At 31.4% G+C, this 54227-nt stretch overlaps 7 protein-coding genes across 9 annotated transcripts; 6 read left to right on the forward strand and 1 right to left on the reverse strand.

Annotated features, from left to right (window-relative positions):
- The first annotated feature begins 266 nt into the window (after positions 1-266).
- Positions 267-4754, forward strand: LOC137810004 (LRR receptor-like serine/threonine-protein kinase HSL2). Its single transcript, XM_068611103.1, has 2 exons — positions 267-3717; positions 4054-4754. The coding sequence occupies exons 1-2, from the start codon at positions 1158-1160 to the stop codon at positions 4416-4418; spliced, it is 2925 nt and encodes a 974-aa protein (XP_068467204.1). The 5' UTR covers positions 267-1157; the 3' UTR covers positions 4419-4754.
- Positions 4755-7175: 2421 nt separating this feature from the next.
- LOC137810005 (tubulin alpha-4 chain) lies at positions 7176-9601 on the forward strand. Of its 3 annotated transcripts, XM_068611106.1 has the most exons (5): positions 7256-7529; positions 7878-8112; positions 8222-8592; positions 8681-9139; positions 9225-9413. In XM_068611106.1, the coding sequence occupies exons 1-5, from the start codon at positions 7437-7439 to the stop codon at positions 9339-9341; spliced, it is 1275 nt and encodes a 424-aa protein (XP_068467207.1). In that variant the 5' UTR covers positions 7256-7436; the 3' UTR covers positions 9342-9413. The 3 variants fall into 3 exon arrangements, with proteins under 3 accessions (XP_068467205.1, XP_068467207.1, XP_068467206.1); XM_068611104.1 differs by having other exon boundaries at positions 7176-7529; positions 8681-9601; XM_068611105.1 differs by having other exon boundaries at positions 7332-7529; positions 7789-8112; positions 8681-9601.
- Positions 9602-12531: 2930 nt separating this feature from the next.
- On the forward strand, positions 12532-15652 carry LOC137810006 (uncharacterized). The gene is made up of 4 exons (XM_068611107.1): positions 12532-12746; positions 13198-13618; positions 14188-14393; positions 14492-15652. Exons 1-4 carry the CDS (start codon positions 12672-12674, stop codon positions 15299-15301), a joined length of 1512 nt encoding a protein of 503 aa, XP_068467208.1. The 5' UTR covers positions 12532-12671; the 3' UTR covers positions 15302-15652.
- Positions 15653-21038: 5386 nt separating this feature from the next.
- Positions 21039-22576, forward strand: LOC137810007 (uncharacterized). Its single transcript, XM_068611108.1, has one exon. The coding sequence runs from the start codon at positions 21408-21410 to the stop codon at positions 22356-22358; it is 951 nt and encodes a 316-aa protein (XP_068467209.1). The 5' UTR covers positions 21039-21407; the 3' UTR covers positions 22359-22576.
- A 6683-nt stretch (positions 22577-29259) lies between these two features.
- Positions 29260-31416, forward strand: LOC137810013 (cysteine desulfurase, mitochondrial). The gene has a single exon (XM_068611119.1). The coding sequence runs from the start codon at positions 29506-29508 to the stop codon at positions 30877-30879; it is 1374 nt and encodes a 457-aa protein (XP_068467220.1). The 5' UTR covers positions 29260-29505; the 3' UTR covers positions 30880-31416.
- A 5931-nt stretch (positions 31417-37347) lies between these two features.
- Positions 37348-38437, reverse strand: LOC137810008 (EPIDERMAL PATTERNING FACTOR-like protein 2). The gene is made up of 3 exons (XM_068611109.1): positions 37940-38437; positions 37816-37850; positions 37348-37701 (listed from the first exon to the last, which is right to left on the reverse strand). Exons 1-3 carry the CDS (start codon positions 38049-38051, stop codon positions 37456-37458), a joined length of 393 nt encoding a protein of 130 aa, XP_068467210.1. The 5' UTR covers positions 38052-38437; the 3' UTR covers positions 37348-37455.
- An 8813-nt stretch (positions 38438-47250) lies between these two features.
- LOC137810009 (probable xyloglucan endotransglucosylase/hydrolase protein 6) lies at positions 47251-49157 on the forward strand. The gene is made up of 4 exons (XM_068611110.1): positions 47251-47769; positions 47846-47946; positions 48049-48245; positions 48334-49157. The coding sequence occupies exons 1-4, from the start codon at positions 47577-47579 to the stop codon at positions 48722-48724; spliced, it is 882 nt and encodes a 293-aa protein (XP_068467211.1). The 5' UTR covers positions 47251-47576; the 3' UTR covers positions 48725-49157.
- The last annotated feature ends 5070 nt before the right edge of the window (positions 49158-54227 follow it).

Genomic DNA, 54227 nt, shown 5'->3' on the forward strand with positions numbered 1-54227 from the left:
AGGGAACGGTTAGTGTTTTATTTCGTAACATTTTGGTAGCTTCTAGCCTTTTTAATGTGACTCAGAACATACATCAGGTTCGATGAACTATTGATACCTTCACAGTTCACACTGTGATATCTTTATGAGTAAATAAATAGTTTATATCCTAGCACTGTGAATGGTTTCTTACATAGACTAAAACTGTTCATATGTTATTAAAATCTGAGTATTTAAATAAATATGATTTTTTTAAAAGATAAAATGGGAATCGACGGTGTAACAAAATAAATCGGAATGAATTATTAGTTAGTTTATTGTTTTCTTTGATCGATCACTTTCTTCTGTGCACCTAATTCACCCCAATGAGGTGGATGTGTATAATTTTATTCCTGTTTCACATACATTCGATTCTTTCCAAAATACTAGTAGTTCTTACAGTAGAATATAGGTGTTGGGTGGAACAAATTCAGTTTGTGAATTTTGGAATGTCTGAGTTATTGGACCAGAAACTCTTATAATTCGTATGGTGCCCTTTTAGTTGCAATATTCCTGCAGAAGAAAGAGGAAAGAGAATTGGTGTCAAATTCAAATGATGTGATGATCCACACACCAAAGTATCCAAAGTCTTACTGTGCAGCTTTCTTTGATAATACCAGGAACCTACAACAGTATCATTTATCTGGCTGGTGTCAAAGTGTCATCCACCAGAAAGCGATCCCAAAAGTGATTCTTCTTTGTGGAAGTATGCCTCTGTCCATTGGCAGTGTCCCATGCTCTCCGCTTCAGGTTCGGCACGCACAGTAAAAGTAGTTCCTTTTTGCCACTTCTCTCAACTTTGAAAATACGCCAACGCGAATCACGTCTCTGATACATAAACGTTCCTTTTCCACTCCACAATCAACTTCACCTTTCCATCTCATAATCCTAAAAGATGAGACCCTTTTAAATCGTTTAACAAAGAGAACCGCGTGAGCTCCCACCAGTCATGTCCGCTTTCCACTTATCACCATTTGCACGCGTGCATGAAGAAGAGGAGGAGCTATCACGAGGGGAGGAGCCGGTGTGAGACTCGTACCAAAGAACAAGGTCCTTAGGTTCCATCAGAAGTTAAGCATTCTCATTTGGTCAGAGCAAATTAAACTCTTCCTTGCTTCGCTCTCTTTAAATTGTTCAACATGCCTCAGCCATTGTTTCTGTTTTTACTTTTATGTACATTGTGCTCAAGTGGTTTATCCCAAACGCTTTCCCTCCAAAGAGAGTCTCGAATTCTACTTCGGGTTAAGAACACCCAGCTTGAAGACAAAAACAAAAGTCTCCAAAACTGGGTACCAAACACAGACCACAACCCCTGCAACTGGACCGGCATTACCTGCGACGCACAAAACCATTCACTTGTCTCCATTGACCTCTCCGAAACTGGAATCTACGGCGAGTTCCCCTTCGGTTTTTGTCACATTCACACCCTCCAAAACCTTTCTCTCGCATCCAATTTTCTCTCCAACTCTGTCTCCCCCAACTCCCTGCTCCTCTGTTCCCACCTTCGTCTCTTGAACCTCTCCGACAATTTCTTCGTTGGAAACCTGCCGGAATTCCCACCGGAGTTCACCGAACTAAGAGTATTAGACCTTTCGACAAACAACTTCACTGGCGACATTCCGGGGAGTTTTGGACAAATTCCACGTCTGAGAGTGCTTGTTTTATTCGGGAACCTTCTGAGCGGAACGATCCCTCCCTCTTTGGGCAGCCTCAGAGAGTTAACTCGTTTGGAATTAGCTTATAACCCCTTCAAACCAGGACCGTTACCTCCCCAACTAGGAAATCTCTCTAGTCTCGAAACACTGTTTCTCGCTGGTGCTAACCTCGTAGGGGAAATTCCACCCACTATCGGGAACCTCACCTCGCTCAAAAACTTGGATTTATCTCAAAACTGTTTGTCTGGTAACATCCCTAACAGCATTTCAGGTCTGAAAAACGTTGAACAAATTGAACTATTTGAAAACCAGCTTTCCGGTGAATTACCCCAAGGTTTAGGAAACCTCAGTAGTTTAATTCTCTTGGATACCTCTCAGAACGCTCTCACAGGAAAACTACCACACGCAATCGCTTCTTTGCGTCTCTATTCTCTCAACCTGAATGACAACCTTCTCGGGGGGGAAATTCCTGAAAGTTTAGCTTCAAACCCCAACCTGCATCAGCTGAAACTCTTCAACAACAGCTTCACCGGGAAACTCCCACAAGATCTGGGACAAAACTCCGACATACAGGAATTCGATGTCTCAACGAATGACTTCGTGGGAGAGTTGCCAAAGTACCTCTGCAAGAGAAACAAGCTCGAGCGTCTCATAACGTTCGGGAATCGCTTCTCCGGAACGCTCCCTGAGCAATACGGGGAGTGTGGTTCACTTCAGTACGTCAGAATCCAGAACAACCAGTTATCAGGTGAGGTGCCACCAACGTTTTGGGCCCTTACTGGGCTTCAGTTTCTTGAAATGTCCAACAACAGGTTTCAAGGTTCTGTCTCTGCTTCCATCTCTACGGCACTCATCAAACTCATTTTGTCTGCTAACGCTTTTTCTGGCAATTTCCCAACGCCAATCTGCCAACTCCCTCACCTTCTGGAGATTGACGTCAGCAAGAACCGCTTCACCGGTGAAGTTCCCACGTGCGTAACTGGGTTGAAAAAGTTACAGAAACTTAAGATGCAAGAGAACATGTTCACCGGCGACATACCCAGTAAAGTGGCCCTCTGGACTGATATGACAGAGTTGAATCTGTCGTTTAACCGATTCTCCGGTTCAATCCCGCGGGAACTTGGCAGTTTACAGGGTTTGACATACCTTGATCTCGCCGGCAATTCTTTAACGGGGGAGATTCCGGTGGAGTTGACGAACCTGAGACTAAACCAGTTCAACGTATCTGATAACAATCTTTACGGGGAGGTACCTTCAGGTTTCAACCAGCAAATGTATTTGTCCAGTCTAGGGGGAAACCCGGGTCTGTGCAGCGCCGTTATCAAAACCCTGCCTCCTTGTTCGAAACGCCGGCCGTTTTCTCTGCTTGCGATTGTCGTTTTAGTTGCCTGCGTTTCGCTCCTTGTGGGATCCATGTTGTGGTTCCTGAAGAGCAAGACGCGCGGTAAATCCAAGCGCTCGTATATGTCAACCGCGTTTCAGAGAGTGGGGTTCAATGAAGAAGACATTGTTTCGAACTTAACCCAGGAGAACGTGATTGGGGCAGGGAGTTCGGGTCGGGTCTATAGGGTGAGGCTGAAGACGGGACAGACGGTGGCAGTGAAGAAGCTGTTCGGCGGTGCACATAAGCCGGACACTGAATTGGTGTTCAGGGCAGAGATTGAGACGTTGGGTAGGATTCGGCATGCGAATATTGTGAAACTGTTGTTTAGTTGCAGTGGTGATGAGTTTAGGGTATTGGTGTATGAGTACATGGAGAACGGGAGCTTAGGGGATGTGTTGCATGGTGAGGAAAGGTGTGGGCAGTTGGAGTGGTCTAGAAGGTTCGCAATCGCGGTGGGTGCGGCTCAGGGGCTGGCTTATTTGCACCATGATTGTGTGCCGCCAATTGTTCACAGGGACGTCAAGAGTAATAACATTTTGCTGGACCATGAGTTTGTGCCAAGAGTCGCAGACTTTGGCCTCGCCAAGACATTGCAGCATCAGACAATCCAGAATGCTGATATGTCTAGGGTTGCGGGATCCTATGGATATATTGCTCCAGGTCAGTTTTTTAAGAACACCGTTTACAATTATGTTGGGAGGGAATTTGCCAACATGATCATCAACAAAGACATAGGCTACTTGAAGTTATTTTATTATTTAACGTAAAATCAAACATTTGATGATGATTTACCTTAAATTAAAAGATCGCTGATACTTTAATATGATTTTGGCTTATCTAGTTAGAATCTTAACATGCATGGAGACGATTGAAATTGGTTTGAATGTGAGCAGAGGTCATCCAATGTTTAGGCAACTATAAATATTGGTAGGACACTTTCATGGTTTTGGAAAACTTAATTGGTAATATGTCCTCTACCTATCTGATTTTTTGCAGAGTACGCTTATACAATGAAAGTGACCGAGAAGAGTGATGTGTATAGTTTTGGGGTTGTGCTGATGGAATTGATCACCGGGAAGAGGCCAAATGACTGTTCATTCGGTGAGAACAAGGATATAGTAAAATGGATCACTGAGATTGTTTTATCAGCATCTCCTGTAAGAGGAAGTCGCAACATGGGAGGAGGTAAATATTATACTATGACCAAGATTGTGGACCCAAGACTGAACCCAACCTCTTGCGACTATGAAGAGGTTAAGAAGGTTTTAAATGTGGCCCTACTCTGCACCTCAGCATTTCCGATTAATAGACCCTCCATGAGAAAGGTTGTTGAATTGCTCAAGGACCACAAACTGCCATGATGTCTGTCCACAAAAGGACCCAAATTTTGCATTGGAGTGTCAGTTGGCACCACATGAAAGCGACTCATGTCTCTGTATGCTGGAAATCTTACATAGGACGAACTTTTGAGCAGATTCATTGTTAAGGATTTAATGGCTATAGGAGTAAGTGTTTAGTTACTCATTGCATGTAAATGTAAATCTCTTTTTTTTTTTATGAAATGCAAATATTGTTGGATGTATGATGGCTCGTGAATCCTTTCTTTGATCAAAGTAAAAGTGTGTAGTGAATTGGAAAGTCAAGTCACAACCATAATGTCCTATTAAGAAATGCCTTCCTGCACTCTTTATACCGTATCTTTGGCACATACTCTTCTTACAAATAAACTTCCTTCTTCATTTGTTATCCATCTTCATTTTCACAATAAATATTTCCATTTTTTGTCACATTTTTAAATTAATAAAACACTATAAGTTTATTGACAATCTAAAGTAGTTAGTTTTCGTTATTTTCTTTTGTCTCTGTTTTCATTTCACTTAAAATAAGTTTTTTTGTTATATAATTTTTAATCCTTTAATCGTTTTTAAGTTCACTTAGATATCCTTAAGGTACTTTTACTTTTTATCATAACTTTGATTAAATTTTGATTTCAGTTTTTTTTTTCTGTGTGTTCATTCAACATTTATATTGTATTTAATGAAACACAAACTTTAATTTCATATGATGAAATGGGTACATATTTAATCATTTCTATTTTATTTATTGTTACATAAGAATGTTCCTTCTTCTTTTTTTTTGAGTGTTCAAGCGTCTAACCCTTTCCATTACTAAGTTATCTTTGTTCTCTTTAGTTGTTCGTTTTACTTTATTTGAAATTTTTGTCGTTCAGTGTATAATTTTTTATTATATTTTGACTTTTTAATATCTAACAAGTTGAACAAATTCTTTAAATATTTGTTTTTCAATATTTACAAAAGTAATTTCATTACTGTTATTTGTTCTCTTTAGTTGTTAGTTTTGCTTTATTCGAAATTTTTGTCTTTCACTGTTAACTTTTTTTATTATATTTTGACTTTTTAATATCTAAGAAGTTCCACAAATTCCTTAAATATTTGTTTTTCAATATTTACAAAAGTAATAGATACTTTAATGTTGTAACTCTTATGAAATTTTCATTATATATAATTATTTTACTTTATTATTTAGTTACTGGACATTTATACATTGTTTTTTATATTATTACTAATATTTATGTAACTAATTTTTTGTATTTGACACAGAATAAAAAAGGTTTATCCTGATCATATTCAATGTCTCGTAATATAATGTTTTATTTGTTATAAAAAAAGGTTAATTAATATTTAAGACAATACATAAGTTGTAACTATGTGCATTATCCAACATAGATGAAAATGAAACACAAAATTTGTATTTAGTATATATGAATACAAAATACAAAAATAAGTAATAAAATTTTACTTAAAAAAATACTAGTACAGTAAAATCCACATCCATCTCATTATATCATCCTTGCCTCCTCCATCTCACGAGTAAATTTTAGTACAATAGTGTTAAATTTTCGTAAACAAAATATTTCTTATGAAAATAAACTTAATCCAGATATTCTTAACACAGTTTTGTATATTTATATTATAAATATAAATTATATTATAAAACTCACACCCACCTAACACAAGTAACACGATTGATTCCAACGTCCTAATAATACTAAGTTGTCACATTGGTAGAAATATGCCATGGTCTAAAGACAAACTTTTTTGAGATTGAAAGAATAAGTTTTACTATAACTAACTTATACATTAATTAATTATAGAAACTTTCTCACATAAATTTTATAAATATTTGTTTTTAACTTGCATAAAATGTTAATTTTAATTTTAAGATGTTTGTCTCTTCTCCAATAGAAAATTTGTAAAAGAAGCAAGTTTTGGCAATTAAGATTGATGTTTGAATATTTATTGAAGATAAGTACTAGACAGTATACAGTGGAGAGTTGAAGTAGCTCTTTGTTGGAGTGTTGACAGTATGTTTTGGTTTTTAGGGTGAAACCTAAAGAAAGCCCGAACTTTCTTCTTCATCTTTCCCTCACGAAGGCTTGGTTTTCAAGTAAGGGTGATTCCAATACAAAAAGCTGCACTTGCTGAGACCTGAAAGCAAGTGGGTATTGACAGAGAAGACCCCTCTCAGAAGCACTTCTCAAAAATATGGAGAATGGTTTTGTTAGACGGTTGAAGCACATTGTCACAGCCTCACAGTTTCATAGGTTTGATCAAGTTGGACAATTTGGATGGAAAATTAAGAACTCAAACCCATCCAATAGCTCAGAAAAAAAATAAGAAAAGAAACTCTTTTCCATTTCACAACCTTGTAAGCGTACTAATTCTATGTGCTACATAAAGTTTTGGCATTTTGGTTCATTTTTCTGTGATTTGTGTTGATAATTAAATACATTTTAATTAGAGTTTTGATTAAATTGAAAAAACAAAATAGCAGCTGTATTTGTCCATCTTGTATTATATAAACACAAAAACATGATTGGATTTAAAATTTGACTTTGTTAGAATGAGCGTTATGGGTTAGAACCCATTGAAATGGTATAACCCGAGAAAGTGAGTCTTAATTTGGAAAGAAGTATGTGTATACCTTGCGTTGCATAGAAGGTATCCACGTGGAGGGTGATGAGTCACAGAGCTTTTGAACAGGAAGAAGGAGGGTAAAATAGGACAAGAATAAAGTTTGAGTTCATGTTCCCCAGAGGGTGGCATAAAAAGAAACGAACTTAACCGTGGTTAAGGTTTAAACCTCCACTTACCCACTGTTTTTGGCTCTTGAGTTCAATAAAGTTGCAGGCATCCACACCTATAAAAGAAAGAAAGAAAGAACCAGAAAAACGGGACATTCTAGCACAAACTACAGGGAGTGGCGTCTTCATAAACGCTAACCTCTGCATTATTCTCTTTCTTCTTCTTCTTCTTCTTCTTCTTCTTCTTCTTCCTTCCATTTTCATCTCTGAGATAATGAGAGAGTGCATTTCCATCCACATTGGCCAGGCTGGCATTCAGGTCGGAAATGCGTGCTGGGAGCTCTATTGCCTCGAGCATGGCATTCAGGTAATCCAACTGCTTTTTTTTTCCTGCCCTTCCTCATAAAATCAAGATCCGTTTCGGATATTACCAATCCAACAACTCATTATATAACGTTACACTTTTTTCGTTTTTTTAGTTCATTTATAACTCGAATTCCTTGTCTATTGACAATTGCGTGTGGATCCGCTTTGATCTATAACCTTCTGCCATGCACGATCAATAGCAATACCTGAGTAATCATCTTCGATTAAAAAAAATTGAAATCTACGCGCGTTTATTGTAGCCTTTGTTGAGTGTGCTATATGCGAAGAAGTTATTGGTTGGAATGGATGGATTTTGAGCGTTGTTGTGTGGTGTGGTGTGGTGTTTTAGGCTGATGGGCAGATGCCGAGCGATAAGACGGTAGGTGGAGGTGACGATGCTTTCAACACCTTCTTCAGCGAGACTGGTGCAGGAAAGCACGTGCCTCGTGCAGTTTTTGTAGATCTTGAGCCCACTGTCATTGATGAAGTTAGGACCGGCGCATACCGCCAATTGTTCCATCCTGAGCAGCTCATCAGTGGAAAGGAGGATGCAGCAAACAACTTCGCTCGTGGCCACTACACCAGTACTGTTTCTTTCCCCTTTTCTCACGAATTTCACAAACTGTGCTGTGCATTCTCTTTCATTTTGTAATGACTAATAACATATTTTTCTTACGGTGATCTTTTAATCAGTTGGGAAAGAGATAGTTGATCTTTGCTTGGACCGTGTCAGAAAGCTTGCGGACAACTGCACTGGTCTCCAGGGTTTTCTGGTTTTCAATGCTGTGGGTGGTGGCACTGGTTCTGGTCTTGGTTCCCTTCTCTTGGAAAGACTTTCGGTGGATTACGGCAAGAAATCCAAGCTGGGTTTCACTGTCTATCCTTCTCCACAAGTTTCAACTTCTGTGGTTGAGCCTTACAACAGTGTCCTTTCCACTCATTCCCTTTTGGAGCACACCGATGTTGCTGTGCTGCTTGACAATGAAGCCATTTATGATATTTGTAGGCGTTCCCTTGACATTGAGAGACCCACATACACTAACCTTAACCGCTTAGTTTCTCAGGTTTGTGTTTGTTTAACACATTTCAATTGAAGTAAAAATTCCGCTCTATCATTTTATAACATCATGATCATGTTCTGACCTTTTTCAGGTGATATCATCACTGACTGCATCTCTGAGATTTGATGGTGCCCTGAATGTGGATGTTACTGAGTTTCAGACTAACCTGGTACCATATCCCAGGATTCACTTCATGCTTTCATCCTACGCTCCGGTGATTTCAGCGGAGAAAGCATACCATGAGCAGCTTTCAGTTGCAGAGATCACAAATAGCGCGTTTGAGCCGTCCTCTATGATGGCCAAGTGCGACCCTCGACACGGCAAGTACATGGCCTGTTGTCTGATGTACAGAGGTGATGTGGTCCCTAAAGATGTGAATGCAGCTGTAGCTACTATTAAGACCAAGCGCACTATCCAATTTGTTGAGTGGTGTCCCACTGGGTTCAAGTGCGGCATCAATTATCAGCCTCCAACTGTTGTTCCAGGGGGAGATCTTGCCAAGGTGCAGAGGGCAGTGTGCATGATCTCTAACTCCACTAGTGTTGCTGAGGTTTTCTCACGCATTGATCACAAATTTGACCTTATGTATGCAAAAAGAGCGTTTGTGCACTGGTATGTTGGTGAGGGCATGGAAGAGGGTGAGTTCTCCGAGGCTCGTGAAGATCTGGCTGCCCTTGAGAAGGATTATGAGGAGGTCGGTGCAGAGCCTGGGGAAGGCGAAGAAGGCGAGGAAGAGGATGAGTATTGATTAGGAAGTTTGTATGTCAGTCTGTTACTTTTTATTTATGGTTGTTTTTTGTACTTTCCTTGTCTTTGCTTTCTAAGTTGCTTACTCTGGTCCAGCACAAAATAACTTCAATGATGTGATCGTGGCTCTGTTAGAACTGAAAGGTTTATGGGCACCAGTTGATCGTGCACTATTTACCAATATATTTAGTTTGTTGTTATGTTTGGATGTCACTTCCATTCCTTTCTTTATCGAGATTTGCTAGTAAATTGAGTTATAATGTCACCCTTACACCGTGTTTGTTTCCAGTCGTTTACATCCGATAGTCTTCACTGTATACGTGATGTATATGCCATTTCAAAGTGATCTACTAATTTATTCCATTCTCCTTATTATTTTGCTGAAGTCGGTTACCTTCTACCATGAACTCTGCGCACATCCGTGAAAATTTCTTAAGGAAAGGTCTTGCATGCATGTAGGGAGATTCCTAACTTGTTTAAGTCACCCCTGCAGTGTGGTTGGAGCATTATTGCGGTGTTAAATAGGGTGAAGAAGGTGTTGTGCTTGTGGTGAGGTTCTTCATCAACTGCAGTGCATACTCCCTCTGTGGATGGTTCTGAGAGTTTTGTGTGTGTATAAAAAAAATATGGAAGATGTTTTTTTTTAATAATAGATGTTCTTTATATGTTATGTGGGATCTCTAACATATGAGACTATATATTTTAGGTGGTCCGATAGCGGGTGATACAATAGGCTCGGTTCTAATACCATATTAAAGAATGGACTTTAGGTTTAACTCAACCCCATGAAACCGGCTCATAGAATTGAGGTTTGCACGCACTTATATACAATGAAAAACTTTAATCTCTAGTCGATGTGGGATCTCCAACATCATTGACTTTTTCACCATTTTGGTGCATTTTTTTTAATATTTAAAGTTGCCAACATCAATTAATTTTTTTTTCTCAATTTGTCATGTTATTACATGTATTTTGTGATTTTTTAATTTTGGTTTTCATTTCTATTTTTTGGATAAGCAATTTTTTGTTCTCATTTTGTGTTCTTTATTATTATTTTGGTTTACAATTTTTTTGAATCAGCATATTTTGGTTATAATCTGGTTTTTAATTTTTATTTTGGTTTTCATTTTTTTATGAGATTTTTTGGTTTAGGGTTCTTATTTTATGGTTTTTTATTTTGGTTCTTACATCGCACGTTTATCGGTGTTGTTTTGTTACAACTTTATTCACTCTTTATTTTGGTTCTCATATACGTTTTTTTTAGAAATTGTGTATTTTGGTTTTGTAGGGGTTTGTTATTGAAGTATTTGTGATTAGCTGTGGTGGTGTGGTTAACTGGTGGTGGGGTGCGGTTAGCTTGTGGTGGTGGTGTGGTTAATAGTTACTGATGGTGTGGTTAGTTGTTATGGTGGTGTGGTTAATAGCTGATGATGGTGTGTTTAGCTCCTGGTATGGTGTCCTTAGTAGTTGTTGGTGGTGTGCATATTGATTAGATGAATGTGGAATCTTTATCATGGTACTGCATTAACTCCTGGTACCATCCTAAGCAGCTACATTATGAACTTCAAGTGGAGCTATCAATTATGACAAAAGAGAGGTGCACAATAAAAAAATGTAAGTAGTTAACGAATGACATTGAAATTCATCAACAACAATGATTATATTTTTAATGTATTATTGTTATTTTTCATAGTGAATATTATTACATTTTCTAGTTATTTTTCATAGTGAATATTATTACATTTTTTAGTTATTTATTATATTTTGACTGTAGATATAAAAATAAATGTCTTTAATATTCTTTTTACTATATTTCAAATTATTTTTTAAAACTTAAAAAAAAAAAATCAATATTGCAATTCAAGTTATAACAAAAATATTTATATTTATGAAAACTTTATATGTTTCAACAATAATAACTAACTCATATTTTCGAAAATAATTTTACAAAAATTTAAGTATTTCAAATTATTTTTCAAACATTATTTTATAATTTCCTTACAATTATTTTTTAACCAAAAATGTATTTTTATGAAAACTTTTCATATTCGAATAATGATAATTAACTTGTATTTTTTCTAAAAATAATTATTTAAGTATGAAAAATAATTTATCAAAATTTTAATTAATTCAAATCTACATAAAAAAATATCTCATATTTCATTATTTAAATATTTTTAAAGATAAGGGTAAATTTGCAAACTTACATTTTAAATCTTTTACAAAAGTTAAAAATATCCTTACAACCATTACATCACCCACAAATTTCACTAAAAATTTCTCCCAAATTAATTTTTAATCCAAAAAACTTTAATTTCTTCACACTTATTCTCAAATCTTAAATCCACTCCCTCAAATCTTAACAAATATACTCCAATTTTCAGAGTTCAATTTTCTAGTTTATTTACAGCAAAGTTCAAATTCCTACTAGAGTATTCATGTAGGAACAACATCAGGTAGAAATACTTTATAGTAGTAGCATTATCAATTTTATATCACATTTTTAATAAAAAAAATGGAACCATAAATTTAGTTATCAAAACTGAGAATATAACATTTTTTTTATCTCAATTTACATGTGAAAACTTTAATTTAAGCATGCATGTAATTGCCCAACTTAATAGTGTATTTATGTGTGATTGCATTTGAAAAACGAAATAAGAGGTTGGACAACATAGCTGGTATGTAGTAAGAGAAGGCATTGGAAAGGGATTCATTTGTTTACACAACTAAGAAATATAATTGGTCAACAAAGAGGAATAAATATTAGCTTTTGACTACACATTCAGTCTTCCATGTGTTGAGGTTCTTTAATAGTGTTACTTCTTTAGCTTTGATGAACTTCAGAATAGATGTGTCACTTCAAATTATTACAGTTCAAAATTGGAAATGTAAAACTAACCAAAGTATTTATTACAGTTCAAAATTTGAAATGTAAAACTAACCAAAGTATTTTTTTTATTGTGATATGAGAGAATAACAGGCCCAATTTAGTTTGATTGAATATATTATTATCTAATACTACAATACTACCATACTATATGCTATGTAAATACAAAATGCAAATGGAACTATGTGACGTTGCAGGCCACAAAGGGAGACAAAATTCAATTAACCTTATATAGTCACAGTAAATTCTTTTTTTTTTTACATGGTTTGGTAAATAAAAACTAGTCTTTAGTCAACACAAGAACTGAGAAAGAACAGAGAAAGAACGGTGAGAGAAAAGTCTGTGAAAACTCATGCGGGTACTCGGGTCAGAAGTTGAAGGGAACTGAAGCCTTTCGCCTCCTTGCATTGTAGGTTCTAGGTTATTATTTTTTTTATTAGAGCCTATGGAAAACAAAAAGAAGGACCAGAAACACAATTTTGTTTGTAATCAAGAATCTCAGACAAATGATGAACCTCAGGTATGGAACTCTCCTATCTCAGTTCTACCAAAGTAATGAATCTTTTTGTGCCTTTACAAATTCAGCTTCTTGTGAAAAAAAAAATTTTTTGTTCATTTTTTTCTTTCTGCTTTTGTATCTATGTTACTGTCGCCACTGAATAGCAGAGACTAAAAATGAATATCAGTCTTTGGAAGGAAAAATAATGAATTTTAAGCAAAGGAAAGGAAGTAAAGATTGATTTTTTATTTTAAAAATTCACTTGATTTTTATAACTTTGACAAAAAAAATTGTATTATCTTCTTTTCTTCCATGTTGGGTATCTTAGGGTTGTCATCTTCTTAATTGGAATCACATGCAAAGCAGTATCTGGAATGTCTCAGATGTGAAGAAACATAATATGTATATATTGCAATTTGTGTTGTTTAAATACTCCTTTTGAGTTGATTTAGATGAATATGGTTATTGACAGACCAAGCGAAAGAATGCACAACCAAATGTGACTGTTGTTCCGAGTGCCAAAATTAACAGTTCCTCACCTTCACTTCATGGTGCACTTAAATCTAATCAGCAACAACAGCCTTCAATTGTTCAATGGCCCTACACTCCTCAAAATGCCAGAGGACAGTCCTTGGCGATGCACTTCCCCACCCAAGCATCACCACCTGGTGCCTTAAATCAATGGCAGCAGTATCCACATCTGTTTGCTCAGGCAGCATCATCCTTTTGGCAGTCTCATCCACCCTCCGCTGTGGCAGGCCCATTACTTGGAGCAAATGTCAGTACCATCTATCAACCATTCACTGGTACTGGCTTTTCTGGAGCACCTTCCTCAGCAACACACACACTACCTCCTAATATGTGTTACCATTATCCGTTTCCTGGCTTTCCATGTAAGTATGCAACTCTTACTATTCACTGGCTTTCCATGTAAGTATGCAACTCTTATTATTCACTGGCTTTCCATGTAAGTATGCAACTCTTACTATTCACACAGCATGCGGTACTTGGTACTTTATACAACAGTTATTTTAGACTTGAAACTGATACGGATGTCACTATTTGAGCATGTTGAATTTTACTAGTTAATAGTTCACTGTCTTCTATGTTATTGTCAGCTGAAAAGCAAGAATATAACAAACTTTAAAAATTATTGGTGACAACAGGACTATAATATAATGGCATAAAACAATATAATAAAAAGCATGAGTCAATGTATACATCTAGACATTATAAATACTATACTATAATTTGTATATTATTGTGGTATTCTCATCTGATTTAGTTTAAAAGTTTAACAAATGAAAGTAAAAAAATTGTACAGGTAATTATTGAATTGTTCAACATTGATCGGTCCTGAACGGGATCAATATTTTGCTTCCTTTATTGTCAATGCCAGCAACATTAGGGTGTAGTAAACATAATTTTAGCAATAACATAAAGTTTGATAAGTTGTTTACAGGTCCTTGGGATCCATCTTCTTACATGGCTCAGTTATACCAAATGCAGTATCCTTATATTCACAGTTTTCCTGGTGCACTTAACTTTTCTTCAGCAACTCCAAGGGTGCCAAATTGCTTAACTTCTGGAGAGCATTCTTCGCAAATAGGAAATATCACACCGCCTTCAAAACTTTCTCAGAAGCACCAACAACTTTGGGAAGCTCAGGTGAGTACTTCTCTCCATCTCACACTCAAATTGTGATAATTATGACTTCTAGTGTCTTGAGTCTTGACTACAAACATGAACAACTTTCTTTCTTACAGACAGAGGAGAATATCCAGCTGTGGAGTGTGATAAATAAATTGCAAGCTGAAGTTTCTGATTACAAGGATCAGCTGAAGAAGCTTGAAGAAGAAGTCTCCTCATTCAAACAGAAAGCAGAAGTGGCTACTAAACAAGTTATTGGAACAACTCAACCTTTGAAAAAGAGAGGGAGGACTAGACAATCGATGGCCTCTGAAGATGCATTAAACGAGTCTCGCCTCCTTGCTGTTGGTAAAAAACCTGCAGTGTGTAACTCTTTCTCTCAGAATAAATCACACTTTGAAAAAGTTACATCACCCATCAAGGTTATTCTTAAAAAGGTGGGAAATAAAGAAATAACTACTTCCACCACTGCAATGGTACAACAAGAAAACAATGTAAACATCTTAAATGCTGTTAAAGATGTGAACTGCAAGACCCAGATTAATCAGATTTACCCAATTAAGTCTGCATGTCAATCTCATGTTCATCAAGAATATCAGGGAGTCCAGACATGTGGAATTGGAGTAAATGCTAATTTTGGAAAGGATAAAGACTTGAAACTTGTCTACTTTGACCAATCAGTACCACATAAAGTGTCAAACAATGACATGGGTGTTTCATCTAATAAACATATTGGAATTACAGGAAATGGTAATATTGGGTTGAAGTCTGGCAGACATTCGCCAGACACTGCAAAAGATGTATCAGGTGTTGCCCGTCAGAGTATATTCCATAATGGCATTTTCTTCCAACAGAGAAGAAACATAAATCCTGGATGGAGTTTGAGTTCTGAGGAGGAGGATGCTTCAGAAGATATGGCAGGATAGGGTAAAGATGAAAATGAAGTAATGGGAGATGACACTAGCTAGGCTGCTGAAGAAATTGGTGTAACAAAAGACTTAGGTGGTTGGTTGCCCCATGAGTAATGCCTTTGCAACTACTCCAAAAGGTATGTTTATTTAACAGTTGGCAATAGTGTTTTGTCAAAGAGTAATGCCTTAGCTGTAGATTTTTTGATAATGTGGTCACTCTGATCAACTGGGATAATCATCTAGCTTGGTGAAGGGTCACCCAGTTGCCTATAATTTTGGTATAAACTACATAGAGCAGTATGTAGATTTTTGTTAATATTTTGCCATATCATTCAGGGAATTACAAGTGGTTTGTGCTTAATGATTCATTTGTTTTATGTAATTTTTATAAAAAAATCATTGCAGTTATATTATAATAAAATATATGTGAAAATAAATTAATATAAGACCAGAATATCATTTTCTTTTTATTTAATTTTTTTTTATCTACAGAGAATTGTAAAATGTAAGGATGGATAAAAAATCCATAATTATCCAATTCATATTACTTTCTCAAATTCATTTAAATAGATTTATTTTAAATTCAAATCCTTAGTTAAATCTAATCCATTTAACTAGATTTGCATTGAAGGTTAAATATAAGATTAGATAATTTTTTAGATTTTAAAAATTCAAAATTTATGTACTAAATATTTTTTCATTAATTTTTATGTACTAAATATTTTTTCATTACTAGTTTTCATGATAGTTCTCTAATGTGCATTAAGGCTATTATAATAATATCTATATAAAATACATTAACAATATGTTTTTACTATACTATTTTAAATATTTTTACTAAGGATAAAATATATATGGAAAATGATATATTTTTTATGATCATATTTTATTTAATGACTCTTTCTCTTATTTTATAATTTTCATAAATTTAATTGATAAATAATATGTATTGAAAATGATGTATTACTAACAACACTTTAGGATTTTTTTACATTTTTGGTATATTTTTACAAAATTATCGAAATCAATATTTTTTAAAAACATAAATATGTGAAATCTTATTTCAAAACACAAATTTTAATATAAAAAACATGTTCTAAAACATGACTTATAATAAATACAAAAGTAGTGGTTTGATTTCTCTTTTAAAAATATAACTAATTTAAAAAATAATAATTTCTATTTTTTCTAAAGTAAAATATATAATTTTAAAATATATATTTATATGTATATATATATATATATTAATTGTTTAGTTTCTTAATTTCCTTAAAAATATTCTGAAAGTAAGAAAACCAACACTCGAAAGAAACACCTCTACCGAACATATCCTGAGAAAATATAAAATATATTATATATTATAATTATACTTTGCCTTACATGTATGTCTATCAAAGAAAATAATTTTAGAATGTTCAAAGAAATTCTACAAAGATTTAAATATTTAAATAAGAAAATAATAAATTTTAAATATAAAATAAAACGATTATATACCAAACCCCTAACTTAAAAAAAAACTTACATGTTAACATTTATAAACTATAAGTGATATAATTACAATAAATAAATGATACTATAAGTTAACAGTATAAAAGTCATACGAATTATATTTTTTTATCAATTAATAATTTAAATTTTTTACACTAATATTATTCTGATTAAACTCAAATTTGATAACAATTAACGTTTCTGGCAAAAAAAAACACTCAATTAAAGTTTATAAATAACTTAACAATATGAATTAGCCACAATATTTAATTGTCTTAAATTTATTAATCAAAAGAGTCAATCCCTTGGGTCTGGAAGTCAATAACTCTATTTATAATGGTTAACATATAATTTATTATTTTACAAATAAAAAAACAATCAATAGTTTCAGCCTATTAATATTACAATTTTGTCTGTGTTATTTAGTTTATTTTTGAATTGATGAGATGTTGATAGTTTTTAATATTTAGTCGTGATTGAATTGTTAAATTATTTATTTATTGCATGTTTGATAAAGATTTTATTTTTGTCAATTGTACATCAAATTTAATCTAAATAAAAAATATGTATTTATTTTACTATTGGCACCACTGAATTACTTTTTAAACTGCTGACCAAGGTGAAAAGATAAAAATATACTTCTAGTATTTACTTAAAAATACCTCTAAATACAGGTTTTCATTAAATTTAACTGAACAGGGCATCGTCTTTCTGTTTTTTGTTTTTTCAAAATAAAATAAAATAATTTAAATTTACTTTACCATAAATAATTTATCCAATATTTTTTTGAGAAATTTAAAATAATTTTTATGTAACTAACATATTTTAATTACTTATAAAAAATATTTAAATAATCAACTTTGATTGTTTAAAATTAGTGTTTAAAAATAATTTTAGACAAATAGTTATATACTTCTTAACAGTTATTATAAATTATTTAATACTTTATTTGTCAAGAATAAACTTTAGACAATATCATATTTAATATATATAAAATATATAATAATTATACTACAGTTTTCTTATAAAAATGGTCAAATGTTGTGTATAAATTTATCTCTACATACAAATATTATTTCAAAATAAGTATGTTCACCATATCTAAATCAATTATTATTATAAATAAGTATTAGTACTCGATTAAATAATGTGATAAAGAGAACTTTTGAATATATATTTTTTTATTTTAGATGTTTTATTATAAATAGAACATGTTCTAAACTGTTATCTACGTTATTAATATTCATTTATTATTTAAATTATTTATATTCTAATTATAAGTTATACATGGAGGATTTACTGATGAAAAATAATGACACTGAAAATATTTTTTTTTTCTATAGTTCAAGTTTATAATTTATTTATAAATATAATGATTGACTTCAAGTTATATATATATATATATATATATATATATATATATATTATAATTATAAAAATAAGACAACTTAAAATATCATTATTACTTATAATATTTATATCTTGTTACTTATGTATACACTATTTTTAAAAAAATTAACTTATAAATTATGTGTAAAAACCTTAATATGCAAATATAAAAATTTAGTTATATAACAAGATTGAATAATATATAAGATAATTATGATTTTTTTATTTTTTTATAAATTATATTTAACACCTTAAACCAATTACATATTTTAATTATATTTAACAAAACTATTTGATTAATAGTAGTGTGGTTCTTTATAGTTCTCTCTTTTTAATGAAGTATGGAGCTCATCTTAATATACAATATTGCAACAGGTCTAATTCAACAAAGTATTATTTGTTTAAATATTTCAATAAATTCATAAATTAAAATAAGTGTTGTTTCTATAAACTTTACATAAACACTCATATTAGTGTTATTTCTATAAACTTTACATAAACATTCGTGGTTAATGAAATAAAAAATACTATGAATATTATCTAAATATAATTATCTAAGTCACTTTGGGATTTTTTTTTATTTTTATATTAATAATTTTTGTTTGTTTTGATATTGATAGTATATGACTTGCTATTCAAATATTAACATTTCATCTCATATGTCAACGGTAAGTTTTGTTTAAAGATGATGATAAAATCGATGTCCTCCGCAACAATTACCAACATATGAACACAATGTGTTTAGCTTGGTTTTAGGATAATAAAATCTATGATAAACAAAAGAACTTCTATGTTGAATTTTCGATTGTTGATTAATAAGCAACTACATGTGGACGAAGACATCATGACAACAATATTTTCAAGAATAAAAGGATTTTCTTGATATGTCGTGGTATATGATATATATTTATTTGAAAAACTCAATCAGCTGTTATTGAAATTAAGATAATAGTTGTTTTAAAAATATAACTTTAAGCGAAATTGTTTCTTTCTTACTTTCTAAAGGAAAGACAACTCAGTTTACATTTTGTACACCGTTGTTAATAAATGAGGAATGAACTTGCAACATAGTTCAAAGAAGTCTTCGAGTTTGGCTTTTGATGAAAATCAATATGAATACAAGATAAAACACTAATGATAAATAAATTATGCTTTGAAGCATTTGATCAAACTTGACATATATTATGAAAGTTGTAAATCAAGACCATAGTTAAAAATGATTTGGCTAAAGTTTTTGTATTTGGAGGTGATTTTAGGCAAACTTTGTGTGTTGTCATCAATAAATTAATTTGAATTGTGGAAAAATTGCAAAGTTTTAAGACTTTCACAAAATACGAGATTAAATACTACGAAAACAAATGAAAGTGCAAGATATATCAAAGAATTTGTTGATTAGATTCTCAACATTCGAGATGGAGACTTGGACTTAAATGAAGATGGTGAAAGCAAAATTGACATACCACAAGATATTGTAGTTGAAAATAATGAATCACCTTTACTTTCATTGGTTGAGTTTGTTTATCCTTATTTTTTTTGCATAATATAATGTCTCATGGGATTTTTTTGTGATGAAACATTATTTTGCCCTACAACTTAATCTTGAGAACAAGGGAAAGAAAAAAATTATTTAAATTTAGAAAGAAATGAAGACGCAATTCAAGGTGAATAGTTGACATAAGGGTTTTTGAATGACATTAAATATTTAACGATTCTCAATCATGAACTTAAATTGAAAGTATGTGTATCTATAATACTTTTAGAAAATATTGATAAAGCAAATAGTCTTTCTAATGAAAAAGGTTTACAAATAAATTATTTGGAGAAAATGTTATTTTTACTACAATAATTAAAGGTAAAAATATTGGTGACAAATATGTATACCAAAAAATTAATATAAATAATTTAACTTTCCAAATAAATAAATTTTAAATATAATAAGTGATAGTTACTAAAAATGTTAACAAGCACAACTAAAACAAATGTTATTAATGAATATTAACATCGAACCAAAAATAAAATATTACATTTAGAATTAAATAAAAAAGAGTTGTTGATTTTGGTAACATACACAATGCACATATATTATTCTAGCATTTTTTTTCATAAGTACATATGTTAATATATAGAATTTTATGATGTTTTTTATTTACTTTATAATGTTATTATTATTATTATTATTATTATTATTATTATTATTATTATTATTATTATTATTATTATTATTCTAATTCAAATATGTTACATCAAATTAAATTAGCCTTTTTCCATGTGTTTTAAAATTTATTTTTATTAATAAATATTAATTTTTCTTTAAAAAAAATTGTGTGTCGCATATATTCAAATAACAGTTTATGTACATTTAGGATATAAAATCCGTAGAAATAGAAATAATCAAGTCAGAATGTAAATTATACCCGAATACCATTCATTTAAGCAAGATACATGAGTACTGATGGTTTAAAACTATCAATTTTCTTTCACATCTAAATCACAACTCTATAAATTATCATTTTATTATAATATTTTCTTTATATTTTTATTATTATTTTAATATAATATTTTATTATAAAAATAGTTGTAGATAACATATAGAGGTTCAGTTAAAAATAATAATTTATAGAGGTATAACTTAGATGTGAGAGAAAAGTAATAGTGTAAAAATATCATCCGATATCACTAGGAGAACAATAATTTATGATTTAATATTAAAAAGGTATGATTGGACATTATATTAAATAGTTTATAATATTTTCTATATAAGCACTCTTACCTGTTAATTCAGAAATGAAAAACTGCTGATAAGGATTCACGGAGCAGAAAAGGAATGCTGAGAGAGAAATAAAATAAAATATTAAATGGCAATAGAAAATTACACGTGGGTGAGTAGCAACATGACTACGTTACAGCTCCATATATTACGAGTCTGAGAGGGATAGAAACGGAGTTCCTAATAATTCCTAATGCAACTCTGCCCTCAATAGGTTAAGAACAACTACAACACATAACCGTGTATTTTTATTTTTATTTATTTTCAAAAACTAATAAAAGTCAAACAAACTTTCTCTCTATCTATACTTCTCTCTGTAATGACTTATTCGAGTCTTGGAAACAGAAAACAGAGTGTGACGACCAGGTAAAAGGAGTACGTAACACAATTACAATTAGTGATAGCCATTGTGTTTTGATTCCCCAAATTCGCAAACACCAATTTTCATTCTCTGAAGAAATTTGCACAGTTAAAGAGATGGAGGAGGCTGAGAAAGCGAAGTGGAAACCCCCGAGGCCGAAACGAATATGTTTCTCATTCGCAGCATACACCAGCACCCTCCTTAACCACCTAAAATCCTCAAACGTTGTAATCGACGAAGGACTCTCCGACCTAGAACTCCGAAACCTAGAATCCAAATTGAAATTCTCGTTCCCACCGGACCTTCGCGCGATCCTCCAACAAGGCCTTCCGATATCACAGGGCTTCCCCAATTGGCGTTCCTCTTCAACACAACAACTCCAAATTCTCCTCAACCTCCCCGCCTCCTTGATTCTACGTCGCGTCTCCAACACGCGCTTCTGGCACCCCTCGTGGGGCCCGCAGCCGCCCGACCCGACCCAGGTCCTTCGCCGGTTGTTAAATGATGCGCCGCGGCTCGTCCCGATTTACCGGCATTGCTATATTGCCTCCTCCCCTGACGCCGCCGGGAACCCCGTGTTCTACGTGGACGACAGCGGGGATGTCTGTTTGCTGAGCTTCGATGTGTCGGGGTTCTTCCGGGAGCTTCTGGCCCGGGAAATGGATGAGCCGGTGTGGGCGGCGACTGCGGCGAGGAGGGTGAGGTTCTGGTCGGAGCTGGCGGAGGCTAGGTGCGAGAGTTGGTGGTGGTGGGGCGGCGTGAAGGGGGAGCTCGGGGGGTGCTTGGATAGGATGGTGTGGAAATTGAGAGAGGGAGGGTGGACGGAGGAGGAGATACGCGAGATGACGACGGTGGAAGAGAAGAAGAAGAAGCACGAGTTGAAATTGAAGGACAAAGAGGCCATAGCGTGGCACGTGAGAGTGCTCTCCTTGGTTTTGCTGCGTGCGGGGTGGAGCAGGGAAGATGTTGTGTATTCGCTTGGGGTAGTTGGCGATGAAGAAAAATCCTGCCTCGAATTCCATCAAGAACCGTTAGATCAACGCAACGCCAACATCAACGGCTTCTAACCTCGTCACTTCTCATCCCTCACCACTATTAGTCAACCTGTCGCCTTCAACGACGCATTTTTTTCGCTTTTTTAATGTTTTTTTATTTAACATGTTCGGAGTATAATTAAAATTATATAATACATACAAAAACAAGTTAGATTCTACAACTATTTTTTTTGTAAACAAAAATTGATAGGCGATGAAATTGCAATTGCAAGACCTAGTTTTATTTCTCAGTTTATGTGGACTCAGTTTTATTTGACCTAAAAATAAGTTAAATTATTATTAAAGGAACTAACTAATCCCTCGTTTTGGTACCATAAAAAAAGGAACCGAATCATGCGAGTTTACATGGAACATGACAATTGAATTGACTCGCCTTATGCGGGAGATGTGCTTCTGTTTCAAGCTTCCTTCCTGGACCACAATTACGCAATACATATCTGGTATGCTATTTTTTGTGAACCCAAAAGCATTACGCATTTCTCAGTTCTGGCGGTTTTTTTTTTGTTCTTTACTTGCGTGATCATGAGATTTTTAAATTTTGATAAAAAAAATGAAGAGGGTGTAACAGATTGTCACGGGTGTAGCCGTGTAGAGAAAGGGTTATTGAGTTAGGACAATTGGGCACACTGAAAGTGGAATTGGGGAAAAACTCCTCTTTCTACTTGTTTCTGGAAAAGAGTTGGGCTGGGTGATTTCAGTGACACGAAAGAGGGCTTCACCACCGGCCAAAGAAAAATGCTCCGTGTTTTGGAATTACTAATCTCCACATTTTGGATCCTTAGCAAAATTTAAGCTTACCTACCTCAATAGCCTTCTTCACAAGTTGTACAAATTCTACATATTTCGACTTTTATTCAATGACAAGATCAAAGCATTTAAGCAACACTAGTAACTTTGTTAACTTTTAGATAGAACCCAAACCTCACTCACCTATTTTTGTGTAAAACAAGCCCCTTCTTTATTTATTTATTATTAAATTAAATGAACATTATTTATCATTTTCGTATATTAATGAATACACTCTGTTCCTGATTCTATACCCTTGATCTGCTACAAATGGTTGTGCAATCAAGGGTGCATCAAGCTAAACCACAAAGGTAATAGAGATGCTTACTCTTGGCCAACTAAGCTTCCTCTTCAAATCCATGGTCTGCATTCACTCTTCTTTCTTCAGAAATCAGCACATTTCTTTTCATCCAAACTCCCTTTTTCTTTCACTCTTTATGCTGCCTTTTACCCCTTCCACACACACAACGAAAAGGTTATAAGAAAAACTAACTTCATATTTTTTTTTATTAGAACAGAGGTTTTAAGAAAAGTGTTAATGATTTTTATAAGAAACTCTCATCTTTATTATAATAAAATGAGATATTTAAAGTCTTAATTAAAATTAAGAGTTGGATCTTAGTAGTAAAATTTAAACTTTTCGATTTTTTTTCTTAACAATAATATACAAAATTAAATTTTTAAGTTGTAAAATATTGAAGTGCAAATGAAATATTATAAGAGTGTGAAATTTTGTAAAATCTCCGTATTCCAAAAAAAAAAAACTTCAAAAAATAAGATATGAGTTGAAATATTGTTCTATTTGGAACAATAACCTTTGTGCCCCTTAATTCTGAACATGCATGGATAGATATATTACAAACAAAATGTGTCTCAAGGTGTTTCTAAAAGACTATAATCAATATATTTCAATTCATAATCGATTACAACTCCCGTATAATCTTTTAAATTCTTTATTATAATCGATTAGATTCACTCCTGTAATTATAAATATTTTATTGAAGTAATTTTTTTTGTTACATTTTATAAATTTTTTTAAGTATGGTTAAACATAAAGATATGCATCTGTCTACCATTAATAACAATTAAATCATTAAATTGTTATTAAATATATAATAATAAAGTTATTAATTCTTTATCAATAGTTTAAGGTATTAAACTTTGATTTAATATTAACATTTTATATTAAAATTAGCTTTATATTCACATTATTATTTTTATATTTTTATATTAGAAAAATATTAAAATAATCACTATTTATTATTATTACTAATAATTATAAATTACAACGTTTTTAAAAATACAAAAAAATTAAAATTTAAAAATAATTAATTATAACCTTAAATATTTTAAATACTTATGTTAATTTTATATTAGCATAATTTTAAAATCATTTTTTAACCGAATTAATTTTTTTAAATAAAATTATATGTATATATTAATAATATAAGAACAGTAAATAAATAAATATAAATTATAAAATTATTCATATTTATTAAACATTTAGATGAAATGTTATAATCATCCCCTTCAAGCATATTCTCCTTCAAGAATGGTTTCAAAATTTTCGAGCAATAACAATCAATACCAATTGTTATTTATAAATATTGTTCATAATTTTAATTAAAATTGTTGAAACTAAGAAGACGATTCGAACTACTCCTTGATCGGTTGGTAGGTCTGTTCCTCACTTCTTCCTTTTGGTTGTACTCCTACGCTTTCACTCTTCCATTTCTCCTCCTCGCTTGCTCCAGCCTCGAATGGTACCTGTAAAAGACACTTCGACACTCAAGTCAGACTTTGCACTCGACACTCAGTATTTAGTGCTAGATGATTGCGTACCTGATCATTTGGAATATGTGCTTATTTATATAATTATTGTGGATCATTTGTCGAATGGACCTAATAAAAATATATTAACAAATGTTGGGTCATTAATCAGCTGCATGTGGATCATGTCGGTCGATCTGGACCGATGTAGTATCGGGTGCCAACTCTCTCACCCTAGAAGCCGAACTCCCCTGCTGCACTACCATCAGGTGTTTATTCTTTGAACTGAAATTTATTGTAATCCAATTCGTGCGTGAGACTATATATTTATGAGTGATCCGATAATGGGTGACCTAATAAACTCATCAAACTCTCATTAGGATAGACTTTAAATGACTTTTATACCATAATAAGTGAACTTTAAACTTAACTTAACTTTATAAAATCAACTTATAAGATGAAATTTGTATTCACTTATATACTATGAAATGTTTCTATTAATAATTGATGTGGGATCTTCAACACCAATCTCTCTACTTTTGACTGCTTTCATCCTCTTTATTTTTGTTTTCTTTTATTACATTATCATCATCCTTGTTACCTTTGTACTCATTCTCTTCATTTTCCCCGTTGGTCAAATAATTCTCTCTTCATTATCTTGATCTTCTTTATGCTCAAGTTTTTCTTTATTATGACGAGGGTCCTTTCTCTCCTGATTGGAAACCCAATTGTTTGTTTTTGTAACTTCTCCAACATAATACAGCCTTTGCATCTCGAATTTATGTCAGATATTTTTTTATTTTCAAAATTGTTCATTTTCCTATACACCTGCTTAATATTTATAAGAAATATCATCGTGTCATTGATGGTGAACAACTAACTACGTAAGAACCCATTAAAGACAACAAAATAATAAAAAGAAGTAAAAAAAAATACTCAAACTTAATTAAAAAAAACACCTCAAAAAAACATATTTTTTTATGGAGCATAGTAAAAAATAATCTAGGTATTAAACATATGTTGTTTAACAACGCTATCAACTTCTAATTCAAATTATATGCACACAATAATGAAAACAGAAACATTTTGTTTGGGTAAAAAATAAAAAGAGAAACGTATTCGTATTTGTAGCTAAAGAAGTTCGATATGATGAAATAGTTCGTTTGTGTTTTTTTTTAAATAGTTTTATTTAATTAAATTAATCATATCTAATTTTATTTTTCTTGTATTTCTTTATCTAATTTAGTTATTTTAAAATAGACATTTTCTATTTATTGTAAGATACAAATTCTATCCATTTTCTAAATAAATACATTTTAAAATTATTTTTTTCAAAAATATTTATTTTAAATTTTTAAAAAAATAAAAAATATATAATTACGTATAATCAAATTATGGTACACATGCTTGGTCTAATGGTCAATATTAAAAGTTTATAAAATAAATAAATTAACAAAATCTTTCTTAAATTGAATTAAATCATTTTTTATTCTACCTATTTAATCTCTAACCTAAATAGATTTAGACTAAATTAGTATATAAACTTAAGTTATGGATTAATTATTTTTATAAAATACTAATAATATTTACTATTATTTTATTAAAATAATATATATATATATATATATGTATTATATATATTAATATATTCTTAATTTTTAAAAATATAAATTTTATTTTTTATTTAAAAAATAATCCATCGAATCGAACCCACTGAAGCAAAAGAAATTTATTAATTGGCGTTTGACACAATTCACGCAGATAACGCTTACGGGAACCAAGGTAACAAAATTGCAATTCCGTTGAAATTTAAAATAGGGGTGTTATTTGACCAAATTGCAATATTAATAGGGCGTTTCTTCGGCTTTACTGGATTATAATCCAAACCAAACGGCTTATATTAATTTAATTAAAACCATTTTTTCTCTAAACCATAATTAAGCTAATTACAGTAAATTCAATTTTAAGATTTATTTATTTTAATTCCAAATCATCTTAATCACTTGATAATATATTTTTGTTTTAAGTTTAGTGTCTAGACCTTTCATCTATCTTGGTTAATACGTTAATATACGTTAAACACATCATTTTTATCAAATCGAAGAGGAGTATCTAGTTTAAAATAATTGTTGATATAATTTGAAAAGAATATTATAAAATTTAATAAATTTATGCGGCTCAATTCCCTATTTAGCACCATTTACATCTTTATTTCTCTATCTAGCACCCTTTTGACTTTATTTCCCTATCTAGCATCCTTTTGTTTTTATTTCCCTATCTAGCACTCTTTTATTTTTTATTTCCCTATCTAGCACCATTTTAAAAATAAATAAATAAATAATAAATTATTATTTTTTTAATAATTTTAATTTTGAATGCATTAAAAAATAAATATTTTTAATGTTTAAAATAATTAGAAATATAATTAATGAATAAATAAATGAGTTTTTACAAAATAAAAATAAAAAAGTAATAAATTAAAAATGTTTACTTTAAAATTATTTTTTTTAAAAATGAAGAAAATAAAAAATTAAACTCTACAACAACATAAAAGTTGAATCTATAAACATAAATTAGTATTTATTTTTATTATTATTGATGATGTAATCATGTTAATTTCAAGTAAAAAATACAGGACATATTTATAAAAAAAACCAAAGTCAATTAGTATTAATTAATAGTGGACACATAAATAATATTGAAGTATTTACCTAAATGCAAAATTCTAAAAAAAACTAATACAAATGTTACATTTAATGCTTAAAAATGAGACAAAAAAATAAGTATAGAAAATAAAAACAGCAACAATAAAATAAAAACAAAAAATAGATATAAATAAAGAATGACAGAAAAAAAAAACAACTAAAAACATAAAAGATATAAAATAAAGGCAAAAAAAATAAGATAAAGATAAAAGATATAAAAAAAATTCAAACAAGATAAAGATAAGAGATATAAGGCAATATTAAATAAGTATATGTTGATCATAAAAAGGAAAATAAATAAAAGATGATCATTCATTTGATATTTTCATTAAATAGTTTGTGCAAAATGAAACATAATTAATGACGAAAATTGCACAATCCAGTAATTTTTTTTATAATTTTAATTTTGAATGCATTAAAAAAATATATTTTTAGTATTTAAAATAGTTAGAAATATAATTAATGAATAAAAACATAAATAAAAATAAATAAAGAATGCCAGAAAAAATAATAATAACTAGAAACATATTAAATGAATGATCATCTCTCATTTATTTTCCTTTTCATGATGAACATATACTTATTTAGTATCGTCTTATATCTCTTATATTTATCTTGTTTTGATTTATTTGATTTTTTTTTATATCTTTTATCTTTATCTTATTTTGTTTTTTCTTTATTTTATACCTTTTATGTTTTTAGTTATTATTATTTTTTCTGCAATCTTTATTTATTTATTTATGGTTTTTGTTTTTATTTTATTGTTGTTGTTTTTATTTTCTAGACTTATTTATTTTTGCATTTTTTTTCTTCTCATTTTTAAGCATTAAGTGTAACATTTGTATTAGTTTTTTTTAGAATTTTGCATTTAGGTAAATACTTCAATATTATTTATGTGTCCACTATTAATTAATACTAATTGACATTGTTTTTTTTTTTATAAATATGTCCTGTATTTTTTACTTTGAAATTAACATGATTACATCATCAATAATAATAAAAATAAATACTAATTTATGTTTATAGATTTAACTTTTATGTTGTTGTAGAGTTTAATTTTTTATTTTCTTCATTTAAAAAAAAATTATTTTAAAGTAAACATTTTTAATTTATTACTTTTTTATTTTTATTTTGTAAAAACTTATTTATTTATTCATTAATTATATTTCTAATTATTTTAAACATTAAAAATATTTATTTTTTAATGCATTCAAAATTAAAATTATTAAAAAAATAATAATTTATTATTTATTTATTTATTTTTAAAATGGTGCTAGATAGGGAAATAAAAAATAAAAAAGTGCTAGATAGGAAAATAAAAACAAAAGGATGCTAGATAGGGAAATAAAAACAAAAAGGTGCTAGATAGGAAAATAAAGATGTAAATGATGCTAGATAGGAAATTGAGCCAATTTATACCTGGGACAGTCTTTACTGAATCAACGCATGAACATTAACTCGTATAAGAATTTAAAACAGACACATTTGTATAGCAAATATAATATAATTATATTACTAGTTTACATAAAAATAAATAAATAAAATTATTAACCATTTTTAAAAATTTCACTTGTATTACGTGGAAGGTAAAACGACGTCGTCGAAAAGAAGAGTTAGGTCCAGGGTACCCTATCCGAATTGCAATTCAAAGTGTGGGATCGTATAGTAAGTCACTTACACTCAACACACTCTCTACCGTTCGATTATCCACGGAGTTTGGAAAGGAAAACCTTTCTTTATGCTTATCTTCAAGAGGAAAACCCCAGAGATCAAATCAAATAGTCAAAATAAAAATTAGGTCATTTTTCTCTTTCTCTATCATTTTCTCACTATTCACGAAACCGACAAGAAGGAAATAGTAGGTGGGAGTAATCCATCCCAAAACCCTCATCGATCCAATGACCTCTAAGCTAATTGCTTCCAATCTCCGCCACCACCTCACAAAATCAGCCAAAAGCCTCCGCCGCCAGCTTCTCTCCACCTCCACGGCGGTGGAGGCCGCGGTGCCGGAACACGATGGGAACAGCTCCTCGGGAACGACGATGAAGGGCGTTCGAATCTCCGGAAGACCCCTCTATCTGGACGTTCAGGCAACATCTCCGATGGACCCGCGTGTAGTGGACGCGATGCTGCCTTTCTATCTCTCTCGTTTCGGAAACCCTCACTCTCGCACCCACTTCTACGGCTGGGAATCCGACGAGGCCGTGGAAAACGCGCGCGCTCAGGTCGCGTCCCTCATCGGCGCGTCCCCCAAGGAGATAGTCTTCACCTCCGGTGCCACAGAGTCCAACAACATCTCCGTCAAGGGCGTCATGCATTTCTACAAGGACAAGAAGCGGCATGTGATAACCACGCAGACGGAGCACAAGTGCGTGCTCGATTCCTGCCGCCACCTGCAGCAGGAAGGTTTCGATGTCACCTATCTTCCTGTTGAGTCTGACGGGTTGATTGATTTGGAGAAGCTTAGGGCTGCGATTAGGCCCGATACGGGTCTCGTTTCGGTGATGGCGGTGAACAATGAAATTGGAGTGGTTCAGCCGATGGTGGAAATTGGGAGGATTTGCAAGGAGTTTAATGTGCCGTTTCACACTGATGCGGCTCAGGCGTTGGGGAAGATTCCGATTGATGTGGAGAAATGGAATGTGAGTTTGATGTCGTTGAGTGGGCATAAGGTTTATGGGCCTAAGGGAGTTGGGGCTTTGTATCTACGTCGGAGGCCAAGGATTCGGGTTGAGCCTCAGATGAATGGGGGTGGCCAAGAGAGGGGGATTCGGAGTGGTACTGTTCCCACTCCTTTGGTTGTGGGAATGGGTGCGGCGTGCGAGGTGGCTAAAAACGAGATGGAGTATGATGAGAAGAGGATTTGTAGTTTACAGCAAAGACTCCTTAATGGGATTAGAGAGAAGCTTGATGGGGTGGTGGTGAATGGGAGCATGGAGAGGCGCTATGCGGGGAATTTAAATTTGTCGTTTGCGTATGTTGAAGGGGAGAGTTTGCTAATGGGGTTGAAGGAGGTAGCTGTGTCCAGTGGCAGTGCCTGCACTAGTGCTAGCCTGGAGCCTTCGTATGTTTTGAGGGCGTTGGGAGTGGAGGAGGACATGGCTCACACTTCTATTAGGTTTGGAATTGGGAGGTTCACTACTGAGGCTGAAATTGACAGAGCAGTGAAGCTCACTGTTCAGCAGGTGGAGAAGTTGAGGGAAATGAGTCCGCTTTATGAAATGGTCAAGGAAGGGATTAACATCAAGGATATTCAATGGGCACAGCACTGATCATTAAGCTTTCCAATTGCTTTTCAGTGCAGGTGATGGGGAAGGAATAGTGATTGGACTCCAAGTCTAGCTGTCACAGTTGCAATTGCCGGTTTTCAGAAATTTCTTATTATTTAGCTATATACTGTATGTCGAGGTTACATTGCAATTAAAAGTTTACCCTGGTGGAGCTATTTATACACCATTATTTTCAATTATTTGTAGTTTAGCCTGTCACTGGTGTTTATGAGGAGGAAAACATGTATTGGTACTGCCTGGACTAACCCCAATGTCGGCGTAACTATGGTTTCAGATGATCACATGAACTTCTCCAACTCTTCCTAGCTTTCCCCTTCCCAAGCTTAAGGATTACCTGTCAAGCTTAGCAGTATCTATGTTCTTGGATGGTGGAATAGGAGAAGCAAGAGCAGGTACCATATTTTTTGTTTTGTTTTGTGGTAGTTTGTATTAAACTCGTCTAGTATCGAGGCACAGCCTCTTTCGTTATATCTAGCATTACCTTGGTGATGTCAATAAAGGTTGGTCCAATTGGGCTCATATCCTTTCTACTCTTCAAAATTGAATATACATTGTTCACTCACAATTTAATAAGTGCATTCATTGAAATAATTAAAGATTCTTCTACTTAAGAGGTGCAAACATTACAAGAATAATCACTGCACTCCAACCCCCTTAAGAAAGGATGACCTGAAGATGCACAAAGCTTTAATTACTATATGAAGTCAAATGTTCACTACTTTACCCATTCAACAGAAAAAGCTTGAGATTAGAACTGGTGACTAACTAGAGGGTATTGAAATGGGAGGGCACAGAGAGGCGGTGAAAACATAGAAGGGAGTTGGAGGTGTTCAAAGTCTGGGTATAAATGGGTCTCATCTTTGGAATGTTTGTATAAAATCCAACCTAACCCATCAAACCCTCTGATGCTTGGATTGAATATAGGGTTTAGTGTTGAACCTGGTTAATTAATATGGCATATTTGAAATTTTAATTTTTTATTTATATATATTTAGTGTCTTCTCACTTGCACAGGTTGATAGTTTCTTCTGTGACAATTTTTCTTTCGTTCATTTTTTTTTTTTTTGTCCATCTTTTACTCTATGTCCCGTGTTTTCTTGTGTTTATTAGTTAGTAGTAGTATTTTGTACACTGGCCATTCATTCTTCCGTTCTCATTTACAAGTTTCAGATTAGAATTGATGTTCGTTCATTTTAATAAGTTTCAATTCATAACATATTTTGTATTAATTATTTCAAAATTATTATACTTAATAGGAGTTAGAGAGTGACTAACATTTAGGGGAAAGAGACAAAAGTATTGATGACAGATTATTTTTGACAAAAGAAATATAAATTTAGAACTATTTTATTGTTATAAATTAAATTAACCATTTTTCTTCATCTTAAGAATTAGGTAATTCTTTGCACGTGAAAATGAAATTAGGTAGGGAGTGCCTTCATTCAATCAGTATTTATTGTTTAAAAATATTTTATAATGGTATATAAAAGGGTTTATTTAGTTCTTGAAGTATAAGAAGGGTTTATATTTTGTATGCTTTTTTATTTTAATATCCGATTTAAAAGTTATATTTATATCTTTGTGTGGTCAATCTAGTATTTTATCCAATTTAAGAAGATATATTTGTAGCTATGTCTGGTCAGTCTAGTATTTTATCTATGAGTTCGGACGATACTTATAAATAGTGATCTATTTGCTATTCTTAATTCTTGAAAACAATGACTTGAATAAACTCAAATAAAAAGAGTCATATATGGTATAACTATTTGAAATAAAAAAGAAAAAAAATGCATGTACAATTTAACTATTTAGAAGTCACATATAAATGTAATTTGAAGACAATAAAAAGTTCTCTCTTTAAGGTTTTAAAATATTCCTTTTAAATCTAACCCAAATCAATTCTCTATTGAATTATTTTTTTATTCAAATTTAATAGAAAAAATAAATTAGACCCAATCAAATTATTTTGATTAGTTTGGTTTACAAATATGATATAAACTGCTCTTTAGTCAACCCACGAACACTCTGGATGGAGTGTGATGAAATGTGAGAAATTAATCGATATAGGCGTTTTTGTTTAACGCCAGATGAAGTTAAACGAGCTTGTGTTTTACCTTCAATTTAAAGTTAATTGAGAACTCTTCATTTTCCGCGCATTGAACATGAGTTTGAAGTTTCAAACGTCTAACTAAAACAAAAAAAATAGAAGAGGAAAAATAAGATTATTTTAAAAAATTTACCTTAACCGGAATTGAAAAAGAGAGAGGAGTATATTTAGTAAATAGGAAGATATTAATAGTAACTGCCCTGCTCTTTTGTTTTAGGGACGTGATTCACGTCCCTACAATGGGTTATCTTCTTTAGGGCCTGTAGGTTGCAGTTATGCCTCCATTTCACTTGGATCTACATGTTACAATTGAGGCTGTTTCTTCCTTCACCTCTATAGGTTTTTCTGCCACCCCTTACAGAACGTGAAATACCTTTTTATCCTTATTGTGTCACCCTAATAGAGTAGCTTCATTATGTAATCTGGACATGACATGCATATGAAAAAGGATTTTTGAATCGAAAATTAATCATGGATCTGAAAAAAAGAGTTTCGGATTATATAATGTGGAAGCTAAATACAAATTTGAAAAAAAACTTATGTCTGAAATATTACATAGGAATATTTTTTTTTTTAAAAAAAAAACTATGAAGGTAAGAGAAGAATATATGGAGGTGCAGGAAGAAGTTGCCTTACAATTGAACCAAGATTACTCCCGCATCTATGCACGTTTTGTTGAGTTCAACATATTTCTTGGGCCATATCTCATTCATTTCGGAGGTTTTTCAGTTCGGCTCCTACTATTTACACTCCCCTTAATTTCTACTTCATTCCCCCTTCCCTAAATCCTATTCCTTAAGGTCCACTTTGGTTGTACTCTCAATCCTTTATACCTGTTTTTGTCTTTTTCTACTCAATATTCAAATATTATCTTAATTTTGTTTTACTGAAATTATATTAAATTCAATTGTTCATAAGAAAATTGAAATATATTTTATTATTATTTTCATTCCAAAAAATACCTTTCAAATATAATTCTAAAAAGTAATTTTGAGATAGTTCCCAAAAGTTACCTTTAAGGATAGTTTCATAAAGTATTTTTCGGAACTGTTCTAATGATGGATTTTTATTCATTTTTCAAGAAACAGAAAGTAGCTTTAGGACGAGTCAATTGGTTTGTATAACTTCAATGCTGATAAAGTTGGGACGTGGTTGTTCATACCCAACTTTCAAAAGATAAAAAAAAAAAAGGTGATAAAGGGAAAACACGTGAAAACTAGAAAAAGAGTTTATAATAAATGGAACTATTTCGGAAAAAAGGAAATTAAAGTTAAAAGATATAAAATTTGACATACAAAAGAAGGAAAGGGGAAGTGAACTTAACAAATATGAGAGTGTAAATAGCTATACCCTATTTGTTACATTCTAAATGGCCTATCTATAAGGAAGGAGGGGTAGTGGAAGAAATATGAATGAGAAATACTGCAAGAAAAGATGCAGGGTGATGTATAAGAGGTAGATGAAGATTTAGGTAGATTTTTTGTCTTAAGTTGTGATGAGTGTGGTTAAAGTGAATGGTAAGAACTTGTAAGGTGGCGAAACCAAAATAATAGAGGCAAGTCATGTGATTGTTGAAAATGCATTTGGGTAAATGCCAAAAACGATGTGGGATAATTTGTGGTGAATAAATCCTGACAAAGGTTATAGATAGAATAATAATAAAAAGAATGTGGTGCTTTATCACTTACCGCAGCAGCTGCTCCATCAGCATCAGATGGGAACTAAAGTGTTACTGGTGTATGCAGTACATTTTATTTGTCCACGCCACAGGGATGGGCCATCTTCAAAACCGTGTTGCTGATATTTACAGCACAAAAAACTTGAGAGAAAGAGGCGTGTATATATCATGTCAAGTTTGTATATGTATGGGGGAATTGGAATCAGTATTCCTTTTCTCATCGTGGTCCCCAACCCTACCTTTTCAGTTGTCTCTGTCTTGACCTTTGCTTTCCACCAACATTCCCTTTAATCTTTTCAACTTTTTTATGCATACCATACCAAGCTTATGTTCATGGACTTCCTTGCTTAATTCCCTTTCCTTCAACTCTCCAACCACAAAACCTTCTGTTCTAACAAATGTTGGTAAATGTTTTGTTGTTAAGTAAACATTTCTCTACATGCAATGAATGTAATAATTAAGTTAATCAGAGTTCTGATTTTGATACTAAAATTGGGTAGAAGGATTGAATTTGCAATCAACTACTGAACGAAAGATATGCTACAGGTGATGATGATGATGCTGCTTCATCATGATTTTGTCTTTCAATTAGACGTGTTGGTACTAAAATGAATTTCCCTGATTAAATTTAGCTTCTTTGGATCTGAGACTCAGACCCATTTACGGTTATACTTGGTATAACTTTTGGAAAGTTGCATAACCATTTAAATCGAGAAGAGGTCAATGCATGTTCTTCGTTTTCAACAAGTTATGCTCATGAAATAGAAAATAATAACTATGCGCATTGGGTTCAAATTTGCTTCACGACAAATGGGTTTTCGAAGGGTACTACTGTTGCATCTTATTTTTATGCTAACGCAGTCGCGCAAATCCATCAATCATCTATTCAATCCACAGTATGGAAACCATTATTGTAGTGACAGGATATATGTAAAAGAATAAAGTTTTTTTTGACATTCTAAAACCGTTTTTTGAAATAAATAATAATGTTTTCCAGATGTTAAGTGAATGAAATTAGTATCAAGTTATCATTTAGTCTCTTTTTTACCATAACTAGAGCGAGTCAATTCTCATTTTTATTTAATTTTAGAAGAATATTTTCTAGACATCAACGACAAGGACTCAAAATAAGTAGTACATAGAAAGAAGTTCATATAACACTCCACAAAGTTTGCTTTACTGAAAACAGCATCTGATCTGGTGCCTTCTAACTGTTGATACACCAATCAACATGTTCAAGATGGGATGGGTGTTACATCATGTGACTTCTTATTGTGTTGTCATTTTGAATAGAAATCACAGAGTAGGATTTCCTTCCAACTAACCATGTCCCTCTGTTCATGGACTCAGCAGTTTACCACCACTTTATGGAAAAACTACTGCCAATTTCTTAGGATACTAGAAAATTTTTAGCCCTCTATACCATTCTCTGCTTCCTTTCGGTGGCTAGTTATCAGTACCAATTATGATTTCACCACACAATATATACTGATTCTCGTCCAGTATAATTCACTCACTGTATCATCAAACGGTGGCAATGCATTCATAATACATCTTCATCATGTTCTACAAGCATAAGTGATGTCCAAAGTGCGACTTTGAACATGTTACATCACTGCTTATTTTAGTACTTATAGATATTCAGCAAAATTATAGTGTTTTTAATGGTATGCTGAGATGATGGACTAACTAGAATTGTAATATGCCTTATTGTTAATTTTATTTATTGGCTTACAAAATCATTATGTCATAAACTGCTTGAAATATATCTATACAAATTTACAGAATAGATTGATCACTGCAATTCAGGCGCGTGGCTCACAGCATATGAGAAATCTACTTGAAAGCAACTTAATACTCGCTCAGGACAAGTAGTGAACAATTAATGTCTGTTCACATTTTGGAATAATATTATAAGAAAAAGGAAATTTAAGAGTACAATCAGATGTTAGCTTGTCAATTTTTCTTTGTTACTTTCTCTGATTGAATGTGGCAGGGATTGGCTCCGTCTTTAGAGAGTGCTCCAGGATTGCTCAATAAAAAGAACATAAAGAGTAAGGCACTGTTCATGGTGCTGTTCTTTCAAAACTTCAAAAAGATTGATTATATTCTTTAATCTCACGTTATTGCAGGATTCTCAAGGGAAAACAAAATAAAATATCATTATAACTTGTGACCAAATTCTCTGTAATATATCTATACAAGTTAGTTACATGTCAGTTATATTACTGTCGTAAAATCACTTTTCTCATTTGTGCATCTCCAATAACATCTCGTATTACTTGGGAAGTTTACCAACATGTTGGCCATGTTAACATTTATGTTATTCCATGCATATATATCTTACAGAAAAATAAAAGAAATCAAAACAGAGAAGACGTCACTCCAATCTCCGTGTCCATCTAACTATCACCCCAGAAATGAACAAAAGAAGCAGTCATTTTAAAAGCTGCTCTAAGCAAGTTAGCACTCATTTTAAGTTTTTAGTTCGCAGAATCTGCTTTAGAGAAGCAGAAGTGCTAAATCAACTCGCAAACTGCGATTTACACAGCACCCGCAAATGATACAACTAAACATTTTCTGCAAAGAAATGGGGACAATTTACTATAGCAAAATAAAAACATGCCTCAGAGAGAGGTCATTGAGAGGTAAGAACAATAAAGACTAAAAAAACCAAAAGAATTACTTAGAAATGTATATTCATATACAAAATTGGCAAATTAGTTGCTGTCATCCTTGATTATCTAACAACTAAATTGTGGAACAATTGGAATCAGGGGTTGAAAATACGGTTCCCACATTTGCACTTCCAACTCATGGGCTTGTAGTTGGACCCACCTTCTCCCGTTGTAAAAGCAATAGTTGACAGAGTTGAAGAGTTGATCCTCCCGTTCTGCGCTTGGGGATTTGTAGGTACCTGAATGGCCTCACAGTGTCCACAAGACCTGCACCTTCTCTCGCATCTTGGTGGCCTTGAGCCTATCTGTGCCCTCACCACTGTTTTCTCATCATGCACTGTCTACACAAATCACCATAATTTCTCATCAAGTTAAGGTTTGTGATCAGTAAACAATCACTCATGTTAATAATTAGCAGGGAGTGAAGAGCCTCTTTAAAAGTAAGCTGGCTGTACCTGATAAAATCCATTCTGTTTGGGAGTCTTTCTACCTGTTAGAACAAAGAGAAGAGAATTGTTAGTTGCAGTTGGTATTGGTGTCCATTTGGAAGCTTGGAAAACCTCTAACACATGTATGTACCTTCAGTAACAAGTCCCAGATGGGTCCAACTTGAAATTATGAGAAAGCAGAGAGAAATGGTAATAAGAGTGAGTCTTTGGCCACAAATAACATGGTGATTATCAAGTGTCATTGTGGTGTGGAAAGAGCACAGAGTGAAGAGAGGTGATGAAGAAAGAGAAATTGAGAAATGAAAGGACGGATAGTATAATATAGGATAGGATGAAGCAAAGAGCACAAAGTGAATGACAGGGTAGAAGGAGGTAGGAATAAATATATTGCTAAAAAGAACTTTTCATGTTGAAGTGATGGAACATAGAAGGACAAATGAGAAAAATACAGAGGGGCAAGAAAAGGAGGAGCCCCGAAAAGGGAAACACCTCTCCTTTGGTCGACGAGCCTCTGTCAAAACAAGAAACCAAAGATTGTATAATAATTGCTGCAACTGCAAGGGAGAAAGCATAGACATTACATTACAATTACATCCCTGACTGAGAACTGAGAACCCCAAATACATGATAGTAGATAAGACAAGTAGAATATATAAACAGAAAAAGGCCACCAATTTTCACCAGATGTGAGGGAAAATCTCCCACTAAAGGACATGCATTTACAGCTGTAGATTTTTGTTCTTTATTCATTTATTTTACACATGCTTGCATGCATGTATGTGTAAACTGCTTTTAATTCCTAACTTTGATTTTATTTGTTTTGTTTTTTGGTTTGAGGTGTAGCATTGGTTTTGTAGTATATGTCAGCAGAGTAGTCCCACCATAGAATACATATAAAACGGCCTCTCTCTTTCTGTCTGAGTGTGGGAAAGAGAAAGAACATAATCTCTCTCTGGCTTCAACATTATGGTATTATCTTTTTACTCTATCATTATGCAATCACAATAAGATCCTGGCAATCATTCTTCTTTTTCTCTGGTTGGGGTTCGGTAAATCTGATGGAATGATTCAGAACATGCATTCCTTCTGCTGTCTTTCATACTCACACTGCTAAGCTAGCGACTAAATAACCAGCCTTCAGCCGCATACCAATGCTTACATAATAACATCTTTCCCACGCTTGCATCTCTTGTCGTTTTATCCATTCTTCTTGTCGCTCATAACACGCTAACCACACACATGCCCAATAATTCAGGTATAAACCTCACCAAAATCAGACTCGTTAATCTATCCTAATTAACTTCCACTTGCTATGTCCATTTAGATTAAAGCATAGAAACTATAACTTTTTACTTCTGGTAGATGTGGTATAATATGTAAAGAAAGGTTTCTTTCTCTGGAACTTATTCCAACACGTTATTAATCGCAGAACGTTGATTGTAGTACATATTGACAAATTTGGGCTTTCTAAACTTCAAACCTTTTTTTCTTGTTTGTGAAAAGATAACATGGCCCAATTTGTTGTACCATGAATGATTCTCCACTCCTACTGTGTAGTCCAATCAAATGTTAAAGGCTGAGCCAACCCACTTTCTGTGAGAAAACAAAATACGAAGCAACCCACGCCCACTTCATTATCATGATAAAAAAAGTTACACCTGCAACAAAAAGAAACATTTAAAAACTGTTTCCATTTTTTCTTTCTAAAATAATCAATACAACAGCACAGGATCTTACAGATTAAACGCTTTGTACAAAAACTTACTTCTACGCTAAAGTTGTTAAAATGGCGTTTAACAAAAGTTTATTCAGCACTAATAAATTTTAAAATATTTTTGCATTAATTACTCTTCTTCAAACTATAATTCTCTTAAAACAATGATGTCTATAATCAATCACGCTTATATAAATAACATGTCATTTACTTTGATGATGAAATTTGTTAAGCAATGTTACTCAACTTTAATCTTTGTAAACAGTTTTATTGAAAATGACCTTTATCTAACACTCATAATTATATTTTTTTTATCATTTATTGAATCTCAAATAAATTCATACAGAGTAGAAAATATATTTCTAATTTATTCGTGAAATATTCGGCCTACAATTAATGATCACCAAATATATATATTAAAAAAAAATAAGAGGTGAATTGATTATTTTCAAGTAAAGATAAGCTTAAATTATTAAATACTCAGCATGTAGGTCATGTGAGCCCTACCTTAGAACCTTCAGTGAAACTGTTGGGTATGAAGTCACCAATTGAATTTGGCTAACTAGACACCATGTTCAGTTAATGAGCTTAATCATTGTATCTTCTTTATAATTTGTATTTAAAGATATCATTGTAATTGGGGTGCAACAGAACATAATGAAAACCTAATAATTGTTCATGTGGATGTAGGTTGCAGTTAACGACCGAATCACGCTAAATCATGTGTTGTTTATTTTCTGCAGTTGATTAATGAGTATGTGTTGATTTCGCGTGTATTTTTTCCCCAAAAAAACACAAGACATCATGGGATAGTCAAGTTTGGTTCAAAGAAAAAAAAGTTGTTTTGATAAAAGAAAAAGGAAGTAAGCTTGAATTTTAATTTTTACTAATACAAACGCTTTAATCTCTTTCTTTGGATACTTCATCCATAAAAATCATTCTAGCCGTAAAATTTTCTTGTAAATATTTAACATAACTACATAAAAAATCAAAACTCAAACCTATAATAATTTATTAAAGTAGAACGATATCTAACAATCATTTATATATACGCTACTCTCCTAAGAGTGTGGAGTTTAAGGATAACAAAAAAAATGCTTATAGGGAAAAAAAACGTAAATGAACCTCTTTTAATGAAGTGAATAAATTAATTTAAAGCTATTGGTAAAAAAAACATGAATAATTAAATAACTATTTATAATTTAATTTTATTATTTATATTTTCTTTAACTCATTAGTATAATGAACCACAAAATGTATGGAACCCTTCACTCCTTTTCACATTCAGGACAATCCCTTATACTTTCAACTTTAATCATCTTAATTAGCAGGTGGGGTAATATACGGATCTTATTTTCTCTGCAAATACAGTATTAGGTAGCAGGTACGATATTACAGAGATTTAGTCATCATTTGGATGTAACATTCATCTGTTCGAACAATACAGTATTTCGTACCAAATAAAAATCAGTAAATGATTTATCTAAAACTATGTTTATTTAGAAAAGACGTTTTGACACTATGAATCAGGAAGAACATTCAATTGGTAATTCATTATAAGAATATAGTAATATATATAATTTTTAATTTATTAAGTGGTGAATTGCTTCTGATACTTTTTAGTGTTTCAACCTATTAGTTCTGTATTTGAAGCTGCATCTATTTTGTATCACAAAAAGCTTTCTTATTATCCACCCATTTGAAGATAAGTTGTAAACAAGAGTTAACATGTGTGGCAAGTTCATGTCTAGAAGTCCACATCCTCATAGAAAGCATTCACCATGCTACAACGAATATCCTGTTGCTCTGTAAGTAATTAGGACCATCAATTATTTTGTTGTTGTAGTATTAGTGCTTCTTCAAGAGCCAACCATGCCAATGAAGTTATTTCAAGTGGGGTCTGTGTGTTGTTCGGTGCATGAAGAGAAAGGGAAAGGAGGAAATCCGAATCCATTTCAAATTCTATCTATGCTCACTGCCACTCACTCTGTACTGAAAATGAACTCTGCATTTCAAGCCTACACTAATTTCCAACCACACTCATGATATGCATGCTATTCTATATGGCTGATATTGACACAACACCAGATCCTTCCTCAACTCTTCTTTTCTGTACGCACAAATTTAGTAGTGTAATGTACTCTTCTACAAAAACTTGAATTCGAAGTGCTAAAATTCAACAAATCATCGCATTTAATTGCCACAAAAATGTGTTCAGCTTGCCCTAAATGATTGATCCAGCTCGAGGGAGGGAGAAGTAGTGAACAGGTTGAGTTTCTATGTGCTGTCCAACTAGCCCCCTCTGCTGAAAACAAATATTTACCAGCTCCAAATCACTGACCCAGTTCTTTATTTTCTGCTAAAGGTGGAAAAAAAAATTAAATGGCGCTTAATTGAAAACATCATTTCACTAAAAAAATAAAGTATATTTGTGAATTTTAGGACTTTCTGAGCATGAGAAGATGACGAAATCCACCACTGCAAAAGGAACAAACTAAACTTAACATGAAAACTTGAAACACGACCACAAGTGTATTATTAGGGGCAAAATATAAATGGTTGCCTCCAGCGGATTCCAACAACTACAGAAAAAGCACACAAACTTGAAAACAGATTGATCTGAGCTTATGTTTGGTTTTGAAGATGGTAGAGGAGGAAGAGCATAGTGAAAATAAGGTTGTCTATTTGATTTAGTAGAAATGTTGGGTATGAAGCTAGAATTAACTGGGTTGGACTCAGTAAACATTATGTTTAGTGGATGAAAATTAATCATCATGTTCTCTTTATAATTTTTATTTAAAGAGATCATTGTATTAAACTAGTTCCATAATTAACGATCCAATCACGTTATTTATTTTTTTATTAATTCGTGATTATATATATTCCTTCCACGTTTTTCTCATAAAAAAGTAAAATAGTATTAATTTGATTTTACTTGTATTTAGTACATAGTATATTGTATTTTATCCCTATCTTGCCGACACTTGGGTACTGTTCTTGCACCCCATCACAGTCAGGGTTTGTGGTTCCCAGCGTGACGCTAACGAAGCACAATTAAGTGCATTTAAACCCCAACCTCGTTACTGCACCTACACCCAATAATTTCTTAAACTTCAACCTAGCACACATTTCAATACTCTCCCAAATTCTTCACTAATGACTTATAGGACGGTGCCGTATGGACTTAAATACCATCTTTGATTCACACTTACCTTAATTAAGGACATGTCCCAGGGATTATACTAGTTTAAGATATGTATCTTATGCCACTTTCCTATTAGGATATATTAACACAAATCCAATTTAAAATTATATCATTTTGAGTTTTAAAAATAAATTAAAGTATGTGTTTTATAGCATTCTTTTACTACAAGAAAGTCTTAAAAATAATAAAGTAAAGTGAAAAATAAAGATTACATATAATAACTTTCGTGACCAATATGCCCTAACAAAAACATAATATTAAACTATAGTGATATTTTTTTAAGTTTATACAACAAATAAATTTTCTTTTCAATATGATTTTTTAGCATTTTATCTCTCTCTCACACACATATATAAATTAAGATCCTAAAGTTCATTTTTTTATTGTTTCTTGTGTATTTCTTTATCTCTTGGACCCTCTCTACTTCTATTTAAATTTTTATTTTTTTTCACTTAATTTATAAATAAATCCTAGCATCAATTCTACTTCATTATAATTGAATTTAGAGTAATTTTTTTATTATAGTATTTCTTTTAAAAAAATCTCTTTTAACCTATTACGTTAGTGATCAATAATTTTATTGATTTTGTTAATTGAGAAAAGTTATTCTTTGAATTAGATGACCATTTGTTAAGAGTTTTAATTTGATCGGTTATGTCTTTTAAGTCTCTTAAATTTTTGGTGCAATCCTACCCATTTTTTAGTCATTATTTGGAAGTAACTTTTAAATGAGAAAACTATCTTGTTGTTTGATTGGGAATGGAACTATTGTTGGATATGTGTTTAATGTCTTTGGTGTGAAAAAATTGTTTTTTAATTTAGGTTAGTTTACATTGATTTTTAATTTGATATTTATTTAGAAGAGTCAAAATGGGGGTATAATGGGTATGTTAGGCAAATTATGTGTTATACAAAGTAAACTTGTTGGAGTAATTATAATAAGAAATATCTATTTGGAAAAATGTTTTTGATCTTTTACAAATTTTGTGTTTTTACACATCACTTCAGCGTTGATCTATTGCTCAAACAATGATTTTTTTTGTTCAACTTATTGTTTGGAAACTTGAGTGAGAATGTATAAACAATTATTTTGATAATATCTTAGTGTAATGATATTATATTTGTTAATAATGTATTCTTGTATTTAATACCTACAAAACACAATAAAACACAATTGAGTCAACATGAGTCAACATATTCTACACATATATCATCTCAAATGATTCCATACAATATAATTTTATACATCACTCAAGTGAGAAGGTGTAGAATATGTTGACTCAATTGTGTTTTATTGTGTTTTGTAGGTATTAAATACAAGAATACATTATTAACAAATATAATATCATTACACTAAGATATCAAATCAAAATAAAATATGAGAAATTTCTTAGACATATGATGTAAAATTATAGTTATATATGTTAGTCTAGTGAACTTAACTTAATTCATAATTATGGCATTCACATGTAAATCAAATTTTTTTTATTAATTAGGTTTTATTATTTAATAAAACATCCTTAATATAATATTTCGAAATGCATATGTTTCTTATTTATTTATCTTGAACATATTGAAGTAAGATTCGTTGTAGACGAATAATATTTTTAAACGAATAGTATAACATTAGATGAATTAGTGAATATAATTAAATTATGACTATTTATATAAAATTATATGTTGATTTGATTCTTAATAGTTTACTTTTTTTTATTGTTTTTCTTATTGTGATTATATTTTATACATAAGGTTAAAAGTTCAAAAAATAAGTTTAAATATTTGTAGACATAATACACATGTATATTCAATTTTTAAGATATTTGTATTTTGTAAACAGTATTAAATATGTTATGCCTATTTTCAGTATTAATTAGTTAAAGAAATATTTTATGATAATTTTCAGTGTGTAATTAACTAGAGAATTTATACCATAAAAGTGAACAGTCATATAGTTTAGGATTTTATGATCAAATAATAAAGATTTAAATATACTAATTAAAATCATGTTAGATTCAATGTGGAAGTTGGGGCTCAAATGCCGTTCTGCTCAATTTACTCATCCTACGTCATACAGAAGAAGAAAAAAATCACTGCACACGTGTTATTTCTCAGCATTCTTTACAATAATTAATGTTTCATCATTTCCCCTTTTGGTGTTAGTAGAATAAATTTATTCTTAAAAATAATTTTATAAATTTTATGTAATGAAAAAATGATTGTTGTTGATATTAAGTTGTATAGTAATATTTAATATAAAAAAATTTATTTAAAAAAAATTATAAATTAAAATGAACTTATATATAAATTATTTTACATTTTACCAAAATTCTCTTATATTACTTTTTAAAAAATAATTCACTTGATCCAACCTATATATAATATCTTAAATGATACTTAGACGCTCGGTTGATCAGATTTTACTATTTATAGTTAATTTTGGTTAAATGATATCTTTTGGTTACACGATATATACATTAACCTTTTTATAAAAAACAGAGCATTACAAAGGTATTATCAATTGTTGAGACTATATATATTAATTTTTTTTCTTCAGTTGATAGCATATTAAAAATCACAAAATCACCATATCACTTTGGATAACAAACTTCTTAAGAATTGATAAATTAACTTCTAGTTAATAAGTTAATTGGTAGTTGATCATAATTAGTAATTAATAAATTCATAATTACGAGTTATTGTACAAACTAATAATTAACTTATTAAGTTAGAAATGTTTAATAAACTAATTGGTAAAATAAAATAAAATTTATATAAATTTATATTTTTAAATAAAATATACTATTATGTAATTATAATCTTAAAATTTTAAAAATAATTAAAATTATTAATAATTTTATTTATTTAAAAAAATTTGTATATAGTTTTTTATTTGAACAAATCATTTTATTTAAACAAGTTGGTCTAATGGGTATTAAATAAATGTAGTTCTTATTTTATTTTTTTATAAATTTTAATCTCTTAATTGAAACTACTATTGATTCTTATAATTTTTATTTATGTAATTTTTCACATAGTGAAATATTTATTATTTAAATTTATAATTTTTTTTAATTTGAATGATATAAAAAATTAAAGAAATAACCAAAAAATATTAAATATTAAATATTACATTAATTAATTTCCTTTATAATAAAAATATACTAAATATAGGAGATAATAATGAAAAATAAATAAAAAGACTATAAACTAGAATATATTTGAATTATATACTACAAACTCCTACAATAAATTATTATTAAATCATTATTAATAATTATTAAATACTTATTAAATAATTTTGTATAAGTAAAACTAATTTATAAACTACTAAATAAGTTAACATTTAACTTAATTATTAGTCCCAATAAATAAATACTTAATTAATGTATTTAAAAATATAAATATAATAAATAAAACACAATTAAAAAGGTAAGACTCATCTCGATCTCTTACTCTAACAAAATAAATGATGACTATTAAAAAAATTATTAAATATCAAATAATGTAAAGATAAAAAATAATTATCATATAACAAGGTTTCAACTTCTAATTATTTTAAGTTATAAAGTAGTTTTTAATTAAAAAAATTATAAAGTAGCTTTTAATTAAATTAGTGATTAATTTAGAATCTAAAATAGTTATTAGTTAAAACCTATAACCAAAGTTAGATATTAATTTAAAAACCACTTTATTAATTTTTATTAATAATAAAAATATTTAAGATATTAATAATTTTTTAATTTATAAAATAATATCAAATTTAGTTAATATAATAATTAATTTTTTATTATAAATTATAGTATATTTAATGATTTTTATTATTATTTTAATTTAATAGTAAATTAGTTACTTATCATGAAATAATGAAATAAGAAAACTAGCTCATTTAGAATTTAGGATTTATATATATTGATTTCTTGTCAACTAACATGATATAATAAAAGATAACAAATTATATAAAATTACAACCATATTATTTTTTGAATTCCATATTATTGTGTGAACTCTCTTAACACACCAAAAACTTGTTAACACTACAACCATATTATTTTCTGAATTCCACTAAAAAAAACTACACTTAACACTGTAATTATATTATTTATAGATTTAACTAATGGGAAAAATGCACACGCACTCTTCGAATTTTTTCTTGAAACTTTAGTTCTCAAGGTTAATGGCAATATAACTCTCCATCCCGGGGAAAAAGTTGAAAAATAGTAGTCACAACTTAACTAATTTACTTACTTTTTCTTTACATGGCATCTTATTTTAAAGAAGAAAAAAAAGGTAACCATCTCCAGCACCCCTACTTATAATAAGTGACTGAAAAAAGAAAAAAAAAATTGTTAAAAAAATCACATAAATAAATATGGATGAAATGTTTGATAAAATAAATGATTATTACTTATTTATTGTATATTTTTCTCGTTATAGTGTAAGAATGCATAACATTAACTTTCTATGCAGGTTTATATGCAGTATAATGCTTAAGTATATATTGGTTTGCTTTCAATGTAGAAATGAGCAGCATTTGGGTTGAATATAGAGGTGCCTGAAAGACACATTCAGTGCATATATGCTTCTCTCTCTTTAACCATTAATACTGTTCACTTTCACTGCCTTACATACAATGCACACGCTCAGAAAAATGATTAGGCAGCAGAGGACAAAAGTGGTGTACCAAGCATGAATAGTGTAGGCCATGCTGATTGTTTGCCAAAAGCTGGATGGAAAGCTATGCTGTTGTGACGCTTTCATTTCAATCACAATGCTCCTATATAAATACCACACTTCCCTCCCTCCAATTGCATTCCAATTTTACCTTTATCTTTTCACTTAAACTTCCTCATGGCCACCATCAACACTTTTGGAAACATTGATCTCTATATTCTTTTGCTATCATGCTTTCTAGTATCTGCTGTGTGCGTCTGGGGGCGACCAGCCACTTTTGTGCAAGACTTTCAAATCACGTGGTCAGAGTCTCATATCAAGCAAATTGATCAAGACAGAGCCATCCAACTCATTCTCGACCGAAACTCAGGTAAAGCCACATAACCTTAACTTATTCCTAACTCTTCTCTTTATCATTTGGCTCACGCACTCTGCGTCTTTTCCAGGTTGCGGTTTTGCTTCCAAAAATAAGTACATGTTTGGTCGTATTAGCATGAAAATCAAACTTATACCCGGAGATTCTGCAGGAACCGTCACTGCATTTTATGTGAGTTTAAACGTCCTTATAACATCCATTTTGTATGTTTAAAGAAAAACAAGGTTTGAACTGAACAACAACGCATTAACTTACTTATTGTTATTATTATAGATGAACTCTGACACCGACAGTGTACGTGACGAGCTTGATTTTGAGTTCTTGGGGAACCGTAGTGGTCAGCCTTACACAGTTCAGACAAATATCTACGCTCATGGAAAAGGGGATAGAGAGCAAAGGGTGAACCTCTGGTTTGATCCTTCATTGGATTTTCACACTTATACCATCATGTGGAATCATCATCATATTGTGTAAGATAAGATATAGATTGGAGTTGTAGTAATAATAATTAATGAAGTAAGCATTAGAAATTGATATTAGAGAGATGTTGGTGTGCAGGTTCTACGTGGATGATTTTCCCATTAGAGTGTACAAGAACAATGAAGGGAAGGGAATCCCATACCCAAGGATGCAGGCAATGGGAGTGTATTCGACGTTGTGGGAAGCTGATAACTGGGCAACAAGAGGGGGATTGGAGAAAATTGATTGGAGTAAGGCACCCTTTTATGCATATTACAAGGACTTTGACATTGAAGGGTGCCCAACACCAGGACCTGCCAACTGTGCCTCTAATCAAAGTAATTGGTGGGAAGGGGCTGCATACCAAGCTCTTAATGCCATTGAAGCTCGAAGGTACAGGTGGGTTCGTCTTAACCATATCATATATGATTACTGCCAAGATAAGTCAAGGTACACACTCATCCCACCAGAGTGCATTGCCGGCATTTAAATCCAAATTCACCTCACTTCAATTCTCCATTCTCTACTGTCAAAAATTATATATAGTTTCTTCGGCAGACTTAATTTCAGTTTATCCCTTGTACTGTCTACGTCTCTCCACGTGAAATAAATGTACAACAACAAAACTAAGGGTAAATTATTGGGTCCCCATACCCCATGGATAAATTCAAATTAACACTTCCTTGTTTGTTTTCTTTTGGGAGAGGGCAAATGATTATAGTGTCTGTGGGGGCCAGGGCTATGTTCTACCAGAAGAGGATAAGTCAAAAGCCATTTCTGGATCCATTATGCAATTGTATTTTAGTGCGCATGATTGCCGATGATATTTTTGCCTTTCTCATGTACCAAATTTCATTCTGTAAACTTCCTCTGTTTCTATATAAGCAAAATTGGTCTACAACATTACACAAACCTTCATCAAACGGCTGCTCCTCTATACTTAACTCTAACTTCGCTGTTTTATTATTTTTTTCATTTCTTATGAATCTGAGTTATATGCTCCCCTCAAATTTCTGACTAATAAGGGAAATTTACTTGCATCAACCATTTGAAAAAAATTGGATGGATGAAGTATTGGTTTCTGCAAGATTGTTGATCTGAGTGTCGAATCACAACTTAACTTATTATTAACTCAATTTATAGTTGGGAAACTAAGATGTATCCAAATGTTCTGTTTTTATATTCTTTTTTAAGAATCATTCATTTCAATACTTAAAAAATCACTCAAATGAATAAAAAAGGATAAATTCAGATGAAATAAATTGCAAAACTCATGAGATATATTAGTAAAAAGGATTTAGTAAAAAGAACACACTCGAAATACTGGTTAATGAATAAGTTATTGGAGCGGTGAATATATTATTTTGATTGATCTACATTTAAATTATATTTTACTATATAATACTTAATATTTCAAATAAAATGTATCATAAGATATAAATATTACAATAAATATATAAATATAATACTTAGTTTGTAAATTGCATGACCAATTTGATATGTAACTCGAACCGGTCACAAAACCAGTATTTCATGACCAATTTGATACTTAGTTTCTGTTTCTGATTCAATCGTTTGAGTCTAGCTGAGTTTTATTTTTCAATTCTCAAGTTTAATTTCCAAAAATTCTAGCTACATATACCGGAAAGAGTGTTGTATGTTTCAAAGTGCTTCCAATTATAAAATCTGTTTTTTAGTTTCTGTAAAAACATTTTCCATCTTTTTGTAGTATTTATATCAATATAAATTACTGGTTAAAAAATTCAAATAATATATATAATTATCTTGTTGATATTAAACCAGAAATATATTACTTTATTAAATTATATGCTTAAAAATCTAACAGTCAATTTTAAAAACCAAGTGAGAATCTCTTTAATTCACTCCCATTGACTTTCTAAGTAAATCCTATTATGAAGATTGAAATAAAATTGAGTTTTCTTACATTTTTAAGAAGACACTTTACAAAACATTCACAAGTATATAGCTCAATGACAATCATCAAAGGAGTGGGAAAAAATGAGAAGATTTGAGGGAAAATTTCAAGAGTGCAGAGTGTTTTATACATGGAGGACTTTATGTAATACTACAGTAATAATAATAATAATAATAAGAGATGGTTTAATGAGAAACATTTTACTGCTGTCAATTATGATTCGCTTGTTAAAAAGTTTACCAGTGCATAATTTTTGGTCCACTTTCATTTAGGCAAGTATCTAAACTCCACAATGCGTGAAGTATTTCTTGTTGAAATATCCAAAGGAACATTCACAACAATGAATGACGATAGGATTGAAAACTTGATACATTTATTAAAATCTTTGAGTGCATATATATCAGTTCAAACACCTAAGCCACAAAAATGAAACAGTAATTCTCCTATCCACCAAATAATTTCAGAGTTTAGGATTCTCAAAAAGACGTAGCTGACAGCAACAAATGCACTTTTAAAGAGGTGGCCTACAACAACAAATTCCAAATAAATGAGACTTGATTCTTCAAAACAGAAATGCAACTTGCTCAAAGAAGAAAATATCAAAATACTAATTAAATTCCAACATTTCTAACTCTATTTTCCTAACAAAGGTCACCTTAGTTTCAATGTTTTGTCAATTCAGTGGAGACACTGTGGTGAGCAAGAGGACTGAAATTCCAGCGACAAGATAAGAAGATCGTAAGCTCTTTCGGATCCAGTGGTTAAACATATATGGTTGTTGCAATCACCAAAATCAATTTAAGTCTGGTATGCATTAACAAAGTCAACTCTCTATAGACTTAGTAGCTCCTGACGATGCTGCTCTTCAGTTCTTGTTTTCAAGTAGGAGGTTGGCACGTACCTTTCCATCCTTCTTTTCTTCACGTCTTTTCAATGTCTCTTAATTCTTCACCTCGCTTGATGCATTATGCAAAGGAAAAAAAGTGACTACTGCTATTAGTGGAGGATGGAACTCTCTGTTACTAATCCTTGAATATAAATAATTCACAAAATGGGTTCAATACCAACTCAATATGTTCATTTATTGATGGTATGGAAATTATAATGCTATTCTAACCAAATAAATGACCAACATGTCATTTTTCTTATACATAAAAAATGGAAGTAGTTTAGACCAAATTTGAAGTAGGAGAACAAAAGAACATTTGATTTCTGAAATGGCCAAAGATAGTTTCCAATTTTCACTGTCACATCCAGTTGCAGCCGGATTTCTGATGGCAGACCACCTGAGTCATAGTATCTCGGAAACATTAGCATATTTGATATATTTGTTTAACTAAAATTGCCTCAAAATTGAATTTGATTCCCTTTGTCCTTGGCATCAGTGGCAGCGATAAAGAAAACAACAATGGTTGGATACGTTGGAAACAAGGGGTGTACCACATGTTTTATACCTTGGATATCATATAGAACAATAAATCCAGGACAGAAGGCACAGATCCCCTCACCTCCCGTGCTACAGGTTTTGTATTCTTCCTTTTGTGACTCTGCCAGTGCCACCTAGCATAACATTTTAAGGACACAAAATAGGATATGTAACTTCATCAGATGGAAGCAACTCTCACTACTTCTGAAATAATGACACAGCAGAAATGCTTTCACATCATCTTTGATGAATTTAGTAAAAAATCAGTCAAATTTTCACGAGATGTTTCAACCCTTATTGCAAGCCATGCATGGATAAATTCAAAACCCAGGAACAAACGTTGGATGCTGCGCACCTCAAAGATTTGTTGGGTGTAATAAAAAGTAGCACCAACAACGAACTAGAGTTTCATTGATTGCACCTCATAATAAAGCGTCATTAGCTGCATTGATATAAGTAGAGAAATGATTGAAACGAATTCTTGAAGCTTTTCCCTGATTTTATCCCCCAAAATTTATTTCTTTGTTATGTAAAAGAAAAGTATTAATATATAATTATTTTAATAATTTTTTAACTATAAATATTCAATAGGTTTATAGTTAAAATTAGAAAAAAAAAATTGTATGAGAGTAGGAGAGAATATTTAATCCATGTAAAACATTATGACGAAATAGCTATTTGAATTTTCATGGCGCTCTTAAGAGACAAACGACTGACTCGTATATTTTGTACTGATTCATAAAAAAATATCCATTCTGCACACGCGTTTGTCTGCAACTATATATTAAGTGAAGACATTTCGAAAATTCCACTTTACTTCTCTATATTTTTAGTTTTTTCATCTATAAAATTGTAAACGAAGATAAATGTGATGGACATGACCAAGCATTTTCCGTGTTTACTTTTTTCGATCTTTAAATGTGAGAAAAGAACTAAAGAATAAACGAAGTTGTTTATACGTTGGTGGGAAGGGTAGAAGAAAGAACAATGTTGGTATTAGCAGCAGAAGAAGAACAAGAAAAACAGGACAAGAACAGAGAACATGTACACGACCCCAAGCCGAAAAGGGTAGGCACAGAACCATCCTTTCTGCTACACAACAAAACGCAAGTAATTGCACGGAACAAGATTCTCTTTTCTTCTCTTCTCTTTCTTACCACTTTCACTTCACCATTTAATCTAAAACTAAAATGTCCCAACTATTCGCCTCTTTCAAAAATATTCATTCATGTACTATAACACTCTCACATTCCTACAAAATACAATTTCAACACTTTTTTTATAATTATTGGTGCAAAAAGAATGTTTCAAGTTGGTGGAGTATTATGATTTTATCTTAAAAGACATCTCAAAGGGTTAAGAGATGAAAATGTATATAAATTATTCTTTGTTTTGACTTCTAACTAATTTGGAACTATATTAGATATATCGAAATAACATATATAATTATTTGATACACACACAAAAAAAATTATCATTCTTGAGATATATTTTTTTTTATTGCACTACAATATTTACTTTCTTGTAGATAATTGTCTAGGTTTAGAAATTCTATTTTAAAATTGGTTATAGCGAGTATCGTTTATAAGTCAAGTATAGAATGTTGAACATGTTTCGATCTCAATATTAGGTATGATTGAGCATGAGTATTAAATCTTAGTCATTTCTAAATCGAGAATAAAGTCATACAAACATATCTCCTAATTAGAATTCAGATGTTAATGCATCTATAAACAAGAATTAACATTAAAGACTATTGCATATAGTAGAATCCTATGTGTAAAAAGTCATTGTAGGATAAGAAACTCCACTTTATTTCCTCTTAACCTACTACCCTAAACAAAAGGATATATATTACTATTTTTAGGTCTATAAATAAATAAATATATACACTTTGTAGAAATAATACTAACCATAACAAACTGTATAAATAAGCACATCAAACAAAATAAAAATACGTAATTAATACTACACTCATTACATATCTAAGATTGAGCACTTCCTTGAACATCATAGTACCTTTTTCAAGTATACTTTTTGAAAACCGAAACTTGAGACTTAGGAACAAAGGAAAGAAAGAAGAAGTGAAAGACGACTAAATAGAAAGAATCAATTATTCAACTAATTATTGTTACTGTCTTAATCCCGTATACAAGAACGAATTCTTTTAAATATACTTTACCTTACCATTTGTTTTAAATACAAATAGTATTGTGTTAAAATTTTCATTATTTTTTCTTTCGATGTTTTATGATAATAACTTTATTACGATGAAGAGGCTATGTGTAGGTGTTCATTCTCCAACGCAACTCCGAATCCTTTTCTGCTTAAGGCTTTGCAAAAGGACATAATCCTGAACTCTCCCTCGTTTTTTTATTCGCTAATGTTTGCACCTACATAACATTCTTAATAGTTTATTCATTCTATGTTATTGTATGTTAACTATCTGTTGTTATATCTTGATTTCTGAACGGTACTAAAATGTTTTTTTAACTCTAAACCGGAACATTAAGAATTGTAATGATATAAACTTACATTTATTTATAAGTATAAGAATAGTTGTTACTTAATGTATCTTTTAGTTAATGTGACATATTTGTTGTTTTAATTCTTAATGCGTCATTTGCTTGT

Source organism: Phaseolus vulgaris, chromosome 2, assembly GCF_000499845.2.
Source record: "Phaseolus vulgaris cultivar G19833 chromosome 2, P. vulgaris v2.0, whole genome shotgun sequence".
NCBI classification, from domain to species: domain Eukaryota; kingdom Viridiplantae; phylum Streptophyta; class Magnoliopsida; order Fabales; family Fabaceae; genus Phaseolus; species Phaseolus vulgaris.

Excerpts from the sequence above, each read along its gene's own strand:
- LOC137810007 (XM_068611108.1), top strand. The coding sequence starts at position 21,408 with ATGGAGGAGGCTGAGAAAGCGAAGTGGAAACCCCCGAGGCCGAAACGA.
- LOC137810009 (XM_068611110.1), top strand. The coding sequence starts at position 47,577 with ATGGCCACCATCAACACTTTTGGAAACATTGATCTCTATATTCTTTTG. Across the intron at positions 47,770-47,845 it reads CATTCTCGACCGAAACTCAG|GTTGCGGTTTTGCTTCCAAA; the intron begins GTAAAGCCACAT and ends CGTCTTTTCCAG. Across the intron at positions 48,246-48,333 it reads TGGAATCATCATCATATTGT|GTTCTACGTGGATGATTTTC; the intron begins GTAAGATAAGAT and ends GTTGGTGTGCAG.
- LOC137810008 (XM_068611109.1), bottom strand. The coding sequence starts at position 38,051 with ATGACACTTGATAATCACCATGTTATTTGTGGCCAAAGACTCACTCTT. Across the intron at positions 37,851-37,939 it reads TCTGGGACTTGTTACTGAAG|GTAGAAAGACTCCCAAACAG; the intron begins GTACATACATGT and ends TTGTTCTAACAG. Across the intron at positions 37,702-37,815 it reads AACAGAATGGATTTTATCAG|ACAGTGCATGATGAGAAAAC; the intron begins GTACAGCCAGCT and ends TGATTTGTGTAG.
- LOC137810004 (XM_068611103.1), top strand. The coding sequence starts at position 1,158 with ATGCCTCAGCCATTGTTTCTGTTTTTACTTTTATGTACATTGTGCTCA. Across the intron at positions 3,718-4,053 it reads CTATGGATATATTGCTCCAG|AGTACGCTTATACAATGAAA; the intron begins GTCAGTTTTTTA and ends GATTTTTTGCAG.
- LOC137810006 (XM_068611107.1), top strand. The coding sequence starts at position 12,672 with ATGGAAAACAAAAAGAAGGACCAGAAACACAATTTTGTTTGTAATCAA. Across the intron at positions 12,747-13,197 it reads AGACAAATGATGAACCTCAG|ACCAAGCGAAAGAATGCACA; the intron begins GTATGGAACTCT and ends GGTTATTGACAG. Across the intron at positions 13,619-14,187 it reads TCCGTTTCCTGGCTTTCCAT|GTCCTTGGGATCCATCTTCT; the intron begins GTAAGTATGCAA and ends AGTTGTTTACAG.
- LOC137810005 (XM_068611104.1), top strand. The coding sequence starts at position 7,437 with ATGAGAGAGTGCATTTCCATCCACATTGGCCAGGCTGGCATTCAGGTC. Across the intron at positions 7,530-7,877 it reads GCCTCGAGCATGGCATTCAG|GCTGATGGGCAGATGCCGAG; the intron begins GTAATCCAACTG and ends GTGGTGTTTTAG. Across the intron at positions 8,593-8,680 it reads TTAACCGCTTAGTTTCTCAG|GTGATATCATCACTGACTGC; the intron begins GTTTGTGTTTGT and ends GACCTTTTTCAG.
- LOC137810013 (XM_068611119.1), top strand. The coding sequence starts at position 29,506 with ATGACCTCTAAGCTAATTGCTTCCAATCTCCGCCACCACCTCACAAAA.